The sequence below is a fragment of the Pongo abelii genome, chromosome 5 (genome assembly GCF_028885655.2).
Source record: "Pongo abelii isolate AG06213 chromosome 5, NHGRI_mPonAbe1-v2.0_pri, whole genome shotgun sequence".
In the NCBI taxonomy this organism is placed as follows: domain Eukaryota; kingdom Metazoa; phylum Chordata; class Mammalia; order Primates; family Hominidae; genus Pongo; species Pongo abelii.
Window position 1 is genome coordinate 63713204 of NC_071990.2, and position 72089 is coordinate 63785292.

The following is a 72089-nucleotide window of genomic DNA, read 5'->3' on the forward strand; positions in this document are numbered from 1 at the left end:
ACATCTTGAAGAGACAAGAAAAACTTTGTTATGTCATTGTGTAGCAGGTTCTCAGCCAATTTCTTTTTCCCTTAATTTACACATTTCCCCTCCATGTAGGTTGGCTATTTTCAAAAATGAATGTGTTTTCTTATCTTTTATTTCTTAAGCAGCCAGAGAGAAGTATCAAATCTTTTATGCTCTCAATGAATGCTGAGTTCTTGTCAAAGAATATTTCTAAAAATGAAACAAAATAAATTGATTGGCACTATTTCAAATTCTAAGGATGGTCAGAAATTTCAGCCAGGTGTTTTTTGTGTTCAAACAAATTATGAAACTACTTAAGGCTTGAATTACTGTTATCTGACCAAAGTTCTGAAATAATGTTATGGCATCATACTTCTTTGTGATAAGATCTTCTGGCCTGGATAGAGTTATCAAGCATCTATCTACTACCTACTTCTCTTCATTTTAATGCCTAGAAGCCTTAAAACTAAAATGTAATGTTCAGCGTAATTTTCAGTATTGTACTCAGCTGAGACTGTGTAGTGAAGGGCATTCTGGTGTAGCACAGAGACCATGAGACTGAAAGTAGAAACCTGGATTTGATTCCTAGTTCTTTCAACAAAACAACTTTTTAGGGTCTTAAATCTCTTGTTTTTAAAAATAATAAGTCTACCTTTCTCATAAAATTGTAGACAGCATGAAATAAGGAAATGAATGAGAAAGTACCCACATGATGTATGTTATGTACTAGGAGCTTAATAAACCTTTGTTTAATCCGTATCTAATATAAACATTCAATTGTTCCTAGTCTTCTGATAAGGGTAATTCTCTGCCTTTCTTTCTTCTTCTCCCCTATCAGTTTTCTTGCTCTTTGCATGTCTTTTTATACACCGTTTTTCAGTCAGGCTTCTTTTTAAAAAATTCTAGCTACTTTAAGAAAAAAAGAAATTTATTTTAAAAATATTAGATATTTAATAGAATCTCGGAGGGCCAGAAAATCAGGTTCAGAAGCTACGCTTGACTGTTCCAGAGACCCGACAGCCACTGGCACTGGCAATAGCACCACCAATGCCCCCCCACAATGCCACCCCAGGATGGCACCCATGGATGCCTGTCGCTGCTGCCTCCCTTAAGCTCAGCAGAGTGGAGTCCATGAGTGTTTTATGACTGCATCTGATTGGCAGAGTCCTTGTACCATAGTGTGTCCGGAATTGGTGGGTTCTTGGTCTCACTGACTTCAAGAATGAAGCCGCGGACCCTCGCGGTGAGTGTTAAAGTTCTTAAAGGCGGTGTGTCTGGAGTTTGTTCCTTCTGATGTTCGGATGTGTTCGGAGTTTCTTCCTTCTGGTGGGTTCGTGGTCTCACTGGCTCAGGAGTGAAGCTGCGGACCTTCGCGGTGAGTGTTACAGCTCTTAAGGCGGCACGTCTGGAGTTGTTCGTTCCTCCCGGTGGGTTCGTGGTCTCGTTGACTTCAGGAGTGAAGCTGCAGACCTTCGTGGTGAGTGTTACAGCTCATAAAGGCAGTGTGGACCCAAAGAGTGAGCAGCAGCAAGATTTATTGCAAAAAGCGAAAGAACAAACCTTCCACAGTATGGAAGGGGACCCCAGAGGGTTGCCACTGCTGCCTCAGGCAGCTGATTTTATTCTCTTATCTGGCCCCACCCACATCCTAATGATTGGTAGAGCCCAGTGGTCTGTTTTGACAGGGCGCTGATTGGTGCATTTATAATCCCTGAGCTAGACACAAAGGTTTTCCACCTCCCCACTAGATTAGCTAGATACAGAGTGTCAATTGGTGCATTCACAAACCCTGAGCTAGACACAGGGTGCTGATTGGTATGTTTACAAACCTTGAGCTAGATACAGAGTGCCGATTGGTGTATTTACAATCCCTGAGCTAGACACAAAAGTTCTCCACCTCCCCACCAGATTAGCTAGATACAGAGTGTCCACACAAAGGTTTTCCAAGTCCCCACCAGAGTAGCTAGATATAGAGTGTCCATTGATGTATTCACAAACCCTGAGCTAGACACAGGGTGCTGATTGGTGTGTTTACAAACCTTGAGCTAGATACAGAGTGCCGATTGGTGAATTTACAATCCCTTAGCTAGACATAAAGGTTCTCCACGTCCCCACCAGACTCAGGAGCCCAGCTGGTTTCACCCAGTGGATCCCGCACCAGGGGCTGCAGGTGGAGCTGTCTGCCAGTCCTGCCCCGCCCACTGGCACTCCTCAGCCCTTGGGTGGTCAATGGGACTGGGCGCCTTGGAGCAGGGGGCGGCCTCCTCGGGGAGGCTCCAGCCACACAGGAGCCCACGGAGTCCGGGGAGGCTCGAGCATGGCGGGCTGCAGGTCTGGAGCCCTGCCCCGGGGCAAGGCAGCTAAGGCCAGGCGAGAAATTGAGCACAGCAGCTGCTGGCCCAGGTGCTAAGCCCCTCACTGCCCAGGCCGGTGGGGCCAGCCCGCGGCTGCGAGTGCGGGGTCCGCCAAGCCCACGCCCACCCAGAACTGGCGCTTGCCCGCAAGCACCGCGCAGCGCGGGTTCCCGCCAGCGCCCCTCCCTCCCGCGCCCCTCCCTCCACACCTCCCCGCAAGCTGAGGGAGCCGGCTCCGGCCTTGGCCAGCCCGGAAAGGGACTCCCACAGTGCAGCGGTGGGCTGAAGGGCTCCTCAAGTGCCGCCAAAGTGGGAGCCCAGGCAGAGGAGGCGCCCAGAGCGAGCGAGGGCTGTGAGGACTGCCAGCACGCTGTCACCTCTCAATGGCAGCAAGAAAAATTGGGAAGGTGAGGTTCTGACTTCTACTTTCTGAGACAAGAGCCCAAAGAAGAGGGATTCCACAAATCTAAGAGAGCTATTGAAAGGTTCCACATGGCTAAAAAGCATGACAACTTCACCTTGCTCTTTTTTGTTTTTGTTTTTATTGTTGTTCTTTTGATCCCCATCAAGCTAATCAAATGATGTTTACTCAGGAGTTTCTAGAAGCAGAAAACCTGAAGAAGTTCTAATGGCAGAAATTGTAGGATCAATAAAAAAACACAAACTGTTGGTCTTCTCCACTGTCTCTATTCCTCTCTCTCTCTGGGTAGGTGAATTTGTGTGTTTTATACTGGACAAGCATAGTATTGTACTATGCTAATAACATATGCATTGATTGATTGATTGATTGATTAAACATTAATTGAATTCCAGAACACATGCAAGGAACAAGAAGTATTAATGCAAATGTAAGTAAGATCTGTACCTTTTATTCTGAGAATTCACATCCTAATTAGCAATTAGGAAGTATCATGTAAACCGCTAATTATAGGCAGCATGAGAAGAGCTTTAACAGGGAAGGCACTGTGCACATAGGTAATGTTTAAAGACACAAATTCTTACCCCTGTAATAGAAAACCCAAGGTTGAAGGTATTGTCCAGTCATACCTATATCATAAACATATTGGTAAGCTTATTTTGTCAAACAGGTGACTGGAGATATGTCAATAGACTGTTCTGTTTTACTGATAAGCTCAGACTTCACTGTATGCTTTCAATTTTTATTCAGATTAAAGTTTTTTGATCTTTCATTGCCTTCAAATAATCATTTCAAGCGTTGTTGTTATTCACACACTGTAAAATGAAATTTTATATTATAGAATGTCCTTGAAAATAGAAACTTATTACTACAATACTAATGTTTTAGTTTCTAGTCTTAAAACATTATCGCTTTTAATTTACATTTCTTATGTATACTCATTTAATAACAAACTTTAAATTCAGTAATCACATTCTCCCCTAAGCTTTGATTAGAACAATTATAGTAAATGAAAATAAGAAAGTAATTTTTGTAAAGCTATTTATAAAGCACCCTTTTCAAGCCATAAAGAAGCTTTCCAAATAGTTTTTTTCAGCATTAGGCCTACAAAAAAATTATTTACGTTCTGCTTAAGATACACAGATCCAAAACTCTTTCATTGTCTGCTCATCTTTGTTTTGGTCTCCCCTAGTATGATGGCTCCCAGAAGGCTTAGCACACAAATGGTGCCCAATAAGTGCTGCTGAATGAATGTCTGACCCTCTTAACCCAGACCAAGAAGGTAGAAGCATCAGCAGAAAGTCCCTTCAACAATAGAAAGCCTATGAACAGATGAAAGAAATACAAAAATAGATAACTGATTTTTACATGTACCTACCCCAATTTGTCTTTGGCCCTGAACTCTGCTGGCCAATGCCTCTTTTTGGGTTGCCTTAAAGAACAAGAATATACATCATCACACACCTAACTGAAATCTTGATGGAGACTGCTACACCAACTTACGTTATCAACTGATTTGTAATCTATGGCTGAATATTTTCTTTGACTCACTACTGTACACTTAATACTGAAGATAATATTCCTAATTATATAATTCCTTCACATGGCATCCTGAGTACTGTGTTTTTAAGTTATGCTAATAATGTGAAAGGAGAAAAAAGGGCTTCAAACACTGTGATTATCAGACTTTTTACAGCATCTTTACTCATTATGGTAAAATGAAGTCAATGCATTAGACATGTTTCATTAAGGCCTGTGGACTATAAAGGGATATGCCACTTTATAGGGATGGGTTAGAGCCAATCCCATTTTTTTCATGTGTGGATCCCTTTGATTAACTCAGATTATCCTCTCTAGAAGTGGGAATATTGAGGAAGTGGTCTTTCACTGGTTCTTATACCTTTATTCTTTCATCCCCAAATCCTTCAAATTCTCCACTCATATGCACACACACACACACACAAACACACATACAACACACACATGGAAAAGAGAAAATAAATTTCATTGCAACTAACAAAGAATCAAAATCATTGTGGCTTAAAGAAGATAGAAGTTTGGTTCTCTCTCAGGTAAACATCTGGATGTAGGCAAGTCAAACTGCTCTACAAAGCAGAGGTTCCACCTTATTACTGCACCCTGTGGAGCAAACCTCCCTTCCCAAGGACATTATCCTAGCCACATTATCTGTAGGCCAGTCAGCAGGAAGGGTGAAGGCAGCAAGAGAGAGAAAGGGCAGAGTACACAGCATCCGTCATTTAAAAAAATGTCCTGAAGTGTGGTAGGGCATGGTGGCTCACGCCTGTAATCCTAGCACTTTGGGAGGCCAAGGCAGGCTGATCACCTGAGTTCAGGAGTTCAAGACCAGACTGGCCAACATGGTGAAACCCCATCTCTACTAAAAGGCCAGGCATGGTAGCAGGCACCTGTGATCCCAGCTACTTGGAAGGCTGAGGCAGGAGAATTGCTTGAACCCAGGGGGCAGAGGTTGCAGTGAGCCAAGACCCCGCCATTGCACTTCAGCCTGGGTGACAAAGCGAGACTCTATCTCGGAAAAAAAAAAAAATACAAGAAAAGAAAATGTCCTAAAGAACTTACATGAAACACTTCTACTTTCACATCTTTGCACTGAACCTAATAACATGACCACATCCAACCTTAATGAAGGCTCAGAAATATCATTTCATTTTTCATTGCTTTCAAAGAACATATTGAGGTTTTATTACTGAGAACAGAGGGGAAAATGAACAGAGGGGAATTTTCTAGCAGACAGCTAGAAAATTGGCATGAGAGTCTTCCTTATCCCTCCCATGATGTAATGTGTGGGATTTCATTCTGGAGGTTTCTGGACAGATTCCCTTCCTTCCCCCACCTACCCTACACTATCTTTCTCTCTACCCCATATGCATCCATGAATTTTATTCTTTTCTTTTTTTCAAGACAGTGTCTCACTCTGCCACCCAAGCTGGAGTGCAGTGGTGGGATCATGGCTCACTGCAGCCTCAAACTCCCAGGCTCAAGCGATCCTCCCTTCTCAGCCTTCCACGTAGCTGGGACTACAGGCATGTGCCACCATGCCAGGCATTTTTTTTTTTTTTTTTTTTTTTGTAGACACAGCGGTCTCACTATGTGGTCCAGGCTGGACTCAAACTCCTGGCCTCAAGCAATCCTCCTGCCTTGGCCTCCCAAAGTGCTGGGAACTTTCTTCTTATGTATCTAAACACACTTCTCCTGCTCAAAGGAGAAAAGAAAGGAGTAATTAGTGAAGGATAGACTGACTTTCACTATTTAAGCTACTGAGTACTATGAATTTTAATAAGAGGATCTGAGCCAAATTCTAATCCTCTGCTTGTGTGTTTGCTATCTAAATTGAGACCACAGTCAGTTTTAATTGAACATAAAATCTGCTGTTTGATCCTAAGCAGTGGAATAATGTTTCATTTGCTAGTAAGTGGATTTTGGACTTCTTCTCAAAAGAAGCTAAACTTTTGTGATAGTTACAATATTATCTCATTCAAACAAAGGCCTGGAACACGTAATATTCTCTGGGGAGGTACCAACCTATGTGAGCAGCAGATTCAGTAATTTGAATAACAAACTTAAATTCCAAACATAGCCCTGGCTAGCCAGGCAGTTGTTCTCACACTCCACAGAGCACTAGAGGTTTCAGGGGGACATATAGTTTCAAAGAATGAAGCAGAGTAGACAGAGCCCACCTACCCTCACACACAAACTTCTTTCTATCTATACTTTGTGTATTGAACTTCTATATGAGGCATTGTTAAAAGAAAGGCTTTAACTACTTTTAAAATCTGACCTCGTTGTTCCCAGCTCCAATTCTATTCCTTAGGTATTTGTTTCTTGAGGACATTATAACCTTGAAGTTCATAAGCTTTTCAGGAGCTGGTGGAAAAGGGTGAAAAGAGAAGAGACTTAGGGGAAAACTGCCTACCTGTCATTATATTTTGGCAAAAGTTTATTTAACTTGTTTAGAAAGACCATAATGGTGCATACAACCTGGATTCACAATATTATTTGATTAGCAAGACTATATTCGTATATTTGTCTCCCTGGAAATCATATGTGTACCATTAAAATTTTTTCTCCTTTTCTTTCTTTCTTTTTTAGTCATTTAAATTTTGCTTTCTAATGCTTAAGTCTTTTTTTCTTAATGTGCAAATGTATTTATTGCCCCCCAAAATTGGATATTCTTATCCAGGTCAACATACACATAGGAAATGACTAACTGACAAGATCTGATAAGTTTGCATATTATCGCTTCACCACAACTTTGTTGTTTGTTTCTGTTATCAGAATCTTCTCAGCAGTCCTACTTCATCTGTCAAATATTCCATGGACAAAAAAAAAAAGTCAAAAGCATTCATAATCTTGTTATTGTTGCTGTTGTTAATTACAAAAGTTCAGTCTTTTTGTTTTGGTAGATTAGCTTTAAGTAACAGTTACATCTCTAAAGGAGTAGTTGTGAGCTCTATTCTAAATAAAATACTCTAAGAATTTATTTCTCTCTGCAGCTATTTCTTCATTCTCCAACTCATATTTCTTCATGGCAACAAAATATCGAATAAAGGTTTCTCCTAGAGCCTGTTTCAGGCATTGATCTTCTTCCAGTGCCACAAGGGCATCTTCTAGTTTTAAAGGGATCTCAGAAGGTTCCACTTGGTACAAGTCTGTGCTCTCATCTGGACCAGCCAAGACCTCATTACTGCTATGAAGTCCATCTAAGCCTGCAGCAACAGTTGCAGCCAGCACCAAATAAGGGTTTGCTGTTGCTGAGCCTAGTTTATTTTCTATCCGGGTGCCTTTCTCTCCATGACATTTGATATTAAATATACAGCTGTTGTCATTGTATCCCCATGTTGTAGGCACACTCTCCTTCAGGTCTTTCCTGTCCTTGGAATAACGCTTTCGGCAGCTAACAGAAGGTGCCATCAGGCAGCTGAGTGCAGCAGAGTGCTTCAAGAGTCCTGCCAACCATTTTTTCCCAGTGATCGTGAGCTGCTCAGTTCCAGAAGTGCTGCAGAACATGTTTTGCTTCCTATCGACATCCCAGAGACTATGAGACAAAATCCCTGAATTACAAAATCCAGTCTCAATGAAGAAGCTGGAAATGTAATTATATTTCCTTGCCACTTCTTTGACACCTGTTCTGAGGGTAAATGCATTATCAGCTGAGCTAATGCCAAATTCAGGCAGGAAAGAGATTTCCATCTGACCAGGCCTGGTAGAGGAGGAAAAACTCTCGACATTGGCTCCAGTGTGATACAAGCCATCAACAAGTTCCTGCATGAAGGGCTGATCATGGTTATTTAAAAATGTTGAAGCAGGAAAAGATATAATCTTTGAATTTAAAATTTCGGGCACACCAAAAATGCAAAAATCATAGATGAAAGCAGAAAGCAGGGAAAAGCCAGAGGCCTGCAGCTGGCTCAGCTGCCTCTTTGCAATGTACCTTGGAGAAGTCAAAAGAGGCTCACCAGTCACAGTGAAGGTATCACATATCACTCTTGCAGTTCTGTCAGCCCATGGCAAAACTCTAAAGGTTGATAACTCTGGCATTAGGACTATGTCACTATTAAAACATGTGGCTCTTATGTAATTCATTTCATTGTCCTTAGGATTTGGTATCACCTCAAGATAACCTCGGGGCATGCAAACACCATGGCTCACTTTCTCCTAAAAAAGGAAAAAAATGAAGAAATTAGGTTTTGAAAACAAACAAAAGGGTCGGGGGAAAAGAAAGCCCTGCTAATGAAAAAAAAAAAAATATATATATATATATATATATATATATGTTTAACATTTGTTGGTTAACACTAACTTGATATCAGATAAATGTTAAATATTTTAAAATAAAACCCCCAAAGGCAACTTTATAAACAATGCATTGTTTTAAGCCTTGAAGGCCTTATATGCTCTTAGATCTGAAAATAGCAGTTATAAATAAAAGGTATAATGATAAAGAAAATCCGTTACAGCAAAAAACAAAGGTAAAGCCTTATGGAATTATTTGAAATTATCATCATCAAAAGTGCTTCCTGAAGCACTTTTTATTTTATAGTACAGTTGTTAATTCTTCAGATAAGGCTTTATTTTTGCTTATTTTATTGTAATCCTGAGTTAACTGACCCTCAAAAGTCTACAGTAAACAATTCTCAATCCTCAAATTGCAGACTATGGTCAGTACTGTGGCACACAGCACATTTGTCCTAACACCAGGGGAGCCAGGACGCTGACATCTGCATTCCTCTCTTTATTCACTTTTACAACCCATTTAAGAATTAAAAACCTCACTGTCTCAGAGTCTCAGAACCCTTGTCCGTGAATGTGGACCTATAACTCCAAAGTTATAGCTTCCAAAAGGTTGTAGCCTTCAAGTCAGCATGAACTGGGTGTCAACAGATCTGCCTCCTCATCCTAGCTCTTTCGTTAATTGCTTTTGTGAATTTCAGCAAGTCATTGGATTATGTGCCTCAGCTTCCACATCAGTAAAACAAGTGTTAGACTAGATGACTGCTAAGGTACTTTCTAGCCATCTATCTCTAGGGTTCAGTGAATTTGGTCATTTATTTAACTTTTGCTCTGTGCCAGTCAACAGGGAAGTGATAAGGTTATTAAGTTGAACAGACACATAAAACAATTTCTGGAAATTATGTATTAGAAATATCAACAAGGTTGAAGGTTATGTTAATAGATGGAGAAAAATCACTGAGTATAAAAGGTTGGTTCCCGTGAAGTCAGTGAAGATCATGAGGTTAATAAAACACCCTAACAATCTGCAAGCCAGATGCTTACCTTTTCTTTCTTTCTCTTTTTTTCCCCTTATAAACAACAGAAACTTATTCCTCTTTAGTTCTGGATACTGAGAAGTGCGAGATAAAGGCAACAGCAGATTTGGTGTCTGGTGAGGGCTGCTTTCTGGTTCGTATATGGCTTCTTCTTGTGTATCCTCATGTGGTGGAAGGAAGCCAGACTATTTCTTATGCTACCTCCAGACCCCAAGAAGCATGGCTATCAAAGAGGGGCTGGTATTAGCCAAAGTAAATTTACTGGTTCACTCTTCCGCATTTGCCCATGAACCACTGCCTCCACTTTCCACCATCTCTACACATATTTTCGAATGCTATTTGACTGAACTGATCCAACTCTACTTTAACCAATAATAAAGTTGAGTGAGCCAAACACCATTTGGTGCCTGCCTAATTTTCCAACTCACTCATGGACCTGTACATGTAAATTTTATACACACACACACACACACACAATGCATACTGTGGGATATTAGAATATTATAGCATGGAATCCTTTAATTCATATTTTCACTATAAGCAATAATGTCATTTCCCTGCATGTCAGTTTTTTAGTTTGAAATTCCGTATATTAGTTCTTTACATATCTAAAATGAGAAATAATATATTTTATTCATGAGACTTCTATGAGTTCCTGCAATTTAAATCTGTGTTTGTATTCACTTGGCTGTGAGTAGTAGAGAACAGCTGGTTGCCATTTCACTCCAATAGTCCTATATGAATGCAAAACATAGTAAAAAGTCATTAGTAGAGATGGGGTTTCACCATGTTGGCCAGGCTGGTCTCAAATTCCTGACCTCAGGTGATCCGTCAGCCTCAGCCTCCTAAAGTGCTGGGATTACGGGCATGAGCCACTGCGCCCAGCCTCCTAAACCTATTTTTAATGTCTATTCACAGCAAATTTTTCAAAATAAATTATTTTCTCTTAAATTACAAATATTCATTGTGCTAATATTCATTATTTATACCTTCACAAGTTTCAAAAATAAATTTAAAGTGGCTTCTTAAAAAAATATAGATACTCTATGATCATTAAATGAGAACAAAATAATAATAACTAGGTAATGAAATAGGGAAGTTAGTTATTAGGAAACTGGGACTAAGAATAAATATAGCCATTGAGAAGGTGTATAATGAGTTACATTAAAATTCTCATGATAAACAAACTTTTTCTCTAGCTAAACTCAAGGAAAAAAAGTGTTTTTTGTATGTGGGATATTGAACAAAATAATGAAAAATATTTTCAGTAGCAGTTGGATTAAAAAAGTATGCAGAATTTTTCTCTTTATGTCAATTATATGAATCCTTAGCAAGTATAAGCAGCATACTGTTTTATTTTTGTAAAAGGATTCCACTGAGAAACTAGAGTAATGTCCTATATATGGACTTTTAGGTGCCATTAGTAAAATAAATGATTAAAATTTGATGAAAACTGAATAGCAAACAGTTTTACATTGAGGTCTCTGGCAAGTACTTAAAGTGCCAGTTACTTTTCCTTATGATTGAAAGAGACTCATTTGAATTATATTCTGGGCCTGTCCACAAGAAAATCTGCATTTTTTATAAAAATTAAACAACATGTATTCTTGCCTGGATGACGAGGAAACAATATCTGCAAGCAGGTCCAAATAATTCCTTAAGAAACAAGTTTGAATCTGTTAGAATTATTTAAAAAGTGTTTTTGAAGATGTCCAGTTTTCCCCAACATGAAGCAAATTTAAAAATTAGAATCTGATGTTAACGTGATAAAAGTATAATATTTTTAAATAAACCTAGAGGATGCTTAACTTTCACACTTTCTTAAATAGTACCGACCTGATGTCCCTTGCTAAGAAATTTGAAATTTAATTAACACAACAACTCAGTCATCAAAATAAACACATGACAAAAACTGATACAAAAAATTAAGGAAGTCTCAAAACAACAAAAACACAATATTTCTTGATATCATCATTTTTGGGAATTTAATAATATTCATTAAGTTATCCAACAATGGAATATTTTCTTATCAGAATTTGGAGCTGAAAGGAATATGGTTTTTATCTAGCAAATATTTTCTATTTAATCATTTTTTCCTTTTTATGTTTGCTCTCGGGTCTTCTGTTGCAATTTTCTTATGTCAAATAAAATATAATCTTCATAATTGCAGTAAGGGGGAAAAAATAATTCTGTAGAGCAAAATTATTCAAGGCAGAAGGACTAAAATTACCAGTCTCAATTAGTTTTGTATTTCTATTGGGTAAAGAAATTGCTGTTTGGGAGCTGAGAGTACATGTTTAGCTCCTTGGGGAGCAATAATGTGTTTGGGAGGAACAAGGGAAGAAACAAAATAAGTTATTGATTTTCAGCTTGAATTGCTGTATAGATTACAAGAAAATAAGAAAGAGTAATAAGAACCGTTTGCTTGCTAATGGTCATGAAATTACATTTAGTCACAGCTGTGTGTAAAACTCACTTGAAAAAAGTGTGCAGGGATAGTCTTAGACCTGGACACGCCGTGGAGGTCTGTTGCTTCAAATCGTACAAACTGGAGGCGATTTTTGGCCATGGCTTGTCTAATGTGTTTCATTCTAGAAGAGAGTTGAGGTGGGGTCAAAATTTGACTGCTGTCCCTCATGCAATCTGCAAAATAAAAAAATAGGTTCTAACTCACAAGATCATGATAGACTGAGAAGCAAAAGGAGACTGGAGACTAGTGAATTAGTCAATATTATTAACAAAAACATTATATATTCATCATGTCACTGGCTTAGAGTTGGATATCTTACCTTTCTTATTCTGCCTTTACCGTCTTCCCAAGAACATTGTGTCTAAACAACCTGAGAGATCATTTATCAGTTAGGACGAGGTCAAAATTGACATTATTTGCATAAGGATATATCGATATCATATGTAGATACTTACTGAAAATCCCTTTGCTTATGGAAATTAGAACATATTCGCATAAGTTCACAGCAAAAAAGGGACCATAAAAGCCTGTCTGTAGGTGGCTATTATTGAACATATTTGGGCTTCTTGAACTAACTGTTAATTTCTAAATTTAAATTTCTATATGATTAAAAGTGAATTTGGTTTTATTTTCAGGGGTTTTGTCTCATTCTGGGAGTTTTTTTGCCCAAAGGGCTTTATATCTTTTTAATGGCATCTAACTCTAAGAAATGTACATATTTCTGTCAAATTTAAAACTTGCTTAAATAAGCAAACAAAAGTGTGGTTTTTTTTTTAAGAATGAGAGTGTAGGAGATGAAAAATCTGGACTGCATACTCAATTTAAAATTAGAAACATAAAAAACGTTCTTTTCAAGACTTTTAAGATAGTTTGAAAATTCTAACTGTAGAGCTAGAAGAGAACTTTGGAGATAAATCTTCTAATCTAACCAACTCGTTAGCTTAGTCCCAAAATGGTACAATGAGTTACTCCAAACCACACCATCAGTCCACTGCAGAATTGAAACTAGAATGCAGACTTTTGATTCATGCTGGGTGGCTTATTACCACAAATTAAATTAATATGTCTATAGCACATAGAATGGTCAGGCTAATAGTACACATTATAAATGTTAGTTGCTGTCAGAACTTTTAGGAGAGGCAGCAGAGTGTAGTTTGGGTTAGCACAAAACACTGAAGCCCATCCACCTCCTTTCCAATCCTGCCTTTGCCCTAGCAATAATTTTATCCTCTTTATGCCTTGACTTTCTCATCAATAACATATGACCTACTTCATAGGCTTGTTATGAGGATTAACAAGTTATTAACAGTTACTGGCAGACAGTAAGCACCATGTAAGTGCTACTTAAATGCATAAAGTGAGTACAATTACTCTAGCCCAAGTAAATGTTATCATGATCAAGTCTGCATCCAAACACCCATCAATCTGTCACATCATTGATGCTGAGCAGCTATAATTTTAAAGTGATACCTGAGTATTCTTTTGAAAGATATAATTAGGCTTTAAAACTAAGCATAAAGATTGACAGTTTAGAAACATAGATTAAGTCGATTTTAAGTACGTGAAGCATGGGAAAAACAAATTACTGGTTCCACATATGCAAATATATTAGTGATAATGTGCTATCACTGATATATTTGGCTACTCTGAAACTCTGGAGGCTTTATAACTACCTTCCATTTAAAACAAACAATTAAACTGTAGCAATTAAAGTATTTCATGCTAAATTAACACTTGCTGTATTCCCAACCTACACTGAAATATTGGGTGTTCAGCCCAAGATGAATAATGCTCCTTAAAACAAAATGTATAGGCATTTTAAAATATGGAAATTTGGGTCAGGCGTGGTGGCTCACTCCTGTAATACCAGCAGGAGTGAGGTGGGCAGACCACTCGGGGCCAGGAGTTCAAGACCAGCCTGGGCAACACAGCAAAACCCCATCTCTACTAAAAATACAAAAATTTGCTGGGTGTGGTGTCATGCACCCATAGTCCCACCTACTAAGGAGGCTGAAACACAAGAATCGCTTGAGCCTGGGAGATGGAGGTTGCAGTGAACTAAGATCGTGCCACTGCACTCCAGCCTATGCCACAAAGAGAGACTGTCTTAACAAATAATAATAATAATATGGAAATTTTTAGATAATGAGTATTCTAAACATCATAAGCAATTATACATAGGCTATAAAGAAGACATCTCCTATAAAAGGAGAAAGGGTAATTTTATTGGTTCACTAGTAATAGGATAACAGTTAGTCTTACTAGTTTTTTGCTTTATCTGTGTCTCCTAAACTTTCTACAATGAATACATATTATTTTAAAAGAAGAATAATATTCAGCTGGGTGCAGTGGCTCAAGCCTGTAATCTCAGCACTTTGGGAGGCCGAGGCGGGTGGATCACGAGGTCAGGAGTTCAAGACCAGCCTGACCTACATGGTGAAACCCCATCTCTACAAAAATATTTTTTAAAAAATTAGCCAGGCATGGTGGCATTCACCTGTAATCCCAGCAACTCAGGAGGCTGAGGCAGGAGAAACTCTTGAGCCTGGGAGGTGCAAGTTGCAGTGAGCCAAGATGGTGCCATTGTACTCCAGCCTGGGTGACAGAGTGAGACTCCATCTCAAAAAAATAAATAAATAAATAAATAATAATAATTTCATTCACTCAACATAGATATTTTTCATCATCACATACTATTCATACTGAAAGTGTATCTAGGAATCAGCCAGAAAGAGCCCTACCCTCATAGAACTTTATATTATCATGTGGGGCAAGTATAGATAATAAACATGCCATCAAATACAAGGGTGGGATAAGTTCACACAGTGAAAGGGCTGGAAAAAAAAAAAAACTATAATCACCTAAACTATTAATTGTATGAAACTTGATCACAACATGGACAGCTCTAACCCTTGATTCATTTTGAAGTCTCCAAGTTGCCCTGTGACTGGACAGTGAGTAGGGTACGTGTATTAGTTTGCTAAAACTACTATGACAAATGCCCCAGACAGGCGGCTTACACAGAAATTTATTTTCTCATAGTTCTGAAGGCTACAGGTCCAAGACCAAAGGTGTCAGCAGGATTGTTTCTTCTAAGGTCTCTCTCCCCTTGGCTTCTAGACAGCCATCTTCTTCCAGCACCTTCACATGTTCTTTTCTCTGTGCATGTCTGTGACCTAAACTCTTCTTGTTATGAGGACATGAATCATAATGGATTAGGGGCCACCCTACTGACCTAAGTTAACCTTAATGACCTCTTTAAAGAACGTATCTCCAAATTCAGCCACATTATCAGTTACTGAAGGTTAGGATTTCATTTTAACAATTTTGGAGGAACACCATTCAACACATAACAGTGTATCATTCTGTTTCTATTTTCTTCAGTGTCCTTATTGGCACCTGCCACACTTTATACTCACATGTTCCTGTCATTTTTTTAAATAAGTGAGTGAATGAATGAATACATCCTGTGTGATTTGACTTTGTCTAATTAATAAGTAAAAGTTGTCATCATATATTTTAGTACATATCCTAAGCATCGATTTTTCATTTAAAATTTCAATTCTTTCACCAAATATGAGAATCCTATCCAATCCCATTTCATTTTCAAGGCATCAACTGATCTTGCTGCACCATTGTCTGAATTTCTTTTCTCCAATAAATCATACTTGTTATTTACAATTAAACCTTTTGGTCAGCCTTTCCCAGTTGCACATGATGAATAGCAGGCAGATAATTGCCAGTTCAGGAGCTCATTTGTTTTTCCTACAGTGTGGTTCCTGGGAGATTTTCTTCTTTTCTATTCCCTCAGAGGATTAATAAATTAAATCAATGTGTTTTTATAGAAGATGTTTTAGTGCTGTGAATGTTTAGGGAAAAAATAAGAAAACTTTTTTTAAAAAAAAACCTCAAAGCTCTATAGCAACTAGGAGGCCTTGGAGAAATTTCGTCTGTGTTCAGTGACAACGAGGACATATATCAGTTATATATAGAGAACAAGCCATGGTCACTTATAAAAGGGAGATTGAAGAGATGTTTGGGCTTTCAGAAATACCAATTCAAAGAAAGGGAAAAGTTCACTTGAGAGAAAACTCTGGAATACATTCAGCTTATTGCACATCTAGCGTAATGTATCATGCTCTTTCAAGGTCCTGCCATCTTTCATCATTGTGGCTATGGTGAGAGCCACCCTGTTTGTGCTACCTTCTGGCCACATCATATTAGCGCAGACATTGTTGGAAAGCCCAGGTGGCAGAATAACCAGGTACAAAGCAGGGAAAAAAAGCAACACAATAAAAAGTGGGAGGGAAAGGGGGCTTTTCTTTGAAAAAAAAAAAAAAAGTATTAGTTTTGGAAAAACTCAGAGAAGTTATTCCAAAGAAGAAATACCATATCAAAATTCCTTATACTGATTTTGGGAGTTTATTTTTAAATTATGTATATGTATTGGTTTGTGGTTTAAATTTTTAGTACTGAGGGCCTATAGAGAACTTAATACACTCTGGGCCAAAAAGGGAGCTTCTGAGCTAAAGAAGTTGAGTTAGTAACGGTACCCATGCTGTAAGTCACAATTGACAGTGCAAAGAGAGCTCATGACACAAGATCTTCCTCCAGATTTCTGGCTTAAGACAAAGAAATGGTCAATCCATCTCTCTTTTGTAGCTAAAACTAGAATATATAAAACAATGACCACAAACTGTGGAGGAGCCAGTGTGGCCAGCAGATATTATCTGATTAGTCTTCCCAGTGTTTAGAAACTTTTTTGAAATAGTGGATAGCACTTCACTATTAGAAAATTTTATGTAAAAATCTTGAGTTCAAATTTATTTTGAAACTAGATCTGGCAACCCTGGGTAGGTATTTCTCCATAGCAACAACTGGTTGGAACTCTGAGGTAGTCTAGATGGGCCGGCAACCTCTACTTCACCGGGTGGCAAGCATTTTCTGTAAAGGACCAGATAGTAAATATTTGCAACCGTGTAGGCCATATGGTATTCGTTGCAGCTACTCATTTAGCACAATGTCATTTTATCACAAAAGCAGCTATAAACAATTTGTAAACATTACTTAGAAAAACTGACCAGCAAGCTGAATTTAGCCTTTGGGCCACAGTCTGTTGCTCTCTGCTCCAGTTTTCTCATGACCAGAACCACTCCCTATGTGGAGTGGTTACACCGGCCCATCTTTTGTATTAACTGTCTGGCCCCTGTGGGCATTTGTATCAACAGCCGCCTGATGTTCAGAGGTTGTTAGTGCTCATGCTCTTCACTTTGGAGAAATTCATAACGCCAAAGTAGAGAGAAATTCAGTTGTGAGAGACGGTGTGGTAGTGAGATGGGAGAGTTCCCTGACCTCCTCGCGGAGCTTGCAACAGGGACGTGACTCATTTACTCGGCCACGCACTCAAACCACTTATGGGAGGGGGAACATGCAGGTGAGCTAAGGTGAGCACTTTCGGGTTGCGGCCCTACAGCAGTGTTTAGGGGTGTTACCATGCTCTTTTATTTTTGCCATCCACGGACGGCTAAGTGTTAACCAGCTCAGTGGAGAGTCCGGGTAACGGCCTTTTACACCCTATTCTCTAGGTACCTGGCTCCTTGTCCGGAGTCCAGGAAGAATCGGGTCACATGGACTAGAAGGGTGGTGAATGTGGGGATTTTATTGAGTGATGGAGGTGGCTCTCAGTGGGATGGTTGGGGAGCAGGAAATGGGATGGAGTGGGAATATGATTTTCCCCTGGAGTTCGGCTGTCCCGTGATGGATCTCCTCTCCGACAATCCCCAGCTGAACTCCTCCCCACCTTCAGATGCTCCTTTCCTCCTTCTCTGCCATGCTGTTCTCCTGCTCTGTCAGTGGAGCTTGGGGTTTATATGGGCATAGGATAGGGACATGGTGGGCCAGAGTGGTCTTGGAAAAGGCAACATTTTAGAACAAAAACAGAAATGTCTGTTCCTATTCAGGGCCATGGGTTTCCAGGCTTGAGGGTGGGGCCTTTGCCAGGGAGCTGCCCTCTTCTATGCAGTATTTCCCTGCCTCCTTTCGGTATCAGTAGGCAGAATAACCCCTCGAAAATTTCTACCATACCTGATCTCTGGAATATGTGAATATGTTAAACTGCATGGCAAAAGGGATTTTGCAAACGTAATTAAGGTTATGGACCTTAAAATAGGGATATTATCTTGGATTATCTATCTAAGCCCTTGAAATTAGATGGCTTTCTCCAGCTGAAGGCAGAAAAGGGATGTGGAAGAAGGGGAATTCAGAAAAGCTCTAAATATGAGAAGGATTTGAGGCATTGCTATCTCTGAGATATAAAACCACAGAGAGGATTCTGGGAGATAAGGGCCACCCCAGCTGACAGCCAGTCAGGACACAAGAACCTCACTTCCACAGTCACAAAGAACTGGATTCTCTCAACAATCTGAATGAACTTGTAAATGTACTGTTGCCTGGAGTCTCTAGATAAGAAACCAGATGGCAATACCTTGACTTCAGCCTTGGAAAACCTGAAACGAGGAAACCAGATGAGCCAACCTAGACTTCTAACATACAAAACTGTGAGATAGTACACTTGTATTTTTAAAAAGATAATAAGTTTGTGGTAATTGGTTACGGTGGCAATAGAAGACTAATACATATAGAATTCTGAGAGTGTTTACTTTCCAGGCTCTAGCTCTTCCTTAGGCCCTGCGTGTACTAAAGGATTTAACCTTGCCCAAAGAGAGCTTTGGTCTTTGCCCTTGGTCCCTGGGAGATAATCTCCAAGCATTTAGAATGTCTTGCCTGACAAGAGTGTCTTTGTTTACCAAGGGGTTCTAGGCCATGCCAGAAACTCTAACAATGTTATTTATAGTGGTGACTTCAAGTCATGCAGTAACTGCTTGATCCCCAAAGGGGCTGGAGAGTGAGGTCAGCCAAATGCCCAGTTAACCATGAAGCCCCAGTAAAGACTCTGGACACCAAGACTCAAGTGAGCTTCCTTGGCTGGCAATATTCCTCACGTTATTGCCAAGAGAATAGAGTGCTGTCTGTCCATGACTCCACTAAGAAAGGACAAGTGAACATTCTGTGCTTAGAACTTGCCTGGACTGCCCATGGCTGATTTTAATCTATATCCTTTTAGTGTAATAAACCATAACCTTGAATATAACAGCTTTCAGTGAATTCAGTAAGTCCTTGCAGCAAATTATCAAAACTAAGGTTAACTTGGGGGATTCCAAAACTTGTAATTGGTGTCAGAAGTGAGAGTAATGTGGTAGACACTATCCCTCTAACTTCCCACTCTGGTATATTCTTATCTTTCCAAATCTTGTATGTTTAACCCTGTCATTATAGATTTCCTTTTTTCAGAGGGGGGTAGGGGGGTAGGGTCTCTCTCTGTTACCCTGGCTGGAATGCAGTAGCACAATCACAACTCACCTCAACCTCCTGGGCTCAAGTGATCCTCCCACCTCATTCCCCTAAGTAGCTAGGACCACAGGCATCTGCCACCACACACAGCTAATCTTTTTATTGTGTAGAAACGGGGTCTGCCTATGTTGCCCAGGCTGGTCTCGAATTCCAGGCCTCGAGTGATCTCCCCTTCTCAGCCTCCCAAAGTGCTGGGATTACAGGTGTAAGCCACTGTGCCTGGCTTTTAGATTTGCTTTTGTAACTAATTTCCAGCATTTTCATTCAAGTGAGTTTTAACCAATACACTTATGAACCAAAATAGTTACATCACTATCAATAAGCCCGAAACTTAGAATAATAGGATTTTACTTTTAGAAAAGGCAAGACATCTTCCATTGCAACCCCTCTATTTTCCAGATGAACAGTCTAAAGGGTAAAGAAAACTACAAAGTATTTTATAAAAGATAGGTATAAAAATCTTTGTAAGTGTTCTGACTCCCAGGCTAGTATTCCTCAACCAACATTACATTCTCTCTAATTCAAATACAAACTTAGGGTTAGTGGCTAGAACCACATACCAGTTTGTTCCAGAATCCTTACCAGTAAATCCTTACCAGAGTTTGGGTTAAATTCACCTCCAGGAACATTGGTTGTTGTTCTGGGGGGCAAAGGTTTTATCACTGTTGTCTCATCCTGAGAGTCTTTGCCATCAAATGACAGATGAGACTCAGCAGAGCCAGGTCCCATGACGGGTTTGCTTGTGTTCCCTAATTTGTGGCACACCATTTGGTTTCTGATCCTCTCTGTAGTAATAAGGAAAAATGTTAAAATATGTTTCCATTGTTTTCAACTGTCTCTTAATATAATATGGAGAGGAATACTTGAGAAAATAGTATATTCCTAGCTGTGACATATTAAATGAGGGGCAATGGGAGTGGTCTACCCTAGTCGCTGGCCAAGAAAGTGCATTGTTTATAGAGAATTTAAAAACAGGCCAGGTGCGGTGGCTCATGTCTGTAGCCTGTAATCCCAGCACTTTGGGAGGCTGAAGCAGGTGGATCATTTGAGGTCAGGAGTTTGAGACCAGACCGGCCAACATGGTGAAACCCCATCTCTACTAGAAATACAAAAAATTAGCCTGGCAGGGTGGCACGCCCTGTAAACCCAGCTACTCAGGAGGCTGAGGCAGGAGGATCACTTGAGCCCAGGAGGCAGAGATTGCAGTGAGCCAAGATCATGCCACTGCACTCCAGCCTGGGTGACAGAGTGAGACTCTGTCTCAAAGAAATAAATAAAAAATTTAAAAAAATAAATAAATAATAAAATCTACTAAAATCTGACTGCTTTTTATTGTAACCATATGCTGGGAATTCCTACTGTCCTGCCTTAGGACGCAATGATTCCTAGGATTGAGCCTGTTGCCCAAATTAACTTCTAGTTTTAGCAGTGTCTCAGATCTGTTGAAATCTAGTTGGAGTTCCAAAACGTGTTATGAAAACACCTTCCATACCTTTCTTATGGCGCCTCAAATCCTCTGTAATGATTTTTGTATTCATTTTCAGAGCAGAAAACTGTTTCTCTTCCTACTCGTACATTCCTCTGTTTGTTCTTTTTTTTTTCTACAATTAGGATAATATCATCCTAATTCTAACCCTCTTTACATTGTAAATATTTTGATTGGTTATTTTTATATATTTACGTTGTAAGCTTATATTTGCCATCTTTTATGACACTTATGTAGGAATAAATTTTATTTGTCCTTTTGCTTCTCCCAAAAAAGAAATGAAGATGTTTTACGAAAAGAAAGACCAAATGGAGATTGCCACTGACCACACCATTTTTGAGGGCTCAGAGTAGTTAGATACCATTTGAATTGGACATATCCATTTCTCCCACTTCAGTTGAACAAACATGTGGTTTAGTGACTTTCTTTCTTGTCCTTCTTAATGTATTCATGCTGTTGGCTTCAGTCTCATTGCCTTCATCTCTTGTTGAGTCCTGTTGATAATTAATAAAGAAAAAGCCAAATAACAGATTATTCAAACAATGATATTTGGATGTCAAAAGAGTATATTTGAGTAGCTCGATTTTTTAATGAGCATAGAAGACTTTTATAATGATGAAAATTTTGTCACTTCCACACTCACCTGAATAACTCACAATTTAAAAGCCCAACGTTGTGCTGATAGGCCAGATATTCTCTATCTCCTTTTATATGTGATACAGAAAATATCATTAAGTAAATTAAAATCTTGTCTAATTACTCAAGATTTCTATGTTTATTTTTTACTTTGGGAATTTTATATTATTTATTCCTAAATAATTTTGCAAAACCTATTTTAACTAAAAAGTTTACTTTTTATGATTTCTATTTTTTAGGATTTCTAACCTTTTTGTCTGAAGGCATAAGCATCTGAAGAATTGTATTCTCTGCTCTCTTTTTCCTTATGAAAAAGGAAAAAATTAACAATGCAATTAATAATTGCATCAATATTCACTTCAAAAAAGTACTTGAATTCATAAAGTGCTATTTTGTGACTGTATTTTATATGTGTAAGACAAACATCAGATCCAAACCATTTCATAGCTTAAGAAAATCTAAGGAAGGGGTGGGGGAGCCAAGATGGCCGAATAGGAACAGCTCCGGTCTACAGCTCCCAGCGCGAGCGACGCAGAAGACGGGTGATTTCTGCATTTCCATCCGAGGTACCGTGTTCATCTCACTAGGGAGTGCCAGACAGTGGGCGCAGGTTAGTGGGTGAGCGCACTGTGCGCCAGCTGAAGCAGGGGCGAGGCATTGCCTCACTCGGGAAGCACAAGGGGTCAGGGAGTTCCCCTTCCAGGGGTGACAGACGGCACCTGGAAAATCGGGCCACTCCCACCCGAATACTGTGCTTTTCTGACGGGCTTAGGAACCGGTGCCCCAGGAGAGTATAGCCCGCACCTGGCTCAGAGGGTCCTACGCCCACGGAGTCTCGCTGATTGCTAGCACAGCAGTCTGAGATCAAACAGCAAGTCGGCAGCGAGGCTGGGGGAGGGGCGCCCGCCATTGCCCAGGCTCGCTTAGGTAAACAAAGCAGCCTGGAAGCTTGAACTGGGTGGAGCCCACCACAGCTCAAGGAGGCCTGCTTGCCTCTGTAGGCTCCACCTCTGGGGGCAGGGCACAGACAAACAAAAAGACAGCAGTAACCTCTGCAGACTTAAATGTCCCTGTCTGACAGCTGTGAGGAGAGCAGTGGTTCTCCCAGCATGCAGCTGGAGATCTGAGAACCGGCTGACTGCCTCCTCAAGTGGGTTCCAGACCCCTGACCCCCGAGCAGCCTAACTGGGAGGCACCCCCCAACAGGGGCAGACTGACACCTCACACGGCCGGCCAGGTACTCCAACAGACCTGCAGCTGAGGGTTCTGTCTGTTAGAAGGAAAACTAACAGAAAGGACATCCACACCAAAAACCCATCTGTACATCACCATCATCAAAGACCAAAAGTAGATAAAACCACAAAGATGGGGAAAAAACAGAGCAGAAAAACTGGAAACTCTAAAAACCAGAGTACCTCTCCTCCTCCAAAGGAACGCAGTTCCTCACCAGCAACGGAACAAAGCTGGACAGAGAATGACTTTGACGAGCTGAGAGAAGAAGGCTTCAGACGATCAAATTACTCCAAGCTACAGGAGGATATTCAAACCAAAGGCAAAGAAGTTGAAAACTTTGAAAAAAATTTAGAAGAATGTATAACTAGAATAACCAATACAGAGAAGTGCTTAAAGGAGCTGATGGAGCTGAAAATCAAGGCTCGAGAACTACGTGAAGAATGCAGAAGCCTCAGGAGCCGATGCGATCAAATGGAAGAAAGGGTATCAGCCCTGGAAGATGAAATGAATGAAATGAAGTGAGAAGGGAAGTTTAGAGAAAAAAGAATAAAAAGAAACGAGCAAAGCCTCCAAGAAATGTGGGACTATGTGAAAAGACCAAATCTACGTCTGATTGGTGTACCTGAAAGTGACGGGGAGAATGGAAACAAGTTGGAAAACACTCTGCAGGATATTATCCAGGAGAACTTCCCCAATCTAGCAAGGCAGGCCAACATTCAGATTCAGGAAATACAGAGAACGCCACAAAGATACTCCTCAAGAAGAGGAACTCCAAGACACATAATTGTCAGATTCACCAAAGTTGAAATGAAGGAAAAAATGTTAAGGGCAGCCAGAGAGAAAGGTCGGGTTACCATCAAAGGGAAGCCCATCAGACTAACAGCAGATCTCTCGGCAGAAACCCTACAAGCCAGAAGAGAGTGGGGGCCAATATTCAACATTCTTAGAGAAAAGAATTTTCAACCCAGAATTTCATATCCTGCCAAACTAAGCTTCATAAGTGAAGGAGAAATAAAATACTTTACAGACAAGCAAATGCTGAGAGATTTTGTCACCACCAGGCCTGCCCTAAAAGAGCTCCTGAAGGAAGCGCTAAACATGGAAAGGCACAACCGGTACCAGCCACTGCAAAATCATACCGAAATGTAAAGACCATCGAGACTAGGAAGAGACTGCATCAACTAACGAGAAAAATATCCAGCTAACATCATAATGACAGGATCAGATTCACACGTAACAATATTAACTTTAAATGTAAATGGACTAAATGCTCCAATTAAAAGACACAGACTGGCAAATTGGATAAAGACTCAAGACCCATCAGTGTGCTGTATTCAGGAAACCCATCTCATGTGCAGAGACACACATAGGCTCAAAATAAAAGGATGGAGGAAGATCTACCAAGCAAATGGAAAACAAAAAAAGGCAGGGGTTGCAATCCTAGTCTCTGATAAAACAGACTTTAAACCAACAAAGATCAAAAGAGACAAAGAAGGCCATTACATAATGGTAAAGGGATTAATTCAACAAGAAGAGCTAACTATCCTAAATATATATGCACCCAATACAGGAGCACCCAGATTCATAAAGCAAGTCCTGAGTGACCTACAAAGAGACTTAGACCCCCACACATTAATAATGGGAGACTTTAACACCCCACTGTCAACATTAGACAGATCAATGAGACAGAAAGTCAACAAGGATACCCAGGAATTGAACTCAGCTCTGCACCAAGCGGACCTAATAGACATCTACAGAACTCTCCACCCCAAATCAACAGAATATACATTTTTTTCAGCACCACACCACACCTATTCCAAAATTGACCATATACTTGGAAGTAAAGCTCTCCTCAATAAATGTAAAAGAACAGAAATTGTAACAAACTGTCTCTCAGATCACAGTGCAATCAAGCTAGAACTCAGGATTAAGAATCTCACTCAAAACCGCTCAACTACGTGGAAACTGAACAACCTGCTCCTGAATGACTACTGGGTACATAACGAAATGAAGGCAGAAATAAAGATGTTCTTTGAAACCAACGAGAACCAAGACACAACATACCAGAATCTCTGGGATGCATTCAAAGCAGTGTGTAGAGGGAAATTTATAGCACTAAATGCCCACAAGAGAAAGCAGGAAAGATCCAAAATTGACACCCTAACATCACAATTAAAAGAACTAGAAAAGCAAGAGCAAACACATTCAAAAGATAGCAGAAGGCAAGAAATAACTAAAATCAGAACAGAATTGAAGGAAATAGAGACACAAAAAACCCTTCAAAAAATAAATGAATCCAGGAGCTGGTTTTTTGAGAGGATCAACAAAATTGATAGACCGCTAGCAAGATTAATAAAGAAAAAAAGAGAGAAGAATCAAATAGATGCAATAAAAAATGATAAAGGGGATATCACCACCGATCCCACAGAAATACAAACTACCATCAGAGAATATTACAAACACCTCTATGCAAATAAACTAGAAAATCTAGAAGAAATGGATAAATTCCTCAACACATACACCCTCCCAAGACTAAACCAGGAAGAAGTTGAATCTCTGAATAGACCAATAACAGGAGCTGAAATTGTGGCAATAACCAATAGCTTACCAACCAAAAAAAGTCCAGGACCAGATGGGTTCACAGCCGAATTCTACCAGAGGTACAAGGAGGAGCTGGTACCATTCCTTCTGAAACTATTCCAATCAATAGAAAAAGAGGGAATCCTCCCTAACTCATTTTATGAGGCCAGCATCATCCTGATACCAAAGCCTGGCAGAGACACAACAAAAAAAGAGAATTTTAGACCAATATCCTTGATGAACATTGATGCAAAAATCCTCAATAAGATACTGGCAAACAGAATCCAGCAGCACATCAAAAAGCTTATCCACCATGATCAAGTGGGCTTCATCGCTGGGATGCAAGGCTGGTTCAATATACGCAAATCAATAAATGTAATCCAGCATATAAACAGAACCAAAGACAAAAACCACATGATTATCTCAATAGATGCAGAAAAGGCCTTTGACAAAATTCAACAACCCTTCATGCTAAAAACTCTCAATAAATTAGGAATTGATGGGACGTATCTCAAAATAATAAGAGCTATTTATGACAAACCCACAGCCAATATCATACTGAATGGGCAAAAACTGGAAGCATTCCCTTTGAAAACTGGCACAAGACAGGGATGCCCTCTCTCGCCACTTCTATTCAACATAGTGTTGGAAGTTCTGGCCAGGGCAATTAGGCAGGAGAAGGAAATCAAGGGTATTCAATTAGGAAAAGAGGAAGTCAAATTGTCCTTGTTTGTAGATGACATGATAGTATATCTAGAAAACCCCATTGTCTCAGCCCAAAATCTCCTTAAGCTGATAAGCAACTTCAGCAAAGTCTCAGGATACAAAATCAATGTGCAAAAAATCACAAGCATTCTTATACATCAATAACAGACAAACAGAGAGTCAAATCATGAGTGAACTCCCATTCACAATTGCTCCAAAGAGAATAAAATACCTAGGAATCCAACTTACAAGGGATGTGAAAGACCTCTTCAAGGAGAACTACAAACCACTGCTCAAGGAAGTAAAAGAGGATACAAACAAATGGAAGAACATTCCATGCTCATGGGTAGGAAGAATCAATATCATGAAAATGGCCATCCTTCCCAAGGTAATTTACAGATTCAATGCCATCCCCATCAAGCTACCAATGACTTTCTTCACAGAATTGGAAAAAACTACTTTACAGTTCATATGGAACCAAAAAAGAGCCCGCATCGCCAAGTCAATCCTAAGCCAAAAGAACAAAGCTGGAGGCATCACACTACCTGACTTCAAACTATACTACAAGGCTACAGTAACCAAAAGAGCATGGTACTGGTACCAAAACAGAGATATAGATCAATGGAACAGAACAGAGCCATCAGAAATAATGCCACATATCTACAAGTATCTGATCTTTGACAAAAACAAGAAATGGGGAAAGGATTCCCTATTTAATAAATGGTGCTGGGAAAACTGGCTAGCCATATGTAGAAAGCTGAAACTGGATCCCTTCCTTACACCTTATACAAAAATCAATTCAAGATGGATTAAAGACTTAAACGTTAGACCTAAAACCATAAAAACCCTAGAAGAAAACCTAGGCATTACCATTCAGGACATAGGCATGGGCAAGGACTTCATGTCTAAAACACCAAAAGCAATGGCAACAAAAGCCAAAATTGACAAATGGGATCTAATTAAACTCAAGAGCTTCTGCACAGCAAAGGAAACTACCATCAGAGTGAACAGGCAACCTACAAAATGGGAGAACATTTTCGCAGCCTACTCATCTGACAAAGGGCTAATATCCAGAATCTACAATGAACTCAAGCAAATTTACAAGAAAAAAACAAACAACCCCATCAAAAAGTGGGCAAAGGACATGAACAGACACTTCTCAAAAGAAGACATTTATGCCGCCAAAAAACACATGAAAAAATGCTCACCATCACTGGCCATCAGAGAAATGCAAGTCAAAACCACAATGAGATACCATCTCACACCAGTTAGAATGGCAATCATTAAAAAGTCAGGAAACAACAGGTGCTGGAGAGGATGTGGAGAAATAGGAACACTTTTACACTGTTGGTGGGACTGTAAACTAGTTCAACCCTTGTGGAAGTCAGTGTGGCGAGTCCTCAGGGATCTAGAACTAGAAATTCCATTCGACCCAGCCATCCCATTACTGGGTATATACCCAAAGGACTATAAATCATGCTGCTATAAAGACACATGCACATGTATGTTTATTGCCGCATTATTCACAATAGCAAAGACTTGGAACCAATCCAAATGTCCAACAATGATAGACTGGATTAAGAAAATGTGGCACATATACACCATGGAATACTATGCAGCCATAAAAAATGATGAGTTCACGTCCTTTGTAGGGACATGGATGAAACTGGAAATCATCATTCTCAGTAAACTATCGCAAGAACAAAAAACCAAACACCGCATATTCTCACTCATAGGTGGGAATTGAACAATGAGAACACATGGACACAGGAAGGGGAACATCACACTTCGGGGACTGTTGTGGGGTGGGGGGAGGTGTGAGGGATAGCATTGGGAGATATACCTAACGCTAGATGACAAGTTGGTGGGTGCAGCGCACCAGCATGGCACATGTATACATATGTAACTTACCTGCACATTGCGCACATGTACCATAAAACCTAAAGTATAATAATGATAATAATAATAATAATAATAAAAGAAAAAAAAGAAAATCTAAGGAAATGCATTCAAAACAAAATAACCTAACTTTCACAGTCTAGTTATAATCCTTGACATGACAGGATATGCCCAGCAGGGGCCTGGGTAGTGAGGCACAGGCTGGTGCTGGGGAGCTCAGGAATCTTAGCACTAACAGTGCACAGAGTCACCCCTGCAGTCCCAAGACACAAAAGCTGTCACTGAAAAAAAATATGAAAAATTTTGAAAAAGCTGACACTGGTATTTTTAAGGTTTTTTACAAACCCCTCATAGTGGTTTGAGGAGAGAGGAAAGTGACAGGGTCAGGGTCAAAAAGTATGTTGTAAACACTTTGAGCTTAGTATCTTTTTGAAAAGCAGGCTCCGAGAGGTTTCACATCTGTGGGCAAGTTATATAAATATATGTTGAGTAGTTGCTGGGGAGCAGCTATATCACTTCATCTATAAAACCAATTCATTCTCCCAACGCTAAAATAGAAAAAGAAAGATTTTCATTTTTTGCTTGTTTATATGTAATTATGATGCATTGTTATTATTGTTATATTAACAAAGTTATATTTCCTAGAGCAAAGGCTTTTCTGTAATTTTAAAGTTTCACTTATTAGAAAATTGTGGTCTTTTTCACTCCAAATAACCTTATATTTGGATAATATGATACTTAATATATAATAATTAATTTTGTAAGTAGTTTAGGATTTAATTTCAATACTTGCATAAATTTTCCCAACACACTTCTGATAGAATCTGGCAGAAATATAAAGCTTTATTGTACATGTTCACCATATCTAAAATTATTTTGCTAGAAATGCATAGTCTAAAATTTTACTTTTGTTAAATGCATATGTATATATTTTTATTTATTTATTTATTTATTTATTTATATAGTCTTTTAAAGAAGTATTGTTTAGAAAATGAAATACTTAGCCAGGTGTATAATTATCAATGCAATATGAGCAGACTAAATTTGTCTTAGCTTGACCCTTTGCTCATATATAATATTTTCATATATAAATTGAAGGAATCAGGTGAGATAAACTTTAACATCTCTTTCAGTTTCAAACTCTAACCTGCAACTGAATAAACAATTAAATAACAATGTGTTAAAATTAAGCACATTGTCAAGCATGTTTTCTCCTGGTACCCCTTAAGTTAATAAAATCTCACCATTTTACAAATAAGAAAAATGAGACTCAGAATAACTTCCCCCAGGCCACAAGAGTGAATGAAAGTTGCAGTTTCTAAAAATACCTTGTTTTTCAACATGCCATTCTGCTTCCTAAAAGCCAGAGATCCAAGACAAAAGAAAGGTCATTTTAAAAACATTCACCTGCTCTCATATAAACCAGATCAAAAGAGAAAGTTTCTTAAGAAAAAAAAAAAATTTACCTAGTTACTAACTGAGAATTTCACCAATAAGAGCCCAAAAACTGGCCAGGCGCAGTGGCTCACGCCTGTAATCCCAGCACTTTGGGAGGCCAAGGCGGGTGGATCACGAGGTCAGAAGATCGAGACCAGCCTGGTCAGCATGGTAAAACCCCATCTCTACTAAAAATACAAAAATTAGCCAGGCGTGGTTGCACGTGCCTGTAATCCCAGCTACTTGGGAGGCTGAGGCAGGAGAATTGCTTGAACCCAAGAGGCGGAGGTTGCAGTGAGCCGAGATGGCGCCATTGCATTCTAGCCTGGGCAAGAAGATTGAGAGAAGAGTGAGACTCGATATCAAAAAAAAAGAAAAGCCCAAAAACTAAGGCACGGTACATACCTTTTACTCCATAAAAATCCTCAAAAAAGGGAGTAGGGGTTTCAAATGAAGAATACATTTCATTCAGTCCTTTGGTTTTCTTTTACATACCAGGGTGATCAGCATATAAACATAGCTATAATAAAACAAATTTATTGGATCCTTCATTTATCCCACCTCCATTCGAGTATTTTTATTCTCCTTAATCCTTGATCTTTTAATTACACTTAGGTGCAATGTGAATGATGCTTCAGTAAAAAACTTACTAGCCCAGATGATTGAGGTTTGGGTTGTAATTCTGACCTTTCCACAAAGTAGCAAGTCCTTCTAGGGCCTTGGCATTCTCATCTGTAAACACTAATATAAATAAAATCATATTGTCAAATTAAATTGAGCCTAGAGCTACCTCCTTATATATTTTAAGTTTGACTTAAAAATTTCTAAGCAGACCAGAAACTACTCTTCTACCAATCACAGTGTTTCAGCTAATCACAGGTGGCCAATTGTTCAAAACATGTTCAAACACTGTTTCTGTATCTCATTCCCATCTTCTGTACCAAGATGGAAATCTTCTGTACATCACTTTTCTTTTCCTGTCCATAAATGTCATCCGACCATGTGACAGCCTAAGAGTCGCTCTGAACATATTCTGGTTCTGAGGACTGCCTGACTCTTGAATTGCTCCTTAACTGAGTTTAAAATTTAATTTTTCTAAAAGTTTTCTTTTAACAGATGGCCTCAGAGGTGGATTTGAAGTAGAGCTTCCAGCAACCCCCAGGAGCACTGAGTGATTAATCAAGGTACCCACCAGCTCCATTGTATCTGTTGCTCTCTCGAATCAACTGGGGATCATGGGTAAGTTGTCTCTCAGGTTATGGAGATCCATGCATTTGTGTTTTGATTATCTGAATTTGTATGGGCACATTTTTTGTCTTAACTGGGTTCAGAAGTCATGACAGACACTGGACTGGGTTAGACTCAATAACTAATTGGATTATATCCAGTTAGAATTCTTAGATGGCTGACTGGTTAGACAAACTGGCAGTAAATGGCAATACTGCAGAAGGTGTGAACTCTGGCTTTCAGAAATTAACCAGGATTTTGTGTTCTATCCCTTTTGTTTCTTTTTCTAATGCATTAGGTAGGGAAAAATCTTCCAAGATGTGAGAGCCAAAACCAATATTCAATATAAAAATGGAATCCTTAATTTCTGATGAACTGAGTGCTCCACTTTTGTCTACCCCATACCTCTACATGTATAATTATTAGGTCCCACAAGCTGCAAATACTTACAAAAATGGCAAAATCTTGTAAAGATAATTTAAAATTATAGTGGAATGTTCCAAATAAACAACACTAACACCACACTTTAAGAAGTGCATTTAAAAATGAAGCCTCCCAAATTAGGTATATCCAGGGACACCTATTGATGTGCAGAACCTTCTAAAAAAATGTTAATACTTCTATTGCCTCTTTTAAAAGCCTTTCAAAAGGTAAACAAAAAGCTTAAGCAACTAATTGATAAGAAAAATTGAATCTGCTAATCTTTTGGCTTAGTTACTATCCTGCCCCAAAGATAAAAAGAGAATTATATAAAGTGTTCATGAAAGGTAGGCCCTCAAGTAAAGTAGGCTTTTTTCTTTTTCAGAGCTATCCATGCTGAGTCCACAAATAGAGAATTATTTCTTGGCCTTATTAATTAATGGGCTCCAACCTGAACTCAGTAATTTTAGCTAAAAAATAGTGGCTAACTTAAAAAGACTGCCTATTGCACTAAATTGGTCTCCAAATTCACCTTTCTGGCATTTAGCTGGCTATTTTGAAACATATTTGTAAAGGAAATTTACATCTATAAAGGAAACCTCCATTTTTAAGGGTCTGCCTCTGTGCAGCAGGAATAGAGGAAGGACTAAGTTACTAGAGACTCTTATCATTGACTTACATTTATGTAACAAGTCTCACCTCTAAAGTATCTTTTCCTATCCATCCTGTCTTAACTTTATCCACATCCTCCCTCCTTGATTTGGGCAAAAGATGGTACAATATTTAGGTCTAAAGTCTCAGCTGTATGCATTTGAGAGATAAAATTTCTACCTTGTTTTACCTAAAAGTCATCCCTTTAGAAGTGAAATTTTAGGGTTTTCTAGCTAACAATTGCTTAGAACAATGAAACAGGTAATTGGAATATTGATAGTCTGAACTGGGGGAAAGAAAAACTGTTTGGAAACTAGCAAATGAAAAATTTTTCTGAAAATTTTAACTTTTGCTCTTGTCTGTGTCTGTCTATATGTCTATAAGTGTTATGTGTATCAGATATTTCTTTCTGATCTTATATAATATTTGTCAAATGAAGCAAGTTTTTACATTGTTGGCAAAATAAAATAGGAATGTCTTCAGAATTGTCAATACTAAATACAATTCAGACTTTTTTTCTGGGTCTACTGGCAGAAAGGTTTATGCTGTTTTTGCTATATGTTTTACGGTCATAAAATTGCTGCTTCTGTCAAATTTTGATATGTGCTTGATTGTCTAAGCTGACACTGAAAACGCTGGCTACTGGGTTCCCCTGAAGCCTTTCACACATCTTACTGTGAGCTTATGTCTTTGATTTTGAGCCTTTGAATTCTGAGGCCTGGAGAGGTGGTCATGGTGAGGCCTGGAGACATGTATGTCCACTGTACCTGGGCCACCAGCAGCAGGGCACAGCCAAGCCCAATATGACCCTGCCCTTCCTCCTCCAGCTTTGCCTGCTGGCCATGCTGAGAGGGGTTGGATCCTCCAGACATCCTTTTCATAGCTCTGTCCTCAGTCCTTAACTCTACACCTGGTGTATAAATTAGGGGCCCAGATGGGCCCTGGCCTTCCTAGCCATCCTAGGTGCCACTCAGGACATTAGGGAGAATACCTATGTTATTTTTTCAAAATTATTTTCAGAAACTTAAAATCTTAAAGCCGTATTAAATTCAGAAATAGGGAAAGGAGCAGTGGCTCATTCCTATAATCCAAGCACTTGGGGAGACTGAGGTGGGAGCATCACTTGAGCCCAGGAATTTGAGACCAGCCTAGGCAACATGGTGAGACGCAACTCTACAAAATATATAAAAATTAGCTAGGCATGGTGGTGTGTGCCTGTAGTCCCAGCTACTCGGGAGGCTGAGGTGGGAGAATGACTTGAGCATGGGAGGCAAAAATTGCAGTGAGCCAATATCATGCCACTGTACTCCAATCTGGGTGACAAAGCAAGATCTATCTCAAAAAATAAAAATAAAAAATAAGAATAAATTCAGAAATAAATACTCATTAAATATCTGAGTCATTTCTCAGAAGTTAAAATACTGAAGTATTAATTATTAACATAAATTTATACTTTAGCATCTTATTTTTGTATGATATTGAAAATGTAAATATATTTAGATCTATTAAAAATAATTGAGGAAACATCTTTCTACACAATTATGAAATGGTTTTTATCTGCAGATACTGATATAAAACACTTCAAAATCATTTACTTCCTAGGTTTTACACTGGAAGTTAGAACTACTAAGAGTTAAAATTTAAGTTAATATATGTAATTATAACTACTAAAGTAAATAATTTGGCTGGCCACAATGTCTCATGCCTGTAATCCTAGCACTTTCAGAGGCTGAGCTAGGAGGATCACTTGAGGTCAGGAGTTGGAGACCAGCCTGGCCAACATAGTGAAACCCCGTCTCTACTAAAAATGCAAAAATTAGCCAGGCATGGTGACACACAACTGTAACCACAGCTAGTAGGGAGACTGAGGCAGGAGAATGGCTTGAACCTGGGAAGTGGAGGTTGCAGGGAGCCAAGATTGCACCACTGCACTTCAGCCTGGGTGACAGAATGAGACTGTCTTAAAAATAAATAAATACAATAAAATAAATAATTCTATATGTAAAGTTACAAGAAAAGCAAGATTGTTTTTGATGAGAAAATTAAAATGTGTGTTTGTTGAGAAAAAATAATTTTGTCTAGTTTAGAGGTTATTTAAAGTTTCTTTCAAAATGAAAAAATTATATAAATAAAATTAAATGGATATTCAAAGTTGCGGGAAAATAGAAAAAAATGTAAGAGGCTATAAAAAGGATTATGGAAATCTTGTGTGTTCAAAAGCTGATTGAAGGTCAATGTATTTGTTTATAAGGTTTTCTTAAAATTAGCAGTAGTATTGATTATATACTAACACAAAAGTAAAATTCATATTTCTCTGCAGAGTTCACAGGGGAAAAAAGTAAAATTCTGTTTTCTCCTTTGAATAAGAATTTATTGTAGTATTAATAAGAGTGAAAGATTTTCATCCACCTTTTGAGTAAAATGCAAAGAAAAATAGAGGAGGGACAGATTTTGTTTTATGCTGTCTTTATTGTGTCTTTTGATTATTTGGAAAACTGAGTCTCCTCTTCATCAACGAATAAGGATTTTTGCTTTTGAAAACCTTTTAACTATCAGTTAGGCTAAATTAATTACTATTATTTTGCTGTAATCTGCTATTCTATTTTGATACTGTTTAAAACCTTTGGCATATTTGATAGGCTTCCTAAAATCAAATTTCAAATTCTAAAATTAAGTCTTTTTTCCTTCAAACTAACTTTAGGATGTTCCAAAAGGTCCCTGAAGCATCCAAAAAAGAGACAATAAATACGCTTATTTGATATGTTAAATAAAATTGAAAGCATCATAAAATAAATGGTACTTAACATTCTCTGAGTTATATTTTATGAATATATTATGAATATGTGTTTCAAAATTATATGTGACCCCTAATATTCTGATATATCTTAGTATATGTTATCAGTAATAATTATGTTTATTTATGTTAAATTATTATAGGATACAGAAACAGCCAAATTTCCTTGTCAATTGCATCTTTAACCATAACCATTTTAAGTCTTATTCACAGTTTATTAATTCTGATGAACTTTCTGAAAGCTCATTACAATCAAGTAAAATCCTAAAATGTTGTGTCCTCAAGGAGGTTCATGGAAAGGTTTGAAAGAATGCTCATAAACACTCTTGAATACAGGTTTCTGATAACTCTAGAATGATAAACATTTGGACGGGATAGGAATACTAAAAACTCTAATGAAGAAGTTGACCAGTTTATAAAATTGCCAACTTAAGTAGCACAAGAACTAATTGAATACCAAGGAAATACTTTGGCAGATTTCCATGCTAGATCAGCCAGTACTGATGTTGTTAAAATATGCAATTTGAATGAGGTTCATGGTTCAAGTCAAATTGCCTACAATAACCCATTTAATAAGCAGTGCTATGCACCTAAATTGAAGAAACAAAATTTGTATTTCAGATAATATGAATTCAGTGTCGAGTGTGGACTCATGGAGAGTCTGGAGAGCTGCCTGGTCCTTCTCGAGTAGTTAAAACTTCCATCACTGAAAGCTCTACACTTGGCCAGGCATGGTGGCTTTCGCCTGTAATCTCAGCACTTTGGGATGCCGAGGTAGGTGGATCAATCATGGTCAGGAGTTCGAGTCCAGCCTGGCCAATATAGTGAGACCCCCATCTCTACTAAAAATGCAAAAATTATTCAGGCATGGTGGTGCACACCTGTAATCCCAGCTACTCAGGAGGCTGAGGCAGGAGAATCGCTTGAACCCAGGAGGCAGAGGTTGAAGCGAGCCGAGATTGCATCCAAATTATATTTTTAAAAATACACTGGTGTCGTGACTATTCTAAGTTGCCAAAGTGGTTTATTTTGTTTTGTCAAATCCATAATCCTAGGAAGACAAAAAAAACTTCAGATACATTTTTGCTACTTGATGGGCCATTTGAACATTTACAGATGGCTTCTATTCAATTGTCATTTGTAATGCATGTTTTCTAGTTATATACAAGCTTTCTCATGCAAGAAGCCTAATGCAATAACAATAGCTAAAATAGCTTAATGGTTATCAAGAAATGTGTGTCCCTCATGGAACATTCCTAGAGAAATCTCCAACAATAAAGGTACTTGTTTCACTGGACAAGTTGTAAAACATAAGGTGTTACAGCTATAATAGCATTAGGCAAATCTAACTGAATGGACTGAATTGTCTTGGTCGAAGGTACTGCAGACTGATGACAATCAGTTCCTCTTCCAATCAAAACAAGAGTTGACCACTTATGAAATAGTCATTGTAAGGCCTCTAATAATAGAACCTTATGTATCTTCTGCACCTAAATTCTTATATGACTAAATGCTACAATGCAGGCTTTAATGCATTGTGCCAAAGTGTATTTTCATTAGGTAAAAAGAGCTTTTTATGATCCACTGACCAGGTACAGTCAAACCCTTCATGGTCTAAAACTTAGAGACTGGGCCTTCTGGAAACACCATCAGAGAAAGACTTCCCTTGCCACTCACACTGCAGTAAAATGCTGGTACCTTGAAACTTGAGTCTGTAATATTACAGCTTAGAAGGCCCATCCAGCCTTTTGAAACCAAACACTTGTTAGAGACCTTAAGGTAAAGTTCAAGGGAGAACTTTCTCCCTTGAAGCAGATGGCATCCTAGACATAGAAAGTTTTCCCAAGATCATGGAACAAGACTTCTCTCCTACCATAAGATTCTTAACCTTTCTTAACTTTTGCCTTGCTTATGCCTCTTGGAACAACACAGTGGGAAAAGGGGCCTGTGTGTGTGGAGTATATTTTTATTTGTGTTAGATTTCACAGACAACCTTATACATGAGCAACCTTATCTCTTGATGGATGCAAGATGAAGGGCCAGTGTAGGCTAGGAATTTTAATGACACCTTTGTTACTTCATAATCAGTCAGAAACAGAACATCAGTCCACTTCTCTTAACGTACAACCTAGGTTAAATAAAACATTGCCAGGAGGCCTTCACCTTTCTAGATAGGCATCATTTGTTAGTTCCTTTTTTCTATGGCTTGGAGTAAATGAGGTAATGATTAGAAATGTATCCCTTACAGTAGTCTCTATAGCAGATTTTACTGCAAAACCTGTGGCTGTTCAGCAGACTTCTTTAAATTCTCTTGCTAAAGTTGTGCTAGATAATAAAATTGCTCTAGATTACCTACAGGCTGAAGAGGAAGAAATCTGTGCGGTGGCTTACACTTCTTATTGTACATGAATAAATACACTGGGTTTTGTAGAGATTCAGTTACAAGAGATTAATGAACAGGCTGCTTAATTAAAACATGTAGACTTTTCATCTGGCTTATTCTTTGATCTATTTAATTTTAGTTGATTAATAGGAACTAATAGGAACCTTGGCTAAGGAGCATACTCCAAATTCTTGGTATGCTCCCGCCAGTCACTATAGTAGTCCCGCCAGTCACTATAGTAGTCATTATCATTATCATTCTGACAGTCACGATAGTATTCTCCCTGGTATGCTATATTCTCTCCAAAGTTTTAAATGTTTGCAGACAGCCATGTGTAGAATGTCAGATGGTCTCTTTGTCTGGAATGACAAAATCTCAAAGAAAATGCCTGATCGTGAAGACACTATAACCTATCAATAATGTGCTAAGACAGAAAACCCAAAATAATGGTAATAGGAAGTAGCACCAAAGCCCTAAGTTTTGGTCACACTCTCATCTAGGTGAGAACCTGACCAAAAGAAGAGAATTGTTAAACAAAATTATGGAAGACCATTGTTCTGGACTGAACTCTTGCATTAGGCCCCAACGGAACAGACCAAATCAAAACAAAATCACTCATGCTAATACCACATAATCACAGTGAAACTTTAAGGAAGAAGATAGATTCCAAAACAGAACAGTTTTTTTTTCTTCTGAAAACAGGAGATACCAGCATAATAAAGAAGTCCCCTCTGCTCTAACCGTTACAAAAAATTAACCTAAAGTAAACAATCAGGTTATTTTTCTCTCATTCTGTTTCCATATTCCCACCTTACAAAATCCACTGTACTGCTATTTCCCAGTGGAATTTGAGACCAAATAAGTCCATTTACAATGGTGTGAGAGTGACGTCAATGCCTAAGGTTTCAGTCAACCTCTCAATCTTAAAGAGGTTGACCCAAAGGGAGGAATTGTTTACATAAAGCTACCTCCTTACATATCTTAAGTTTGGCCTACAACTTTATAAACAGACTATAACCTACTCCTGTACCAATTAGAATTTCAGATGCCTGCCAATCACAGGCAGCCAACTGTTCAAACCATGTTCAAATAAGGGAAACTCCCAGCTGTAACTAATTCAGCTGTTTCTGTGACTCATTTCTGTCTTCTGTACATCACTTTTCTTGTTCTGTCCATAAATGTTATCCAACAATGTGGCAGCTCCAGAGTCGCTCTGAACCTATTTTGGTTCTCGGGGAGGCCCAATTCTCAAATCATTCTTTGCTCAGTTAAACTCTGTTAAATTTAATCTGCCTAAAGACTTTTAAATAATATCCAGCAAGGTGGGGTGGCTCACACCTGTAATCCCAGAACTTTGGGAGGCTGAGGTGGGTGGATCACTTGAGGCCAGGAGTTCAAGACCAGCCTGGGCAACATGGCAAAACTCCATCTCTACAAAAAATACAAAAAATTAGCCAGATTTGGTGGCACATGTCTGTAGTCCCAGCTACTTGTGAGGCTGAGGCATAAGAATCGCTTAAACCCAGGAGGTGGAGGTTACCGTGAGCCAAGATTGCACCACTGCACTCCACCCTGGGCAACAGAGTGAGACTCTGTCTCAACAACAAAAAAATAAAGCCTTTAAAACAATACCTATAAAAATATTAATATTTTAAAAGCATTGCCATATCCAGACAATATTTTATATTTCATCTAATACCCATAACATACAGGGAATATTTATTATTACCTACATTTTTTCCAAAGCAGAAATAACCCACAGGGGTTAGGTAATTTGTTCAAGGTCATATCTGAAAAAGAATAGGAATTCAAATCTAAGTATTTTATTTGAGGTGCTTTCTACATCACCATAGCTTGATAATTGACTTAAATGGAATTCTGCTTTTATTATATAATGTGATCTGTGTAACTCATAAAACTTGTTCTTCAATTATATATTCTTTTTCAATTGTATTTTTATAACTCTTTTCTGTATAAAAGTAAAACCCATCTTAATTCACATCACCACCAGTTTAAACTTCATTAGTCCCAACAGTGAGGATGTAACCTACTATGGATAAGGCAAAATCAAACACATAAAAATAAACAAAACATAAAACATGATTCACAAAGAATATTACAATCTAGTAGAGGCAATAAAGTGTTGTTGTGGCAGTTAAGGGCCTCCATGTTGTAAAGAAAGAGATATGCTTAGGTTAGCCTAGTTCAAGGAGAGCAAACTCAAATACCAGACAGATTACAAAAAAACACAATGGGCTGGAGGGCGAACACAGTAGTTGATACCCCTTCCCAGGAAGGAGCAAACACAGGAGTCCAGACAATTGTTGCCATATTAAAACGTGGCCCTCATGTTGCCAGTTTTACAAATTTTCAAAAAATGCCAGAAATCTGGATTTTTATTTGAAATTTCATGATTGTTAAATACTGTCAATTGATTTAAAATATAAGGTAAGAAGTAAAAAAATAAACTTTCTCAACTACCACACAACTAGGTCTCAAAACTACCGGAATGCTGTTCAGAATATGCAGCAGCTCTAGAGATGTGAGACACAACTCTATCAGCAGTGACCACCTGTCTTTTCCCCAACAGTGGTATCTAGTGTGGTACTAAAGGGTGATGTTGAAAATATTTAGCCATTAGTACATCTAATAAAAATAACCAACACTTATATTATGCTTATTATGTGCTAGATCTCTTCTAAATGCTTTACATGTCTTAATTTATTTAGTCTGAAAAATATCCCATGTGATAAATACATTACCATCCTATTTCAGAGATGAGAAAAATTGAGTCAAAGAAAGACTAATCAACTCACCCAAGTTCACAAGTCTCATAAGTGAAAAAACTCAGATTTGAACCCAGCCAGTTGGCTCCAGAGCACCAAGTACTTGGCACACTCTTTTTTTATTATTATTATAATTTAAGTTTTAGGGTACATGTGCACAATGTGCAGGTTAGTTACATATGTAAACATGTGCCATGCCGGTGTGCTGCACCCATTAACTCGTCATTTAGCTTTAGGTATATCTCCTAATGATATCCCTCCCCCCTCCCACCACCTCACAACAGTCCCCAGAGTGTGATGTTCCCTTTCCTGTGTCCATGTGTTCTCATTGTTCAATTCCCATCTATGAGTGAGAACATGCGGTGTTTGGTTTTTTGTCCTTGCGATAGTTTACTGAGAATGATGATTTCCAATTTCATCCATGTCCCTACAAAGGACATGAACTCATTATTTTTTATGGCTGCATAGTATTCCATGGTGTATATGTGACACATTTTCTTAATCCAGTCTATCATTGTTGGACATTTGGGTTGGTTCCAAGTCTTTGCTATTGTGAATAGTGCCACAATAAACATATGTGTGCATGTGTCTTTATAGCAGCATGATTTATAGTCCTTTGGGTATTTACCCAGTAATGGGATGACTGGGTCAAATGGTATTTCTAGTTCTAGATCCCTGAGGAATCGCCACACTGACTTCCACAATGGTTGAACTAGTTTACAGTCCCACCAACAGTGTAAAAGTGTTCCTATTTCTCCACATCCTCTCCAGCACCTGTTGTTTCCTGACTTTTTAATGATTGCCATTCTAACTGGTGTGAGATGGTATCTCATTGTGGTTTTGATTTGCATTTCTCTGATGGCCAGTGATGATGAGCATTTTTTCATGTGTCTGTTGGCTGCATAAATGTCTTCTTTTGAGAAATGTCTGTTCATATCCTTTGCCCACTTTTTGATGAGGTTGTTTGTTTTTTTCTTGTAAATTTGTTTGAGTTCATTGTAGATTCTGGATATTAGCACTTTGTCAGATAAGTAGGTTGCGAAAATTTTCTCCCATTTTGTAGGTTGCCTGTTCACTCTGATGGTAGTTTCTTTTGCTGTGCAGAAGCTCTTTAGTTTAATTAGATCCCATTTGTCAATTTTGGCTTTTGTTGCCATTGCTTTTGGTGTTTTAGACATGAAGTCTTTGCCCATGCCTATGTCCTGAAGGGTAATGCCTAGGTTTTCTTCTAGGGTTTTTATGGTTTTAGGTCTAACGTTTAAGTCTTTAATCCATCTTGAATTAATTTTTGTATAAGGTGTAAGGAAGGGATCCAGTTTCAGCTTTCTACATATGGCTAGCCAGTTTTCCCAGCACCATTTATTAAATAGGGAATCCTTTCCCCATTGCTTGTTTTTGCCAGGTTTGTCAAAGATCAGATACTTGTAGATACACGGCATTATTTCTGAGGGCTCTGTTCTGTTCCACTGGTCTATATATAACTGTTTTGGTACCAGTACCATGCTGTTTTGGTTACTGTAGCCTTGTAGTATAGTTTGAAGTCAGGTAGCATGATGCCTCCAGCTTTGTTCCTTTGGCTTAGGATTGACTTGGTGATGCAGGCTCTTTTTTGGTTCCATATGAACTTTAAAGTAGTTTTTTCCAATTCTGTGAAGAAAGTCATTGGTAGCTTGATGGGGATGGCATTGAATCTATAAATTACCTTGGGCAGTATGGCCAAAAAAGAGAATTTTAGACCAATATCCTTGATGAACATTGATGCAAAAATCCTCAATAAAATACTGGCAAACCAAATCAAGCAGCACATCAAAAAGTTTATCCACTATGATCAAGTGGGCTTCATCCCTGGGATGCAAGGCTGGTTTAATATATGCAAATCAATAAATGTAATCCAGCATATAAACAGAACCAAAGACAAAAACCACATGATTATCTCAATAGATGCAGAAAAGGCCTTTGACAAAATTCAACAACCCTTCATGCTAAAAGCTCTCAGTAAATTAGGTATTGATGGGATATATCTCAAAATAATAAGAGCTATCTATGACAAACCCACAGGCAATATCATACTGAATGGGCAAAAACTGGAAGCATTCCCTTTGAAAACTGGCACAAGACAGGGATGCCCTCTCTCACCACTCCTATTCACCATAGTGTTGGAAGTTCTGGCCAGGGCAATTAGGCAGGAGAAGGAAATAAAGGGTATTCAATTAGGAAAAGAGGAAGTCAAATTGTCCCTGTTTGCAGATGACATGATAGTATATGTAGAAAACCCCATTGTCTCAGCCCAAAATCTCCTTAATCTGATAAGCAACTTCAGCAAAGTCTCAGGATACAAAATCAATGTACAAAAATCACAAGCATTCTTATACACCAAGAACAGACAGAGAGCCAAATCATGAGTGAACTCCCATTCACAATTGCTTCAAAGAGAATAAAATACTTAGGAATCCAACTTAAAAGGGACGTGAAGGACCTCTTCAAGGAGAACTACAAATCACTGCTCAATGAAATAAAAGAGGATACAAACAAATGGAAGAACATTCCATGCTCATGGGTAGGAAGAATCAATATCATGAAAATTGGCACACTCTTAATGAACACTGTCAGCAGGATATCCTCCCAACCATTGCTGGGGTGCTAGGAAGCTGTAGCAAGGTCCTGGAGGGCCTGTAGGGCCAGGTACTAGTTCTTTAACTCTTTAATTGATGGGCTGTGGACAGGTCCAAGAGCCCCAGGGCAATACTAGGACAGGTAGAAAAGTTTGGGTAGAGTGGACCATTAAGAAGCTCTTGTTAGCCACTGTTTACCAATCAGTTTAGAAATATTCGACCATTTATCAAGTACTCAGTGATGCAGCTCTCCCTGGTTGCACCATTATGTTGGAAAAGCAATGCCTGATGCATAGTAAGTACTAAACAGAGGTCAGCCACAGTTATTACCTGGCCACCATGCATTACTGAGGATTTCTGGTGGAAAGATAACTCATTCTAGATTACCTCACAGGCCCTGGCCAGCCTAGAGGTGACTTTCATTGGGTCAGGCACTATTCCCTTATCTAAGAAGCTCCAGATTCTAAACACAATAAAATACGGGAACCTCTCAGAATCATGAAGGCATATCAAGCAGTCCAAGGATTCTCAGAATGGGGCAGTGTGACCCAAATAGCCTGGCTTGGACTCTACAGTAATGCTGTTACTACACAGGCAGAGTATTTCAGTCTTCAGATAGGCCAACCTTAAACAGAAGAGGGCGCATTTCAGCTGAAGATAGGGAGTGAGGTAAACCAGGCTGGAAGAATCATGAGCATAAGTAGATACGCAGTTTCATTTTGATTGCATGGCATAAATATACACATTTAACTCATGCTTAATTTGGACAATCCCAAATTTCTACTACAACAGGTCGATTTTCATTCTTTTGATATTTTCACCAGAGCAGCTTTTCACAATTCCAAAATGTTTCCACTATCGTTTTGTCACATGGCTTTTTGTCTCATACATGGGAATGGCCATAAAAAATGTTTCCTTCTTACATTCAAATTCATTACAAGACATTTTCATAATTCATGTTTTTCTCACCATGGTGATTCTTTTCAAATGGTGTTTACATGGTTTAATATAAGTTTATCATTTTGCATTTCAACACAGTGACTTGATCAAATTAACTAAAAAACGCTTAACCTAAAGGAATACTGCCAAGCATTAAATGTAGACCCTAATTTGACCTAATAAATTTCTTTCCAATATAATAATATGTTATTTAAGTTCTAAATATCACTGATTTTATTGATTTACTTTTAATTTTCTCTAACAGTTACCTTTTTAAAGTCAATACAAAAAAAAACTTTTTTTGACCCCGTGTAATAGCTATAGTCTGAGGTGTAGCCATTAATGCATTTACCAAACATCTGATTTTTTTAATGAGAGAGGTGCATGAAAATGCAAACAAGCAAAACAAAATTTCACCAAATTTTAACTAACCTGCACATTGCGCACATGTACCCTAAAACCTAAAGTATAATAATAATAAATTAATTAATTTTAAAAAAAGAAAAAAGGGCAAAGAAAAAAAAGGAATAGTGGAAAAAGGGATCAATAATTATCAAACTTAAAAGAATATGTCAAAGAGGAAAGAATGTGCCTTCAGTTACCTTTAAGTGTGTTCTTCAAAGAAAAAAGAAAGAAAATGTGCTTAAAATATTTACAGAAGTGTTATTTCAAAGACTACATCACAAACTTGTATTAATTACTTTAAAAAATCCATACCTATTAACCTTGTATTCCTACTCCTAGCAACTTGTTTTAAGAAAATAATCCAAGATATGTCATGTATATTCAGTGCCACCTTCATTATAATAGTAAAAATGTGAAAGTAGCATACGGGAAAATAGAAAAAGTTAAATACACGTGGCAATTCTTTTCAAGTGATTTACCATTTAAAAATAAGTGCTTCTGGCTGGGCGCAGTGGCTCACATCTGTAATCCCAGCACTTTGGAGGCCGAGGCAGGTAGATCAGCTGAGGTCAGGAGTTTGAGACCAGCCTGGCCAACATGGCGAAACCCCGCCTCTAGTAAAAATACAAAAATTAGCTGGGTGTGGTGGTGGGTGCCTGTAATCCCAGCTACTCCAGAGGCTGAAGTAGGAGAATCGCTTGAATTCAGGAGGCAGAGGTCGCAGTGAGCCGAGATCGCGCCATTGCACTCCAGCCTGGGCAACAGGGCAAGACTCTTGTCTCAAAAAGAAAAAAATAAAGTGCTTCCATTTTCCATCTTTTGTCACCTGGATTGACACAATTTTTTTTAGTATCTTCTTTTTTGAAGTGGCTTTTTAAAACTGCCCATTTTTTTAGGATTGTCTGATGGGGTTTTTTGGGGCATTTTCCTTTAATTTTTTAAACTGACAGATAAAATTTTATGTATGGTATACCACATAATGTTTTAAAGTATGTATACATTATGGAATTGTTACATCTAGCTAATTAAATATGCATTATCTCACATAGTTATCATTTGGTGATGAGAACACTTAACATCTGCTTTCTTAGAATTTTCAAGAAGGTATATTATTAGCTATAGCCACAATGCTGTGTATTAGATGTCTTGAACTTATTCTTCCTATTTAACTGTAATTTTGTATTCTTTGACCAACTCCACAATTTCTAACCATTCTCTGTGCATCCAATGTTACCCTTCTTCTATTCAACCTTCATACTACTGCCATGTTATTTTTCTATAGCACAGTTTTGGTTTTGTTATTTCTTTGCCGAAAATACCTCCACAATTCTCCCTTTACCTTCAGGGAAAACTCAAATTGGTATTCTCTAAGGCTCTGCATAATCCAGCCTCTCAACAATCTCTCCAGCCTTCGCAGCTGGGAATTTTCACATACAAACCCTATCTCCATCTGCACAAAACTAGTTTTATCGTTTCTTGGGGTCACACTGTTTCCTTCTTTCCTAGGCTCCTGTTGATTATCTAGCCTGTCCTGATAAGACAGTTACCTACTTTTCTGGCCACAATCAAAAATTAACCTGCAGGGTGGTTTGATGTAGCCATCCACTACAAAATGATTAATGTTCTTATTTGGGGACAGAAGGGTTACAAAAGGTGATCTAGATCTCCTTTCCTTTTAAAATGTTTACTAATTTTAATTGACAAGTAAAAATTATATATATTTATGGTATACAATATAATCTTTTGATATATATATACATTGTGGAATGGCTAAATCAAGCTATTAGGATATATATTATCTCCCATTTTTTGTGGTGAAAACACTTAAAATCTATTCTCTCAGCAATTTTTATATATACAATATGAAGGTATGTCAAAAAGTTCATGGAAATGGAATTAAAAGATAAAAATATAAAATATAAACTTTATTTCTCAACATAAGCTCTATCAAGGTTAATATACTTTTGTAAGCAATCATAGCAGCCATTTAGTGCATCCCTTTAAAAATGAGCATCCTGGAATGTAAACATATTAATGCAGTCTTTTTTACATTATTAACTAAAGAAAAGTGAATCCCCTTTACAGATTTTTGTAAGATTAGGAAACAAAAGGAAGACAGAAGGAGCCAAATCAGTGCTGTAAACTGGATGCTTATGATCTCCCATCAAAATGCTCACAAAATTGCCCTTGTTCGATGAAAGGCGTGAGCAGGACCATCATCGTGGTGAAGTAGAACTCTCTGGTGAAGTTTTCCTGGGCATTTTTCAGCTAAAGCGTTGGCTAACTTTCTCAAAACACTTTCCTAATAAGTAGGTCTCATTCTTTGGCCCTCTAGAAAGTCAACAAGCAAAATGCCTTGAGCATCTCAAAAAACAATTGCCATGACATTTGCTCTTGACTGGTCCACTTTTGCTTTGACTGGACCACTTCTACCTCTTGCTAGCCATTGCTGTAATTGTGCATTATCTTCAGGATCATACTGGTAAAGCCATGTTTATCTCCTGTTACAATTCTTTGAAGAAATGCTTCAGAATCTTGATCATACTGGTTTAAAATTTCCACTGAAAGCTCTGCTCTTATCTCCAGTTGATCTGGGTACAATGGTTTTGGCACACATCAAGTAGAAACTTTGCCGTACTTTAAGTTTTCAGTCAGAATTGTGTAAACTTAACTAATTGAGATGACTATGGTGTTGGCTATTGTTTCTGCTGTTAATCGCCAGCCATCTTCAATCAAGGTATGAACAACTAGGGCAAACTGATGTGGATGATCTGCCACTTCAGCCTTCATCTTCAACATTGTTTAATCTCTTCTCAAAAAGAGTCACCCATTTCAAACTGCTGATTTATTTGGAGCATTGTCCCCACAAACTTTTTATAAAGCATCAAGGATTTCACCATTCTTCCACCCCAGCTTCACCATAAATTTGATGTTCATTCTTGCTTTGATTTTAGCAGAATTCATGCTGCTTGATAGATGCTCTATTCAAACTCATGTCCTACGCTTAGTGCCTCAAACTATATCCTGTTCAGACATGTCATAACAAGTTAGCATGAATTTACTTTGGTTTAAAAAGATTTTAAAATCCATGCACAGTTTTTATAATACACATTTTCCATGAATTTTTTGAGGTCCCCTTATATATTATTATTAATTTTAGTCACCATGTGGTACAGTAGATCTCTTGAAACTACTACTCTTTCTAAATAAAATTTTTTATTCTTTGACCAACATCTCCCCAATCCCTCCACCACCTACCCTCTGTTAACCACATTCTACTCTCTGCTTCTCTGAGTTCAACCTTTTTACACATCACATATAAGTGAGATCATGAAGCATTTGTCTTTCTATGTCTGGCTTATTTCTCTTAACATAATGTCCTCTAGGTTCATTCATGTTTTAACAAATGACAGAAAATTTTATTTGGCACTTAAGGGATCATAATGCCTGGGCTAAGCTAGTTATTGCCTGTTTAAGGCTTCCTTCCTTTTAGAGGCTGAATACTATCCCATTGTGTATATATATCACTTTTTCTTTATCCATTCATCTATTGCCAGATGCTTAGGTCAATTCTATATCTTAGCTATGGTGCATAATGCTGTAATAAACATGGGAGTGTAGGTATCTCTTCAACATACTGATTCCACACCTTTTGGATATATATCCAGTAGTGGATTGCTGAATCATATATGGTAGCTCTATTTTTAATGAATGATTGATGTTCTTAAGTCTCCAATGAAAGTAGAATCCTTATTAAACTTTCTGTCCTCTTCAAATAACTCATAGTTATGTTGTCTTCATTATAATTGGTAAATTACATAGTATCCCTTTGGAGATCTCACCTAATGCTTCATTAAATAACTTTCAGTATCATTAAAGTAGAGCTTTCATCCATGTATAAGTTTTTTTTCTTCAAACTAAAAGGCATTAATTACTTTAGTCCCAGGCATTATGATCTCTTAAGTGCCAAGTATACATTTAAGTGTCCCTTGTAGAATTGAGAAACATTACAGCTAGGTCAGGATATTATAAAACAAGGAACTATTTATATCTCTAATACCCACTTGGGTAATCTAGAGTAGAGATTACATTGATCTGAACTAGGAGAATAGCTCTGGAGTAGGGGGCAAAATGAGCATAGTGCAGACATACTTGGGAAGTGGATTTCACAGGCTGGTAACTAGCAGAGACAGAGGACTGAAAAATGACAACCACATTTCTGACTAGGAAACCCAAAAAGCAAAGACTTGAGAGGGAAATTATGAGTTCTGTTTTGAGCATATGGAATCTAAGGCGATTGTGTCATCTGGAGGTGTCCAGCAAGCATTGACCATAAGGGTCAAAATGTAAAAGACAAAATGGAAGGAAAAAATAGCCCTCACAGTGGTTGGAATTATTAAGGGAAAGAACAGGGACTGAGAAAATAAGAGATGTAAAAGAGAAGTGAGATGGTCATTTAAATGGTGCACAGTAAAATTAAATAAATAAATAAATAGAACTGAAAACCCACCATAGTTAATGAGTAAACATAAAAAGGAAGTGCCAACGGACCATGCTGCTGAAATGATAAATAAGGTTGGTATTAATACTTGCCCATTGTATTTTGCAGCCCAAGTCCCTGGAGGCCTTGGTAAGGACAGTCACGGTAGAAGCATGTGAGCAGCAGCTAGATCCAGTGAGTTGAAGAGGAATGTGAGTTGTTTAGCCCAGGATCTACACCCAGTAAGCACACAAGATGTATTATCAAATGAAAGTATGAAATACAACTCAAAAGTATGAAGTAAAGAAGACAGAAAAGATGTCTACCAGGGGAGTACATAGAGGCTCAAGAAAAGTTTACGTTGCTTTTAGATGGAGAAGACTTGCATATATTTAAATGCTAAGACAGCCAGTCACAGTGGCTTACACCTGTAATCTCAGCACTTTGGGAGGCCAAGGTGGACAAATCACTTGAGGCCAGGAGTTTGAGACCAGCCTGGCCAACATAACAAGACCCCCGTCTCTACTAAAAATATAAAAATTAGCCGGACATGGTGGTGCATGCCTGTAATCCCAGCTACTCAGGAGACTGAGGCACAAGAGTCACTTGAATCCAGGAGGTGGAGGTTGCAGTGAGCCAAGATTGCACCACTGCCCTCCAGCCTGGGCGACAGAGTGAGACCCTGTCTCAAAAATAAATACATACATACATACATACATACATATATACATATATAAATACATGCTTAATGAAAGGAAAGAAAAAAGGAGATGTAGGAGAGAGTAGAAAAAAAAATAAAGGGAGGTCCCTGGGAGGACAGAAAAGATGGAATCTGGGATTGAAGTAAAGGAATTAACTTTAATACATTTTCTTCTATCAGAGGAAGGAAAAGGGGTAGATCATTAGAAGAAAGAGCAGAGTTAAGAACGGCATGTTTGTGTCCCCCACAAACCATACAGTAAACCCTAACACCTAATGTGATGATGTTAGGAGGTAGAGCCTTTGAGAGGTGATTAGGTCATGAGGCTACAGCCTTCAAGATACAATTAGTGCCCTTATGGAGAAAAAAAAATAGAAGAGTGCTTACTTCCTCTCTCTCTGCTCTCCATATATAGGATACAAGAATATGTACATCTACCAGCCAGAAAGTGAGGCCTCACTACATACTAGATCTGCCAGAGGCTTTAACTTGGACTTACAGCCTCCAGAACTGTGAGAAATATATGTTTGTAATTTAAGCCAGCCAACCTATGGCAATTTGTTATAGCAGCCCAAACTGACTGAGACAAGGAAGGAAGAGAAAACATGAGGAGGAGGAAGAGGACTATTAGGAGGAGAAAGACAGAAAGCAAAGAATTGTTAACATTTCATGAGTGCCTTTCAGATGAGATAACTGAGCCTCAGGAAGATTTTCACCCAACAAATGGCAGAATTTCAATCTAAAACTGATTTTAAACCTTAATCTATCTCATCCATTCTGGATAAGAAAAGGTGGAGAGTTGTGGCGCTTCCAATTTTCCCTTTAGGGTAAGAAGTGTTCAGATAGAGTAGGAATATGGAAGACTAAAGGCTTAAGGAGAATGGAAATTGTTTGACATAGTTATAGTGAAAACTGAGAAAGAGCCAAGTCAGGAAAGCAAAATATCAAGGGCCCAGAAAGAATTGGAGGTTTTAAAGTTTAAAGTGACACCAATCTGCACAGGTAATGATTTTCTCTAGCAAAGCTCAGCTGGAAATGTGAACATACCATGGTTTAAGGTTTCATGAGGTCACAAACTCAGAAGGACAATAACAAAAATAAGTTGAGGATTTGGGCAAGGAAGATGCTAAAATAATGAGATATGGAATCCAAGACAGATGGGATAGGAAGTCAAGTCAGGAAAGGATGACAAGAAGAACATGTCAAAGACTGAAGATTCTTAGAAGGTGGCATTTAGATGTATCCTTGTGCCTAACATATTGCCTAGCATAAAGTATTAATCGAGTAAATAATTTCTAATTAATTAATTACAACCAAGACCCACCATGTTGAAGTATAAGGCCAGAAAGGACATTTGACTCAGACTTCTCCTTTATAAAAGATTCTACATGAGACTTCTTTGGATGTCAACAAGACCTGATGGTAACCCAGTAGGATGATTCAGTCAAAACAGTTTTCCTAGATAAAATATGGCATGGACTTCTTCAAAGTTTTCTCTAGAAGGGCTTGGACCTGTGTTTCTTTACTTAGATGGGCTTGTGCTGGTGAAAGGCTGCTCTACAATGCCTCTGTAGCTTTACTCTATAAATTTTACCTTTTCTTTAGGGTTTTTTCACAGTAGTTATCCTCAATATCAGGCCTTTTCCCCATGGTTATGATTACCCCACTTAAGATACTGAGAAAACATTATTTCTCATGCTTTTCTGAAGCATAGCTAAAGTGTTCTCTCTCTCTCTCTCTGTGTATGCATGCTCTGACTCTCTATATATCTATATATATATATATTTCAGTGAGGCAACTGAGGATCTGATAAATGCAGCAACTTGCTTGGCTTCATACCTAGAACATAGCAGAATTAAAATATGTGTGGTTTACAACTCTTATTTCACTTCTTCATGCTACTTACAAACTTTATATGTGACAAAATACTGAAAACTAAGGAAATCAAAGTCTTTAAAAAAAAAAAAAAACAACTCCACATTTCAAGTGAGAGTTCAATAGTATCTCTATCTTTTGAAGTAAAACAAAGTACAGAAGGAAAATCGAGATAAATTTCTTGGAATTTGCAAGGATCAGAATTTTACTTAATATAATGGGCCCAAAATGGAATGGGTTATTTGTTAAAGTGTTGAGTTTCTCATCTCCAAGCACATTTGTGGGGAGATTAGCCAAATGTCAGGGTCAACCTGGTTAATTTCCACTTCTACGATCAAATTTTCACTTTCTAACTGTTTAATCCTCACCACTTTTATAAGATAATAACCTAGACCTAAGTTGGCAGATTAGGTGGAACATTCACATGTGACCAAGAATGATAGAGCAACGATCATTATTGAGAGCTCTGTGTGAAAGAAGTATCAGAATGTAAATGATATAGCTGCTCCCATATGAAAAGCTATGAGTCCTGTTTTTATTCCTAACAAATTGGCAAACAGTCAACAGTGGCATCAATCCATAAACAAATCTCACCTCTGTGGGCAAGTTATGCAAAATCTACAATAGAAGTTCTACACAAGAAAAATATACCTAACCAAGCATTTTCAGAGAAGGAAAAACATAATTTTACAAAGGTCTAACACCATGTGATTTTGATAATATGAAGCTAAATAATAAAGAAAACTAAAATAATAAAGGAAGCAAAAAGTTTTGTTTTATTTAGTATGTTCATAAGTAAATCAAAAAAGAATTCTCCATATTTTTTAGAGAAATTAAGATCGTATGGCTAAAAATATATTTATCCATGTAACAGGACAAAAATAACTTGTGAAGGCTTTGTGGGTGAGCAGAAAAGCAACAAAAATGTTTCAAAGGTAAAAAGACATGTAGAAAAAATTTAAATATTCATGTATACATAATATATATTTATGATAATGGGCTCTGTAATATAGTATGAAAAAAGATCCAAGAATGTTATGGAACTGTTAGTGAAGATACCAGCTAATGGGCTGCTGCAGCATATAAAAATACTGCAAATATGAATATAAAAATACTTTAAATATGAGAGGGGAAGGTGTTCTATCCTTTAAAAACTTATAATATGCCTGTAACTGATTGTTAAAAATAGTTCTAGTCATTGTGACTTAGGAAAGCCTTAATAGGCTAGAAGTCAATGGATATATGTTTATGTAAAAAGGTATATTATATATAATTGTTATCATTACTATCATAAGCAAATAAATTCTATCATGTAAAGGAAAACATGTAAAACTCTTTAAGGCTGTAAAAATGAAAACAGGAGAGCTATTAGAGGTCAACATAACATAATAAAGTATATGTAATGAATGACTCCTTTTTAATGAGTTCTCACTATATTGTAAGCACAGTTCTAAGCACTTTACATGTATTAATTCATTTAATCTCCACAAAATCCCTGCCTGTAGGCACTATTAATGTCCCAGTGAGGTACAGAGAAGTCCAATACTTTGCCCTATGTCACACAGCTAGTAAGTAGCAGAGCCAAGATTAAAATGCAGGCATTCTGATTTCAGGAAGTGCAAGCTTAACCCACTGCCCTTGAAACTCAAATCTAATTTTTGTCTTGTCTCTCCATTGAGATTTCTTAAACGGAGAGCTAGTTGATATACTGGAAGTAGGTAGGTTTGAGGTAAATAATTATAAAATGAACTATAAACCTTGAAATCTTCAGAAGACAAATCTTCTGAATTCTAAGAGACAAAACAAATGGAAAACACGAAACAAGAATCAGGCGGTCTCTAGAGTCACACAGACAATAGCATAAAGCAGGGAAAGCTGGGGTAGGTAAATCTCTAGCCTCTTGAAGCAAGCCTCTAGAAGGTCAGGTAGAGCCTCCCATGGGGCTGCACTTCATGCCCCCAACAGATACAGGCTGCAGAGCAGGATGAGTCTCTGACTTCACCCCAGATGGCATTCATTCCTTCTGTGATATGGAAATGTCAGAACTGTGTCTACCTGTGTCAGTGTTCTCTGTATTGAGTTATAAATATCTGCAGAGTGGAGAACAGATCTTACTCACTTGACATATTACCCAGCTCAGCACCACACACAAGGTTCTTGATAAACAGATTTTAATTGTTATGATATGCTACTCTTTCACTCAATTTCACAACTTCGTACACCCATAGGATCTACTTTAAGAGGTAAGAATGTGTTTTCAATCTATTTTTTGTTTGCCATTGCTAAGAATGTGGCTGAATGCATGACTTTACAGCATTGTTTTAAATAGAGAATCTCAGTAAAATATTCTTTAGGGAAGTACCAAATCTAAGATTAATAACTGTTCATTTTACTGAATATTCTGACAAAGAATTTGTTCAGGTTGGGGAAGTAAGTATTCTGAGGGATTTTCTCCATATACACAATCTGCCCTTTGGAATCCACTGAGCTTTTGTTCAGCTGCTGTGTTTTGTAGTTAACTTCATGCTGCTCTTGCTCACATTACCAGAGCATCTAGCATGGAATACAATCTTGTCCTTTTCCAAACATCAGTTAGCTGGAAAAGGAATGTCACATGTCATCTCTCTCCCTCTTTCCATATTCTTTCACTTCCTGAGAATGTGACCCTATACAGGAGAGTATAAAAGAGCTTACTCAGCGGAGTTGGGTCAAGTGGCCAGCCAAGATTCACCTTTATAACATCTAGTAAATACAATGCTCTATTCCAACTTTGAAGGAACTTTTCCTCAAAAGACAGACAATGTCTCTTGCTGTGAGAGTTGTGCAGTTTAAAAATCATGTTGTTCATTTTTCTGCTCTCCTAAGAGTAAACAATCAACATTTGGTCTAGACTGGTCTTGAGGAGGGCATGGCTTTTAAGGACTTTCTTGGGAGCTGTATCACCTGGAATCCTGGGCTAAAATTGTGGGAGCTGGGGAAGAAAGCAGAGTTCTGCCATGGGGTCAGAAGTAGTAAGTAAAACTAGTCCAAGAAGTTACATAGTTAGAAATAAAAATCCCAAAAAGCTAATGATGTATATGCTAATTACCTTTACTTTCTTTCTATAACCCTTCATTTGCAGCTATGAATTTACTTTTAGCTAAATTCATTATAATAACATAAACATGTCCACCATTTGATGCCTACAACAATAACATGACAGTACAGGATAAGCCACAGCTCCTCCTCAGGGAGTCCCTTCTTCACATAGCCTTGCCCAGTTTCCTTATGGAAAGTGCATTTGTTCTTGACTCTATTTCAAAACAACTGCTTGTATTCACTATACAGATCAGTGAACACATTCTTAGATGTTAGCTATCTTCTCCACTACATGCATAAGTGGGGACCAGGTTTGTTCTCTATATGCCACTATTTCATACATAATGCACTGGTCTTCCACTGCACTCTTCACATAGTAGGTATGCTTCTTGCATTATATTTTCTTAACCTACTAAAGATAACTCACATCTTCCAAAATTTTACCACAGCTTGCCTCCAAGTCTGCACTTCAGTCTTTCAAAATGTTCAGTCAGAAATACAAGAGTGAAGGTTGGGTACACACACATTAAGAAGTGAGGAGAAATGTTATATGTTGACAACTGATTATTTTAATATATGCTAGACCCTATAAGTGGCTATCATTATTCATGCTGTGCATTTCAAATATAATTTGAAAACAGGTTTCCACCTTTAGTCATTTAATCTCAAAGCATATTTATTAGAATGAGGCCAAAGCTTTGAGAAAAACAAAGATTATTCTCTCAATAACAACCAAAATAGAAATAAAATTTTTTATAGCATACTTATGCTTCTGAAACTCAGTGCCTATTGAACTTAAATGATTATTCAAACCAAATTAGCTTTCCTAGATGAATATTTTGAATTGTTTAGTTTTTATTATCTTTATAAAATCACTGTGTAGTACAGAAGGGCAATTCTTCATAAACTTCTCCTAAGTGGACATATAACAAGTATAATTATGCTGCCCTTATTCTTACTGGCATTCAAATAATTGACATTTTTTAAAAAGATTTACTGTCAATATTTTGGTTAAAAACATTTTAATGATTAGCTTCATACCTCCTGCAGAAGGTCCTCTTCCTTATTCATCTCAACACTTTTTAAGTTCAGCTTTAGAAACCACAATATCCTCAACAAATGCATTCAACATGTATTTATATGTGTACCTACAGCAAAGACTGCAGATGATGAATTCCATGGAGGCTTTTCCAGAGGGGTCTGGCAGGTAATAAAAAATAAACATCAGATTCTGATGTGTCATGCCCAAGGCACACTATGCTGGAAATGCACTAGAAGAATCGAATGACAAATGCTTGTTTATGCCTGACTCCCTGCAAACAAAAGACATACAAAGCTTAAAATTGTGTTGATTGACTTTTTTCTCCAACATACAGAATTTTTGTTATATAACAATTGTATTCTGGAACGATATCTATTGTCAGATTCAGATGATGAAACACTTATTAGACGACTATGCTATCAAAGCCCACAGACAAAAGCACAGATGGAAAAATACAGCTATGAGTGACCCAGATCCACTCTTTTGTAATTCTCATTTTTATTTTCTTTTCTAGGTCCCTCTGGCCTCCAAATTAATTCTAGAACTTCATTACAAAACTGAAATATCTTTCTTTAGCCTTTCCAATTCTCCAGTGTCAGTCTGTGACAAATCCCAGACCATCCCCACTGTGCACAATGAACATGGAATCATCTACAGGCTGCCCCATAGGGTCCCATAAACAATCCTAACTCAGTAGAGGAAATAGGGAATGCTTTCTCTTCACTAGTAAAGGGGGTTTGAAATCACACTTCTGCTGCTATCAACTCAGCTTCAAGTATAGTTGATGAAGGAGGATATGCAGTTTCTTCTGAACCAAACCAAATTCTCTCTAAGCATTTTCCATGTGGAAGTGTATAGTCTCCAAGGCTAATCACTTCTTCCTGGTCTTCTGGGCCTGGGGAAGACCAAGCCAATACTTACAACCACTCAATCCTGCCTGACTCTCTTGGCCCATTTCAAAAGCCCCATTTCCTAAAAACAGTGATTAACTATTCCTATTTCCATTCCATTGGTACTTGTTCCATGACTGACTCTAACGCTTCTGCTCTGTGTAGCCTGATCTACAACCAGATCTTGAATTTGGACCTAGTTCTGATGCTGATGCCCACCTGAAACTGCATCCTGAATATGGCTGTTTTGGACTCTTGAACCTCCCCAAGAAAAGGGATTCTATCTCCTATTCTAGTATTTGACTTGCGCTTGGAGTTCTCCCCCAGATCTCTAGTAGGGTGTTTAATTCCCACATTGTCTTGTGCCAGAGCCTTACCTAAGTTTTTCTCAATCCTCTTCTGAGACCACATTTGCTTCCACTTTTACAACTTTTTCTTGCATGTGCTTGTCTCCATGCAAAACAGGTGCCATTGAGCTATGGAAAAAAATGTTTTGTGAAAAATTTCGTTTTTGTTTCAGAAATGTTCCCTTTCCTATATCAAAGAAAAGAACTCCAAGTTGGTTTACATGTTCAGTTATATATTGGGACATGTTTTAAAAAAATCATTTCTTTATAGTACTACTTACCCAAATTTTCTCCTGGGAATTTTATTGTTATTGAATACGCAATTTGATTCATTTCATCTTCTTTTCCTTACCTTATTTTGACAATCTCTTCTTCTCAATGTGTATCCATGAGTTTTTTATAATATCCTTTCCTGAACCCTTGATTTGCCCATTTTTGTAAAAAGTGTTCTAAATCTTGGTTGAACATATGGTATATAACCTAATTTATGGTATTAGCATGATACATATTTTAAAAGTATTACCATTATTCAGAATCAGTTTTTCCAAAGGAGAAACCAAATGTCAGTAAAGGGCTTAACAAATAGATTAGAAAAGTAATAAATGGTCAATAAGTCCATATTAAACACTTTCATTCACAATCATTTGTTCAATGTGTACTATATCCAGAAAGCTATCTTAGTCAAAATGAATGTAGCCATTGAGCCATGAATGTAAATGATACAAGCCTTTCTCTTACCACTCTTCTGAGACAACATATGGAAAGACTGTTCAACTCAAGTAGTTCTCCTGCCAAAAAGTTGTAATCTAATTGAATGGATCCAGAGAAGAGTAACTAAAATGATTAAAGGAATTATGGGATTCATTTCATGAGAACAGATTGCAGAAGCTAAAGCTTACTAAGTACCAACAAGGGGAAATAATATGTTGTTTACCACTAAGTTACTGCCTTCTGATGAATTATTGAACAAGATTGGAAGAGCAAAGGATGCAAATTAGGTAAAGGATTAAATCTATTCTTTCACTGTGGGAGAAAATGAAATCACAATGAATCTGTTTTCGTTTCATGTTTACGTATATTATATGTTACAGTACAGTGTATAAAATACAAAGTTCTTGTCTTCCCAGCACTAACTGATAAGGAAATAGGGTGAAAACATGCCCAATGAGACCAAGGGAATAACTGACTTGTGAGAATAATAGACAAGTTCAGTGAAGGAAATAGTCTTTCTTATGACCTTCATCAATCACAAAAATGTGGTTTCAGGTCAGCATAAGAACATAACAACCACAACAGAAGGATACTTCCACCCTGTCTTTCTCCTGATTTGTTGTTGTTTTAGAAGTCACATGGGTTTGTTCCTCCTTTATATGCATCTAATTATGACATACATAACTGGAAGACTACATTGACACCCTTTATTGAAGAGAACGTCATACAAAAATTATAAGGAGTAATATTTGAGCTTCCCTAGTGGTTCTAGAACTCCTGTTCACAAAGGCCCCCAAAAGTTCCTTTCATGAATCCAGTCCCCACTTCTTTTCAGTTCTTCCCAGAAATACCTCATTTTCTAAGAAAATGGTAGACCTGTTTACAGAATTAAGATTTAAGCTCTCCCTCTCCATCTCCCCTTTCTTCGGTCTCCCTCTCCTTCTTTTTTCAGTCTCCCTCTGTTGCCGAAGCTGGACTGTGCTGCCGTGATCTCGGCTCGCTGCAACCTCCCTGCCTCGGGCTCCTGTGACTCTCCTGCCTCGGCCTGCCGAGTGCCTGGGATTGCAGGCGTGCGCCGCCACGCCTGAATGGTTTTTGTGTTTTTGGTGGAGACGGGGTTTCGCCGTGTTGACTGGGCTGGTCTCCAGCTCCTGGCCTCAAGTGATCTGCCTGCCTCGGCCTCCCAAGGTGCTGGGATTGCAGACGGAGTCTCCCTCACTCAATGCTCAATGGTGCTCAGGCTGGAGTGAAGTGGGGTGATCTCGGCTCACTACAACCTCCACCTACCAGCCTCCTGCCTTGACCTCTTAAAGTGCTAAGATTACAGCCTCTACCCCACCGCCACCCCATCTAGGAAGTGAGGAGCGTCTCTGCCTGGCCACCCATCGTCTGGGATGTGAGGAGCCCCTCTCCCTGGCTGCCCCATCTGGGAAGTGAGGAGCACCTCTGCCCGGCCGCCATCCCGTATAGGAAGTGAGGAACATCTCTGCCCAGCCGCCCATCATCTGGGATGTGAGGAGCACCTCTGCCTGGCTGCCACCCCATCTGGGAGGAAGTGAGGAGCACCTCTGCCCAGCTGCCCCGTCTGGGAGATGAGGAACACCTCTGCCTGGCCGCCCCGTCTGGGAGGTGAGGAGCGCCTCTGCCTGGCTGCCACTCCGTCTGGGAGGAAGTGAGGAGCACCTCTGCCCGGCTGCCCCATCTGGGAAGTGAGGAGCACCTCTGCCCGGCCGCCACCCCATATGGGAGGTGAGGAGCGCCTCTGCCTGGCCACCCCATCTGGGAGGTGAGGAGCGCCTCTGCCCTGCCACCCCATCTGGGAAGTGAGGAGTGCCTCTGCCTGGCCGCCACCCCATCTAGGAGGAAGTGAGGAGCGCCTCTGCCTGGTTGCCCCATCTGGGAAGTGAGGAGCGCCTCTGCCCAGCTGCCACACCATCTGGAAAGTGAGGAGTGCCTCTGCCTGGCCACCCCGTCTGGGAGGTGAAGAGCGCCTCTGCCCGGCCGCCCAGTCTGGGAAGTGAGGAGTACCTCTGCTTGGCCGCCCTGTCTGGGAGGTGAGGAGCGCCTCTGCCTGGCCGCCACCCCGTCTGGGAGGAAGTGAGGAGTGTCTCTGCCCAGCTGCCCCATCTGGGAGGTAAGGAGCCCCTCTGCCTGGCTGCCACCCCGTCTTGGAGGAAGTGAGGAGCGCCTCTGCCCAGCTGCCCCGTCTGGGAGGTGAGGAGCGTCTCTGCCCGGCCACCCCGTCTGGGAGATAAGGAGCACCTCTGCCTGGCCACCCCATCTGGGAGGTGAGGAGTGCCTCTGCCTGGCCGCCACTCCGTCTGGGAGGAAGTGAGGAGCGCCTCTGCCCAGCTGCCCCATCTGGGAAGTGAGGAGCACCTCTGCCTGGCCGCCACCCCATATGGGAAGTGAGGAGCGCCTCTGCCTGGCCACCCCGTCTGGGAGGTGAGGAGCGCCTCTGCCTGGCCGCCCCATCTGGGAGGTGAGGAGTGCCTCTGCCTGGCTGCCACCCCATCTGGGAGGAAGTGAGGAGCGCCTCTGCCCAGCCGCCCCATCTGGGAGGTGAGGAGCGTCTCTGCCCTGCGGCCCCCTCTGGGAAGTGAGGAGCGCCTCTGCCTGGCCGACATGTCTGGGAGGTGAGGAGCGCCTCTGCCTGGCCGCCACCCCGTCTGGGAGGAAGTGAGGAGTGTCTCTGCCCGGCTGCCCCATCTGGGAGGTAAGGAGCCCCTCTGCCTGGCTGCCACCCCGTCTGGGAGGAAGTGAGGAGCGCCTCTGCCCAGCTGCCCCGTCTGGGAGGTGAGGAGCGTCTCTGCCCAGCCACCCCGTCTGGGAGATGAGGAGCACCTCTGCCTGGCCACCCCATCTGGGAGGTGAGGAGTGCCTCTGCCTGGCCGCCACTCCATCTGGGAGGAAGTGAGGAGCGCCTCTGCCCGGCTGCCCCATCTGGGAAGTGAGGAGCACCTCTGCCTGGCCACCACCCCATATGGGAAGTGAGGAGCGCCTCTGCCTGGCCACCCCGTCTGGGAGGTGAGGAGCGCCTCTGCCTGGCTGCCCCATCTGGGAGGTGAGGAGTGCCTCTGCCTGGCTGCCACCCCATCTGGGAGGAAGTGAGGAGCGCCTCTGCCCAGCCGCCCCATCTGGGAGGTGAGGAGCGTCTCTGCCCTGCGGCCCCCTCTGGGAAGTGAGGAGCGCCTCTGCCTGGCCGCCATGTCTGGGAGGTGAGGAGCGCCTCTGCCTGGCCACCCCGTCTGGGAGGTGTACCCAACAGCTCCAAAGAGACAGTGACCATCGGGAGCAGGCCATGAGGATGATGGCGGTTTTGTTGAAAAGAAGGGGGGGAAGTGTGGGGAAAGGAAGGAGAGATCAGATTGTTGCTGTGTCTGTGTAGAAAGAGGTGGCATAGGAGACTCCATTTTGTTCTGACTAGGAGAAATTCTTCTGCCTTGGGATGCTGTAGATCTATGGCCTTTCCCCCAGCCCCGTGCTCTCTGAAACATGTGCTGTGTCAACTCAGGGTTAAATGGATTAAGGGCGGTGTAAGATGTGCTTTGTTAAACAGATGCTTGAAGGCAGCATGCTCTTTAAGAGTCATCACCACTCCTTAATCTCAAGTACCCAGGGACACAAACACTGCAGAAGGCCGCAGGGACCTCTGCCTAGGAAAACCAGAGACCTTTGTTCATGTGTTTATCTCCTGACCTTCTCTCCACTATTATCCTATGACCCTCCCATATCCCCCTCTCCAAGAAACACCCAAGAATCATCAATAAATACTTCATAAATAAACAACTACAAAAAAAAGATTTAAAACCAATGATTTAAAAATATTGGAGTGAGGACAGGTAGAAAATCAGTGAATTCAGGGCCGAGCGGAAACACACATTGGCAGGGAAACTGAAGAATATTTTTGTGTGTCCTTTTCATTTGTTTCAGAAAGGAAATTTCTCCTCTCATCTGCCCCTTCGATAAACCTAAGTAAGCAATGAGTAGAAAACAGCGTAACTCCCTGAAAAAAATTTTTTTGTAAAGTTGATACAATTTAAAACTAGTTTAAAATCATTTCAATTTAGCATTTTCAATGATTTCCACATATCCTTAAGCATTTATATATTTAGCACAAGCTTCGTAAAGTTAAATGAAGTCAGTTGTGAAAGTGGAAGCATGAAATTCTGAATTCCAAGGCACATAAGGAGCTTGCAATCACATATAAGTTAAAAATTATTCCAAAACAGCCCAAGCTATTTTTAGAAGAAGGAGAGTGCCACAGAATACATTTCTTTTTATTTGTAAGATTTATGGAGTCCAAGTGCAGTTTTGTTACATGAATATAGTGCATAGTGGTGAAGTCTCGGCTTTTAGTGTAGCCTTCACCGGAATAGTATACATTGTACCTGTTAAGTAATTTCTCATCACTCATCCCACTCCACCCTTTTGAGTCTCCACTGTCTATTCACTGAAGACATTTTCATAACACTATTAATTTTAAAAAATTGGTAGCTGGTGTTGTCCTTGTTTCCTTCTTTTAATGACATCATTCTATTTAATGTGATAATACCTACAAATTCTTGAGAGCACCAAAACCTCATATATATACACACACACACATACACAGGTTATGTTAATCAATATTAGCATATTTAAAAATATAATAATAATAGGCATTGTACATATTAACATAAATAGCATTTTTTATAGAAAATTGATGTATTTCTTATTTTCGCAAATTGCTCTAATGTCTAGCTTAAGAGAAAAACCACTGGAATCTCATATATGTTTTTGCATTCTTTTTTTTTTTTTTTTTTGAAACACAGTCTGCTCTGTTGCCCAGACTGGAGTGCAGTGGTGCGATCTGGGCTCACTGCAACCTCCGCCTTCTGGGTTCAAGCAATTCTACTGCCTCAGCCTCCCAGATAGCTGGGATTACAGGCACCCGCCACCAAACCCAGATAATTTTTAGTATTTTTAGTAGAGACAGGGTTTCGCCATGTTTAGTAGAAACAGGGTTTAGTAGAGACAGGGTTTTGCCAGGCTGGTCTGGAACTCCTGACCTCAGGTGATCCACCTGCCTTAGCCCCCCAAAGTGCTGGATGACAGGCATGAGCCACCTCTCCCAGCTTGCATTCATTCTTTTGATACAGCCCATGTCATGCAACCTTTGGAAAACTTCACTATACACTAATGCTAGAATAAGAGTGAAAAGGCAAATAGGGTCTTACCATTATTGTGAAAATAATTTTGACCTCACAGTCTCCTCAAAGGTTCTTGGAATCCCGAGGGGTCCCTGAACCATACTTTCAGAACTGCTGCTGTAGTGAAACAACCAGCAGATTAAAGACCTGAGTTCTATAGGAAACACTGTTTTTTAAAGACTTATCACATAGTTTTCTTGATAACAATTTCCTTTTGTGCAAAATGTGATTTAGAGCAAGATGATCTCAGGTTTCTCTTAACTCTGTTCTGTGATTCTGTAAGATATTAAATGAATTTTATAAAACAACTGCAGAATACACATTGTTTTCATGAGCACATGGAATATTCTCCAGGACAGACTATATATTAGGACACAAAACAAGTCTAAACAAACTTTTAAAAATTAAAATTATATCAAGTGTTTTCTCAGACTCCAATTAAATAAAACTAAAAATCAATATCAAGAGGAATTTTGGCAACTCTACAAATACATGCAAATTAAACAACATGCTCCTGAATGGTCACTGGGTCAATGAAGAAATTAAGAAAATAAAAAAAATTTTTTTTGAAACAAATGAAAATAGAAAAACTACATACCAAAATGTGTGGGGTACAGCAAAAGCTCTGCTAAGAGGGAAGTTGATAGCAATAAACACCTACATTAAAAAAAAAAAAAAAGGAGGCTGGACACGGTGGCTCATGCCTGTAATCCCAGCACTCTGGGAGGCTGAGGCAGTCACATCATGAATTCAGGAGATCAAGACTATCTTGGCCAACATGGTGAAACCCCATCACTACTAAAAACACAAAAATTAGCCGGGCGTGGTTGTGCACCTGTAGTTCCAGCTATTCAGGGGGCTCAGGCAGGAGGATCTCTTGAACCCGGGAGGCAGAGGTTGCAGTGAGCTGAGATCGCACCACTGCACTCCAGCCTAGACGACTGAGCGAAACTTTGTCTCAAAAAAAAAAAAGGAGAAAATTTTCAAATATATAATCTAATGATGCACCTTAAGGAACTTGATTAAAAAACACAAAACAAACAAACAAGAAGAACAAACCAAACCCAAAACTAGTGCAAGGAAAGAAATAATAAATATCAGAGCAGAACTCAATGAGATAGAAACTAATAAAATAATACAAAGTTTCAACCAAACACATTGGTTCTTTGAAAAGATAAACAACATTAATAAATCCCTAGCTAGACTAACCAGGAAGAGAGAAGATCCAAATAAGCAAAATTAGAAATGGAAAAGAAGACATTATAACTGATATCACAGAAATACAAAAGATCATCAGAGACTGTTATAAACAATTGTACACTAACAAACTGGAAAATCTAGAGGAAAAGGAGAAATTCCTAGAAACATAGAACCTACCAAGATTGAATAAGGAATAAATAGAAAACCTGAACAAACCAATAATGAGTAGCAAGGTAGAATCAGTAATAATGTGTCCAGAATTGGTGAGTTCTTGGTCCCACTGACTTCAAGAATGAAGCCGCGGACCCTCACGGTGAGTGTTACAGCTCTTAAGGTGGTGCGTCTGGAGTTTGTTCCTTCTGATGTTCAGATGTGTTCAGAGTTTCTTCCTTCTGGTGGGTTCCTGGTCTCACTGGCTTCAGGAGTGAAGCTGCAGACCTTTGCAGTGAGTGTTATAGCTCATAAAAGCAGTGTGGACCCAAAGAGTGAGCAGTAGCAAGATTTATTGCAAAGAGCAAAAGAACAAAGCTTCCACAGTGTGGAAGGACCTGAGCAGGTTGCCCCTGCTGGCTCGGGCAGCCTGCTTTTATTCTCTTATCTGGCCCCACCCACAACCTGCTGATTGGTAGAGCCGAGTGGTCTGTTTTGACAGGGCACTAATAGGTGCATTTACAATCCCCGAGCTAGACACAAATGTTCTCCACGTCCCCACCAGATTAGCTAGATACAGAGTGTTGACACAAAGGTTCTTGAAGGCCCCACCAGAGTATCTAGATACAGAGTGTCGATTGATGCATTCACAAGCCCTGAGCTAGACACAGGGTGCCGATTGGTGTGTTTACAAACCTTGAGCTAGATACAGAGTGCTGATTGGTGTATTTACAATCCCTGAGCTAGACATAAAGGTTCTCCATGTCCCCACCAGACTCAGGAGCCCAGCTGGCTTCACCCAGTGGATCCCACACCAGGGCTGCAGATGGAGCTGCCTGCCAGTCCCACACCATGCACCCGCACTCCTCAGCCCTTGGGTGGTTGATGGGACTGGGCACCGTGGAGCAGGGGGTGGTGCTCATTGAGGAGTCTTGCGCCACACAGGAGCCCTCGGAGGGGGTGGGAGGCTCAGACATGGCAGGCTGCAGGTCCTGAGCCCTTCCCCACAGGAAGGCAGCTAAGGCCCAGCGAGAAATTGAGTGCAGCGCCGGTGGGCTGGCACTGCTGGGGGACCCAGTACACCCTCTGCACCCTCTGGCCTGGGTGCTAAGCCCCTCATTGCCCAGGGCCAGCAGGACCGGCCAGCTGCTCTGAGTGCAGGGCCCACCAAGCCTACACCCACCCAGAACTCCAGCTGGCCCACAAGTGCTGCGCGCAGCCCCGGTTCCCACTCACGCCTCTCCCTCTACACCTCCCTGCAAGCTGAGGGAGCCAGCTCTGGCCTTGGCCAGCCCAGAAAGGGGCTCCCACAGTGCAGCAGTGGGCTGAAGGGCTCCTCAAGTGCCACCAAAGTGGGAGCCCAGGCAGAGGAGGCACCGAGAGTGAGCGAGGGCTGTGAGGACTGCCAGCACGCTGTCACCTCTCAATCCCCGCTCTAAACAGGACACCCCAACTGCTGTTGGGAATTCAGCTGATGACCGCTCTAGCTACTTCCTGCTGGATAGGGGTGAAGAAGGGGCCCTGCAGTTGTAGTTTCCTTCAGAGGGGAACTCTCTAGGCCAGGGGAAGTGCCAGTGGGTCAGTCCAGGGGTCCTCAGTAGAAGTTGTTAGTTGAAATCATTTGGGGTTCCATTTGTAAAACCATCTGTAGCTTGATGGCCTCGATTCTAGAGGAAACAAATTTGACAAGAAGGTTAAAAATACAGGCCCCAAAGGCAAGTAACAGCAAGATGGCTGCCATGGGACCTAGAAAGGGGAGAAGCCATGTTGCCCAACTCCAGAGGTTGGTATAAGAATTTGAAAAGCATTGTCTGATTTCAGAAGCCTTTTCCTATAAACACTGGGCAGCATCTCATGCTATCCCCACCTGGTTAGTGTAGAAACAACACTCTTCCCCTAAGAAGATGCAGAGTCCTCCTTTCTCAGCAGTGAGGAGGTCTAGGCCTCTGAGGTTTTGGAGAGTCACTGCTGCCAAAGAGTCTATTTGGGATTGTATAGTAAGGATAGATTTCGTTATTTCTTGCAAATTGTCTGAGAGGCAGATATGGGTTGAAGATCCATATAAGTAGAATACGCCTTGGCTCAGTAGATAGATATTTACCCTGGCTTTTAAAGGAATAGGGTACACTGTTTTTTCTTTACTACTTCCATCTCTCTTTCTTTCTCTTCAACTTCTCCTTTGTCTTTTCCTCTCTCTGTCTCTTTCTCTGACTTTCTCTTTTTCTCTTTCCTTCTTGCTGGTCTTTCCCTACCTCTGCCAGCTGCTTATGCTGCTGTTCTCCCCTCTCATTCCCATTTCGATGGCTTTGGTAGTGTAAGACTCCCACCTCTTTGGGTTCCTTCACCATGTGCAATAACTCCATAACTTCCCTGTGGCATCCAGTGGGGGTTCCCAGAGGTTAGGAACTCCCATTCTTTCCATATTGCTGCATGGGCATGTAGGATTAGACAAGCATACTTGCTATCTGTATACACCTTATTCTTTTTCCCTTTCCCAGTTCTAAGGCTCGGGTAAGTGCCACTAGTTCTGCTAACTGGGCACTGGTCCCTGGGGGAGAGGCTTGCTTTCAAGTATGGTTACATCACTAACTATGGCATAACCTGCCCTTCATATCCCATTCTCCACAAATAAACTTCCATCAGTATATAGGTTAAGGTCAGGATTAGTTAAGGGGACTTCTAAGAGATCATCTTGAGCTGCATAAGTCTGGACTAAAATTTGTTGGCAGTCATGCTCGATTGGTTCCCTATCCTCTGGGAGAAAAGTGGCAGGGTTGAGGGCCATGCACATGCATTTTGAAGCACTGGTCCCTCAAGGAGTAGCACCTAGTATCTAAGTAGGCAGTTGTCTGATAGCCATAAACTTCCTTTGGCACCTAGTATGCCATTTACATCATGAGTAGTCCAGACAGTGAGATCCTTTCCTTGTATTATTTTGATAGCCTCTGACACTAAGACGGCCACTGCTGCAACTACCCTTAAACAGTGAGACCAGCCTTTTGCTACTACATCAATTTCCTTACTTAGGTATGCCACTGGTTGTGGGGTTGTCCCAGGAGTCTGAGTAAGGACTCCAAGAGCTATCCCAGCTCTCTCTGTGACATATAAAGAGAAGTTCTGTCCTGTGGGAAGTCTTAAAGCTGGAGCTTCTACTAGGGCCTGCTTGAAGGTTTTGAAGGCTGTTTCTGCCTCTGATTCCCATTCTACTAGATGAGTATTTGCCCTCTGGGTTTCCTTGATTGGAGTATAGAGGGGCCTGTCTATCTCACTGTATCCGGGGATCCATGGTCGTCAAAAGCCGGTAATTCCAAGGAAACCCCTCAACTGTTTTAATGTCTTAGGGCAAGGATAAGCAGTATAGGCTGTATTCATTCCTTGCTGAGGGCCCTGGTCCCTCTGGCTAAGATTAGGCCTAGATATTTAACCTGCTGTAGGCAAAGATGGGCCTTCAACCTAGACACCTTGTACCCTTGATTAGCTAGAAAGTTCAACAGATCTAGAATAGCCTGCTGGCATGAGGCTTCTGAACTGGTAGCCAGAAGTAAATCATCCACATATTGAAGGACCAGAGTGCCTGGACTTGAGAAGTGGCTTAGATCTTGGGCCAGTGCCTGACCAAACAGATGAGGGCTATCCCTAAACCCTTGGGGCAAGACCGTCCACATAAGTTGGGACGTGTGGTCTGTGGGATCCTGGGAGTCAGATTGCAGGGGAATACAGAAGAAGGCATCCTTGAGGTCCAGAACCATGAGCCATTCTGCTTCCTCTGGTATTTGAGAGAGCAGGAAATAGGGGTTGGGTACAACTGGATATAGTAGAATTACTGCCTCATTAATGAGTCTAAGATCATGCAGTAGTCTCCACTGACTGTTCGGTTTTTGTACTCCCAGAATTGGGGTGTTGCAGGGACTGCTGCATTTCCTTACTAAGCCTTGAGCTTTCAAATCTTTAACAATATTCTGTAATCCCTTATGAGCCTCAGGCCTTAAGGGATATTGCCTTTGATAAAGAAAAGTGGTGGGATCTTTTAACCTGATTTGGACTGGGTGGGCATTTTTTTCCCTTCCAAATTGTCCTTCCAATGCCCAGACTTCAGGGTTGATTTCCCCCTCAAGTAGGGGACAACAAGTGGGTAACTTGTTCCCCATATTCATGCAGATAATAACTCCAGCCTTGGCTAATATGTCCCTCCCTAATAAGGGTGTGGGACTTTCAGGCATAACAAGAAAGGCATGTGAAAAGAGCAAAGTCTCCCAATTTCAACTGAGAAGGTGGGAGAAATACCTGGTTACAGGCTGTCCCAGGATTCTTCAGATGGTAATGGACCTTGAGGACAGTCATCCAGGACAAGCGATTAACACTGAGAAGGCCGCACCAGTGTCCAGGAGGAGGTCAATTTCCTGGCCCTCAATAGTTAAACATACCCGGGGCTCAGTGAGGATGATGATATGAGCTGGTGCTTGCCCCGGGCACCCTCAGTCCTGTTGTTGGATCATCTGGTTGGGGCTTCTGACCCAGAGAATCTTCATCCTCTGGGGCTGTGCACCTTCCAGTGATTGCCTCGGCATAGTGGACATGGACGAGGCGGCAGCTTGTTTCTCATTGGACAATCTTTATTAAAGTGTCCTAGTAAACCACACTGATAACAAGCCTTACCAGGTGATTAGCCTGCTCCATTTTCTGTCCTCTCTGAACCACCAAGGTTTGTTTGTCTGAGGGCCATGACCAAGGCTGTGGCCTTTCTCTGATCTCATTTTTCCTTTTGGGCCTGTTCCTCTTGGCCCCTATTATAGAACACTGAGGTTGCCAGGTTTAATAATGCCTCTAGATTTTGTTCAGGGCTCAGGGCTTGCTTTTGGAGCTTTCTCCTGATATCTGTGGCTGACTGGGTAATAAACTTATCTTTTAGAATCAATTGACCCTTGAGTGATTCAGGTGACAGGGGAGTATATTTTCTTAAGGCCTCTCGTAGCCGCTCAAGGAAGGCAGAAGGATTTTCTTCCTTTCCCTGAGTTATGGTGTACATCATTGAATAATTCATGGGCTTTTTTCTAATTCTCCTTAGTCCTTCTGGAACACAGGTCAATAGATGTTTACGACTGCAGTCCCCATGATCTGAGTCAAGGTCCCAGTGGGGATCCATACTGGGGATGGCTTGCTGACCAGTAGGGAATTTGTCCCTTTCTTCGGCTGTCATTCTATCATTTACTTGACTAAGATACCAGGTATCTCCAATCTCTCAGGCTGCAGCTAAAGCTGCATTCTTTTCATTAAAGGCCAGGGTTTGATCTAACAATAGCATGACATCTCTCCAAGTGAGGTCAAAGGTTTGCCCTAGACCCTGTAGGACATCTATGTACCTATCAGGATCATCTGAAAACTTCCCCAGGTCTGCCTTGATCTGTTTTAAATCAGAGAGGGAGAAGGGGACAGGCACCTGGGTTGGGCCAAATTCCCCACCCCCCACAGCTTGAAGGGGACATAACCAATAGCCCGGGGGGGGGGGTGTTTTGTGGTCCTTTGGAGATTTCTTTACTTATTTCCTTCTGGGCAGGGGATATTAGAGGAGGATTATCATTAATAGGAAGGGGAGCTATAGGGAGGATAGGATATGGGGGTAAGCTGAGAGGTCCTCCTCTGGGATATAAATTGCAAGCTTTGCATAGTTGTGTATTCTCCCTCAATGAAAAGAAAGCTTGGACATAAGGTATTTCACTTCATTTGCCTTCCTTCTTACAGAAAAGATCAAGCTGGAGGATAGTATTGTAATTTGTACTTCCCTCAGATGGCCATTTTTCCCCATCAGAGAGAGAATATTGGGGCCAAGCCATAGTGCAGAAAAAAATGAGCCACCTCTTTTTCAGGGTTTGTGGGTCAAATTGGTCCCAATGGCTTGGGATGCATTTCAAGGGTGAGCCTGTTGATGCCTGAGTGTTTCCCATCTGAAAGACAAAACCACCCACAGTTTTGGCTTATTTTGTTTCTCCCCCTGCCCAAGAACCCACAACGGTCCCTGGACCCTGCTGATCAGAATAGTTGCGGTCACCGATGCAGCAGCAGAAACAACCCCTGCCCAAGAACACACAACAGTCCCTGGACCCTGCTGATTGGAATAGTTGCGCTCACTGACGCAGCAGAAGAAACACTAGTTTTCCTCCCAGACCACATGGAGGACCAAGGAAGGTCGGATTTAGTGATCCTTACTGATGCATTCTTGAAAACCTGCACCCTTGCCTGTCCTCCTAGACCACAGGGAGGACTGACCAAGAAAAATCGGATTTAGTGGCCCTTACCAACACATTCTCCAAAACCTGTTAGAGTCCTAAGCATTCTCCTGTTAGTATTGGAACTTTACCCCTTTCCTATAAAGATGTTATGCCCCAAAAATGAAGTGGAGGGCCATACCCTGAGGGAGGAAAGGGCTCTTCAGGGTTGGAAGAGTGACACCTTTTGTCCTCACTTATATGAATAGGAAGGATACAATTTATGAGGCTCCCCATATCCTAGCTTCAGAAATAGCTTTTGTTAGGCCTGTTAGTCTGAGGAGGGATCCTAAAATTCCAGGTAGTGCCCACTATGATGGGGCTTTGGGCAAAAATTGTGTCTTTCTGATTGGTGAGCCCAGGTGCCTAAAGAAGGTAACAGAGTCCTGGAATTTATACCAGAAATCATTCTTATAGGAGAAACTAGAAAAGCACTAGAGACAGGTAGCAATTTTTAGAAGCGGGTCTAACCTCAGAGAAGAGAGGTGAGAGGAAGTTTGTCTGGAAGGCATTGGGACCCAGGGGCAAGGGTCAGGATAGATAGGATAGATGGGCGAGTCTCACTTGGGTGACATGCCTTTGAGAGTTCCGCTCATGGCCGCAGGGTCAACCAACTTGTTGGGACCCTGGAGCTGCATGGCTTTCCTCTCTGTCGACCCTCGGCTCAGCCCAGAAGTACAGGAAAAGTGGAAGCTGGTTCTAGGCAAACCAATGGTCCCAACTCCAAAGACTCAGGGGTTGTTAGAGTGCCCTTTCCCAGAAACCTGACAACCATGTCTTTAGTCCAGCAGCCACACTAGTTGCTTTTAACTGGCCGACAGGTGCCCGGTATTTAGCCCCCAAATTCTCAGGAAAGACAGGACACAAGAGCAAGTGAAAGGGGTCTGATGGTACTCACTGCTTGGTGATAGGTGATGGTCTCATCACTCAGCAATAGGCGATGGTCTCACTGCTTGGCAATTGTCTCACCACTTGGCGATAGGTGAAAGTCCCTTCGTGGTCACCAAAATGTGTCCAGAATTGGTGGGTTCTTGATTTCACTGACTTCAAGAATGAAGCTGTGGACCCTCGCAGTGAGTGTTACAGCTCTTAAGGTGGCGCATCTGGAGTTTGTTCCTTCTGACGTGTGGATGTGTTCAGAGTTTCTTCCTTCTGGTGGGTTCGTGGTCTTGCTGGCTTCAGGAGTGAAGCTGCAGACCTTCGTGGTGAGTGTTACAGCTCTTAAGGCGATGCGTCTGGAGTTGTTCATTCCTCCCAGTGGGCTCATGGTCTTGCTGGCTTCAGGAGTGAAGCTACAGACCTTCGCAGTGAGTGTTACAGCTCATAAAAGCAGTGTGGACCCAAAGAGTGAGCAGTAGCAAGATTTATTGCAGAGCGAAAGAACAAAGCTTCCACAGTGTGGAAGGGGACCCGAGCAGGTTCCCCCTGCTGGCTCGGGCAGCCTGCTTTTATTCTCTTATCTGGCCCCACCTACTTCCTGCTGATTGGTAGAGCTGAGTGGTCTGTTTTGACAGGGTGCTGATTGGTGCATTTACAATAAGAAGTCTCCCAACACAGAAAAAGCTGAGGACTGGATGGATTAACTGCTGAAATCTACCAAATGTATGCAGAAGAACTAATAACAAGCTTTACAAAAAGTTGAAAGGAAGGAAATTCTCCCTAAGTTATTCTACAATGCAAGCATTACCCTGGCACCAAAACCAGGCAAGAAAAAAAAGAAAAGAAAAGAGGGAAGGGGAGGAGAGGGGAGGGGGAGAGAAGAAAGAAAGAATGAAAGAACAAAAGAACGAAAGAAAGAAAGAAAAAGAAAGGAAGGAAGGAGAGAGAGAGAGGAAGGAAGGAAGGAAGGGGGGAGGGAGGGAAGGGAGGGAGGGAGGGAGGCAAAAAAAAGAAAAGGAAAAGGAAGGGAAGGAGAAGGGAAGAGGAAGGGGAAGGGAAGAGGAAGGGGAAGGAGGAAACTACAGGTCTATATGCCTGATGAACATAAACTCAAAAATCCTCAACAAAACACTGACAAACTCAATCCAACAGCACATCAAAAAGATAAGACACTATAATCAAGTGGTACTTATACTGTGGGTGCAAGGATGGTTCAACATAGGCATATCAATGAACATGAAACATCACATCAACAGAATGAACAAAAACCATATGATCATCTAAATAGATGCAGAAGAAGCATTTGATAAAATTCAACATGGCTTCATTATTAAAGCTCTCAAAAAACTGGGTGTAGAAAATATACTTCACAATCATAAAGGTCATATATAACAAATGCCCAGCTGACATTTTACTAAATAGGAAAAAGTTGAATGCCTTTTCTCTAAGAACTGGAAGAAAATAAGGATGCCCATTTTAACCACTTATATTCAACATAGTACTAGAAGTCCTAGCCAGAGCATCAGGCAAAAGAAAGAAATAAAAGGCATCCAAATTGGAAAAGAGCAAGGTAAATTGTTCTTCTTTGCAGATGACATGATCTTACATTTAGAAAAGCTAAAAGACTA

At 40.0% G+C, this 72089-nt stretch overlaps 1 protein-coding gene across 2 annotated transcripts; it reads right to left on the reverse strand.

Annotated features, from left to right (window-relative positions):
- Window positions 1-3209: 3209 nt before the first annotated feature.
- LGSN (lengsin, lens protein with glutamine synthetase domain) lies at window positions 3210-54901 on the reverse strand. Of its 2 annotated transcripts, XM_009241994.4 has the most exons (5): window positions 54832-54901; window positions 21312-21444; window positions 12061-12227; window positions 8274-8472; window positions 3210-7852 (listed from the first exon to the last, which is right to left on the reverse strand). In XM_009241994.4, exons 1-5 carry the CDS (start codon window positions 54859-54861, stop codon window positions 7755-7757), a joined length of 627 nt encoding a protein of 208 aa, XP_009240269.1. In that variant the 5' UTR covers window positions 54862-54901; the 3' UTR covers window positions 3210-7754. The 2 variants fall into 2 exon arrangements, with proteins under 2 accessions (XP_009240269.1, XP_002817083.1); XM_002817037.5 differs by having other exon boundaries at window positions 3210-8472.
- Between the last annotated feature and the right edge of the window lie 17188 nt (window positions 54902-72089).

Excerpts from the sequence above, each read along its gene's own strand:
- LGSN (XM_002817037.5), bottom strand. The coding sequence starts at position 54,861 with ATGAATAAGGAAGAGGACCTTCTGCAGGAG. Across the intron at positions 21,445-54,831 it reads AAGAGGACCTTCTGCAGGAG|GACTCAACAAGAGATGAAGG; the intron begins GTATGAAGCTAA and ends AATTATCAACAG. Across the intron at positions 12,228-21,311 it reads GGATATGTCCAATTCAAATG|ATTGCATGAGGGACAGCAGT; the intron begins GTATCTAACTAC and ends TTTATTTTGCAG.